Raw genomic sequence first — 72,089 nt, forward strand, 5'->3', positions numbered from 1 at the left:
TAAAAACATAAAACTCACGAAATTGACATCAAACCCTTGATCCAAGAAACTAGATGAAGATTAACTCATAAATTCATAGAAAAATTCAAGAGTTCAAGCCAATACATGTTTACAATCTAAAATAAAACTAAAATCTAACCTAATGTTACCAAAAACATCAAAGGAAAAGAAGATAGTAAAGCCCCTCCTCAGCCTCCATAGCCTCAAAGTTCATATCCCTTCAACCTCCAAGAATTTTCAACATAAAACTTGATCTAAAACCGAAGAGATGAATTTATAGAATTAATCGCAGCGTTGCAACGCTGCCCTACGTTTGGACTGAAGATGGAACGCGCGCGTGCAAATGATTAGCGTCAAAGTATTCAAAGCATTGCAACGCTATTGTCAGAGTTGCAACGTTACTCTGCACATCAGCGTTCGGTCTTCATGCATCAGGCGAGCATTGGACTTAAGCAAATGTTGAGCATTTCAACGTTGTCCAGCAGTATTTTGGTCATTTTTTCTCCTTTGAAGTCCGATTGCTCAAATTGAGTCCAATTAAATTGACCCCATTCAGCTTCAAATGATCAATTCTACTACATTGTTGCTCGGTACCTACAAAATAAAACAATAAACACATAAAATCCAACAACGAGCCTAAATAAAGCTAGAAATAATAGCTCTTTTTGAGAGCTATCAAATACACCGAGATTCTATATATTTGAGCTTTCTGGATGAAATCCTCGACATAATTAACACCAAAATTCAATATATTTGACCTTTCTCAGTGGAATCTCAAGAAGCATTAACACCAAGATTCTATATATATCTGAAAATTGCCCAATTTTTTTACAAAATTTGATATTTCGGAAAATTTAAAAATGATAGTTCAATCATCGTGAATCAATTTGGAGTTTTGGAAATTCATATAATTGTGAAAACAAAAATTATGCTAAAGATTCGAAAAATTACGTAATTATTTGATATAGTATTTAGTAAAGATAACTGAATTTGAAGAAAATTTGAAAAGATATAAAGTTTTGTTATAAGATTTTGGAAGATTACATAAAAAAATTAGCAAATCTCAATATGTAATCTGGCAAGATGTACCGAGAAGACCCAAAATAAGTTAGAAAAAATAATTTTTTTAACTAAATCTCAGTGGTCGATCTCATCAAGATGCATCGAGAAAAATTATTTGAACGAGTTTTCAAAAAGAGAGAGTTTTATAATGTGAAAACATAAAAAGGTTATTTCTAACATTTTCTCGAGACAAACCATTAAGCACTTAAAAATTATTTTTACAAAAAAAAATGATTTCAAGTATTTATTCTATTTTGAATAGTTGTGAAATATTTTATTTATTTATTTATTTTTAAATAACTTATTTTTTGAATCAGATAGTTTGGAATGGTATTCCAAACGCACAAGACGTTGTTCACCATCATACATGTTTCCTTACCATTTAATACGTTTGACAATGTGTCATAATATTTAATGGACGGACCCAAGTTGACTAGAATTTTCAAGTCTTTCAACTACCAAACTTTTCCTTTCCACTAAAATCATCTGTCCTCTGAATTGAATATAATTGATCATGTTAAACTGCCCAATAACATTGAAATTAGGGACCGCACTTTAAAAGAAATTATTTTTTCCCCTCTCTCTCTCAAAGCTGTGGTGAGTGCTGACCAACATCTCTCCTCTCAATTGGTTACTTTTTACTATATGTGTCAAACAAAAATATATAATTTTTAAAGACTTAAAGACTTGGGGCGGATAAACACTTTTGACAAAATAAATATATATATATATATATATATATATTGAAAATAAATTTAAAAAATTATTTTTGGTGATTGTCAAATATTCTAATATTTTTTAAAATATTGTAGATTTAAGTTCTATACGATTTGTTTTTAAATATTAAAAAATTGACATGTGTGAATTTTTAATTAGGTACAACCTCTTATATTTTTACATGTTACTGAACGCGGTTGACTAGGACGAGATATTTCAAATTTCTCAATTGGGTTAGTTTTTTTTTTTTTCTTTTCTTTTTAATAATTTGTGAGAGAAATGAAGTTGTGAGTAGGGGGAGCTAAGAATAGATTTGTAGAGATGTTTTGTAATATATTTCTAGTCCTGAGGAGAAAATGGTAAGTTTGTTTTATATCACAAAAGATTTATATTCATTTGATATGACCGGGTCAAATATAAGATGGAAAGAGAAGGTTATATATTTTGTCTCAAAAAGAAAAAGAAACCATTCTTCTTCAGCCTTCACAAGGGCTACCTTCTTTGGCTTTATGGCTTTTGAAAACAAATTATGTTACATTCTCTGTCCATCCTTTCTTCACTGTCTTCTTGTTTTTGTTTTCTTTCTTGTTTTACCAATTTGTTCGTTTTCTCAGCCTTATAAAAATGTAACCCTAGGTTCATCTCTCAAAGCAACTGAACAAAATAACTCCTACTGGGTCTCCCAATATGGTGATTTTGCTTTTGGGTTTCTACCATTGAATGGTAAAGATTTTTTGTTGGCCATTTGGTTCAACAAAATTCATGACAAAACTGTGGTTTGGTCAGCTAATCGCGATAAATTGGTACCTAAAGGATCCACAGTTCAATTTACTAGTGGTGATCAACTTGTGCTGAACGATCCTGGAGGCAATCAAATATGGACGCCAACTTCCTATAGAAATACTAATCGTTCCGTTTCCTATGCTGCGATGCTTGATAGTGGCAACTTTGTGTTGGTTGCTTCTGATTCTGAAATTTTGTGGCAAAGCTTCGATGCTCCTACCGATACAATTTTACCATCACAAACTTTGAATATGAGGGGAGTTCTTGTCGCTCGTTATTCAGAAACCAGTTTCTCTAGTGGAAGATTTCAACTTTTGATGCAAACAGATGGGAATCTCGTGCTTTCATCCGCTGCATTCCCTTTCGATACAATAAACATAGCTTATTGGGCAAGTAACACTACAGGCTCTGGCTTCCAACTTGTCTTCGACCCCATTGGTTCCATTTATGTCATTGCAAAGAATAATACCATTCTCACAACTGTGGTATCAAATATCCATTATTCACCACAAAATTATTACCTTCGGGCGATTCTTGAGCATGATGCGATTTTTAGATTGTATGTTTACCCAAAGACGACAAGTAATTCATCTATGCCTAAAGCTTGGACTCAAGTGTCAGACCCTGTAAACATCTGTATCATGGTCAGTGATGGTACGGGAAGTGGAGTTTGTGGCTTTAATAGCTATTGTAAGCTTGGAGATGATCAGAGGCCATTTTGCACTTGTCCACCTGGCTATGTTTTACTTGATCCAAACGATGAGATCAAGGGTTGTAAACCCAACTTTTTTGCTCAGAGTTGCGATCAATCTTTTCCTGAAACAAATGACTTTGAATTTGTTGCTTTGGAAAATACGAATTGGCCTCAGGGTGATTACGCCAATTTCAACCCAGTAAGTGAGGAATGGTGCAGAAATGAATGTTTGAATGATTGTTTTTGTGCACTTGCCACTTTCAGAAATGGTGAATGTTGGAAGAAGAGGTTTCCTTTCGTTTTTGGAAGAATGGATCCTAATGTTGCTGGTGAAAAATCTCTTCTCAAAGTCAGAAAACAAAACTCTACTTCCAAACCTAATAATCTTGTTCAGAATCAAAGGAATAAAACTACAATAGTCGCCATTGGATCAATTTTATTAGGAAGCTCCGTATTTCTAAATTTCATCTTATTCCTTCTCACTTTATTCATTGGCTACCGATTTAGAAAAAAGAAATCAAAGGTTGTTCAAAGAGACCCTTCCATTCTAAGTGTGAATCTAAGGATCTTTAGTTATGAAGAGCTCGACAAGGCCACAAGTGGATTCATCCAACAGTTGGGGCATGACTCTTTTACTACTATTTATAAAGGGATTATTAACTCTGAAGACAACAATAACTTGGTGGCCATTAAAAAGTTCAACAATGTGGTGCGAGATGGAGACCAAGAGTTTAAGGTTGAAGTGAGCGCTATTGCCCAAACAAACCACAAGAACTTAGTTCGATTGCATGGTTTCTGCAATGAAGGAGAACATAGAATGTTGGTGTATGAGTTCATGCAGAATGGGTCTCTTGAAAATTTCCTTTTTGGGACTTCGAAACCAAATTGGTATGCTAGAATTCAAGTTGTTTTAGAGACGGCCAGAGGACTATGTTACCTACATGAAGGGTGCAATATTCAAATCATTCATTGTGATATTAAGCCTCAAAACATATTTTTCGACGACTCTTATACTGCACGAATTGCAAACTTTGGCTTGGCAAAACTTTTGAAAAAAGAGCAAACTCGAACGCTGACAACAATCAAAGGAACCAAAGGATATGTAGCTCCAGAATGGTTTAGAAGTCTCCCCATCACAATGAAGGTTGATGTTTATAGTTTTGGGATATTGTTGTTGGAAATTATATGTTGTAGAAGGAGTTTCGAGGAGAAAGTAGAGGATGAAGAACAAATGGTGCCAACAGATTGGGCTTATGACTGCTTCAAAGAAAGGAAAGTGAAGATGTTAGTAGAAAATGATGAAGAAGCAAAGATGGACTTGAAGAGGGTAAAGAAGTTTGTAATGATAGCAATTTGGTGCATTCAAGAGGAACCATCCTTAAGGCCCACCATGAAGAAAGTTTTACAGATGATGGAAGGTGCTATCGAAGTCTCCTTTCCCCCTCACCCATCTTCCTTTATTAGTTCAATTTCATAATACTTTCTTTTCTATTGCTTACCTTAAATTATTTTGTCGGTCAGACTTTTTTTTTTCAATAATCGCGAGTTAATAAAGCTCAAACTATAAAAGAGAATGGTATTTTACGTCTCATCTCACAGGACGATGAATAGTGGAACAAAATAATACATTATTTTACCATTGAAAAGTTTATTAAGGTACACAGAGAACTCAATGGAGAGAGAATAAAACCAAAGACATGGTCGAATTAAACTTGAATCCATAAAAAAAAAAAAAAATTGACAAATATTAAGGTTCACTGTTATAAAAGTGACGATGTTATGCTTTAATTGGTGATTCAAAGTCTTTACACCATGGTAAATTATTATTTCACATGTCCGTTGAAGATTTCGATGACGTGATTAAAAAAATTAGTGAAATAAAACCGTGATGGTTAAATTAAAAAAGGAAAAAAATTCTATAGATAGAAAATAAAACTATTTACAAAAATAACAAAAAAAAAAAATATTGATAGATATTGATAGACTTCAATCAACGTCTATCAATGATAGACTTCTAAGACACTCATAAATTTCTATTCGTCTCTATCATAGAATATTAAAATTTTGCTATTTCTTTAAAATAATTTTCTTAATTTTTCTATTTTCGAGAATTCTCGTTTAGAAAATTATTTATTATTCAACTAAATTTTATGAAATTTCATTAGCTTTACAATTATATAAGATTATAAAGAAATTGTTATGAATTTTCGGAGATAGTAGATGAAATTTTAAGTAATATTATGGTTTAGTTGAGATTATGACTTTTAGAAATGTTTGAGATTTTCTAAAAATTATTTGAAAATTTAGAAATTTTTTATCATGTTTGAAAAATTGAAAGGATATTTTACATTTATTTTAAAATTGATGAAGTTTATGAAATATTGTTTCAGAAAGAGTGTGATTTTTAGCATGATTCGAAAAATGTTGTTAAAAAAAGAAAGAGGGTAATGATTAGGGGTGTTTAAATGACTCGACAATCCGAACAATCCACACTATCCAAGCCAAACTATAAGGCTGAGTTTGGTTAGTTTTATTTTTTGGTTGGGTTAGGTCTAGGATTGAATAAAAAAAAAATTGGGTTGACTCAACCCAATCTAAATTATATATATACTATGGATCTTTTTAAATATAAAAAATATTTAAAAGTCTTTACACTTTATAACAAAAGGTTACGAGAGTATTTTTAGAATTTTTTCTTATAAAGTATAAATATTTATCAGATTTCTATTTAAAAGATTTTTCCTGTACATTATTTATTTATATATATATATTTCTTTTAGAATTAAAGAATTTGTGAATTTTTTATATTTTTCTTTTAAGACTGTTTGTTTTTTTATAAGATTTTTAATAGATATTAAAGATAAGTATGTAAGAATTTAGTTTTATACTATTTTAGTTATTAGATATGTGTTGTAAATAAATTTAAGTATTTTAAATTAATAAGAAAAAAACAACAATAATCAAACAACCCAACCCAACCCAAAATTTGAAGGTTGTGTTGGGTTGGAGACGGTCGTTTGGATTGCCAACTTAACTGACCCGAATTTTTGGATGATCCAACAAAAAGTCACAACCCAACCAAACCAAAGATACACCCTTGATTTGAGGAATGTTGTATTAGAATTGATGAGATTTATGAGATCTTGAGTTGAAAGTGGTTTTTAATCAACCACTAGATCTATGTATCCATTGTAATTATCCATATGTCATATGAATGTGTTTCTATAGTGTACTAGTGCCAAGGTCGCAAAGGATGTAGGGAAATGTATGAGCTATTGAATGTCAAATTTGATTTTTTGAATCTTGATCTCAACTTATAGGAACCAAGACGTTCTCGTGTTACTTCCAGGACTATTACACGTTCAAGAGCCAAGAAGCTATTATTATCATTAAATTCTTGTATACAAATAGAGATGAATTCGGTTGAGGGGATTCAGGCAATAACAATTTCATATGGTTCTACAACATTTTGAAACCTATTAACTAAATTGAAACCAAACTCAATAATTAAGATATGAGTTTGTAACATTTTAAAAATAAATATATATTTTTTCCTTAATTTTATATCTTATTAACTTTTTAGAGTGGAGATCTCATAAGTTTGCAATTCTCTAGAGTACATACTTCATTCTGCTCCTTGTCCTAAAGGTCTCTTAAGGATAAAAATAGATTTTCTCAGAAACATTTATTCTAAGGACTTACTAGTTTATCATAAAAGTTCCCTAACCCGCACATCTCCCCATCTCAATTTATTATTTTTTACTAGGAGTGTTTTAAAAAAAACCCGATGATCTGAAAAAACCGATCAACCCAACTCAACTTATTCGGTTTGGGTTGAGTTATGAATTCTTTTGGATTAGGTTGGATTCAAATAAATGAAAATTTTATGGGTTGGTTGATTCATGGTTCACTTAAAATAACCCAAACCAACCCGAACTTTTTATTAACTTTAAAATGTAATTTTATTTTGCTTATGTACAATTAGATATACATATATTTATTTTAATTTTTTTTTTAATTTTATCAGTTTTTGGACAATTTATTCTTCAACAACTCTTAAAAATAGTTTTTTTTCACTTTGAAAAAAGATTATATATTGTATAAATTGAAATTGAGTTGTTAATTTTAATTCATATATGAAAATAGTTAAATTGAATTTTTACATTTAACATTTTACTTACTTTTATAAAAAAAATAAATAAATGAATCGAGTAATCCGAACCAACCCAACCCAAATATTTCATGGTTGGGTTGGATTGGTTTCATTTTCTAATAGGGTTATTTGGCTTGAAAAAATTTACAACCAAAACAATTGGATTGGATCTAAAAAGTTCTTCAACCAAACCCAGGAACACCACTATTTTTTTACTGTCAATCTGAAACATTAAATTTAATTTAACGCCCAAAGTTGACTAGAAATTTTAAGTCTTTCCAATTGAATCAGTTTTGTTTTTAAAAAGAAGTTATATCAATTTATATTAAAAATTTTGAAGATTATATCAATTAAAATCTTAACGTCAACACGAGTCCGTTATCATGAATATAGTACTATCAACTTCAAGATGTGGGGTCAATCTCTGACCTCACATATTCTAAAAAAAAAAAATTAACAATTATATCCATTTAAATTTTGAAAAGTGAATAAGTTAATTTAAATTTAAATCATCCATTACTATGCTCGGTCAATAAACATCATATGAGGTTATAATTTTATCAATTATATTACTAAATTTTTATATTTGAATGAATTAGTCAATTTTAATAGTCCATTTTGTTAATATATCATTAAAGAAGTCTACATGTATAAAATTTAAGCATGAACTATTTTCAACCGTAAACCAAATAAAGTTTACATTAATTCACTTAAGATAATGTAGGAGTTTAATTGATACAATCGTAAATCTTACATGATATTCTTAGAATAAATTCCCATAATGAAAGTGTTAATTGACACATTTACAAAAGTTTAGAGTTCAAATCTTTACATTTAGTGTGACAATAGTCCCACATTAGATATGTAAGGAGAAGATTCATGTTATATAACTGAGGATATAATTATCTTCGATCAATGATATATGATATCATCTTTTGAGAGAAATGAAAAACAAAGACACAAGAGTTATCCATAAATTCTACTAACAATATCTCTCCCCTCATTTATTATTTTTGATTATGTCAAACCAAAATATAACATTTAATTTCAGAACCACAGTTGACTAGAAATTCCAAGTCTCCCAATTGGGTTTTCTTTTTTTTTTTTCCTCTCTAAAAAGCTGTGGTAAACCAACAAGTCTCTCAACTACTGTTATCAGGACAATTCTTCTAATCAGACTTGGTAAAAAATAAGTTGGAAAGTTTGTCAAAAGAAAAAAAAAAGATTATATATTTGGACTGTTATCACACCATTCTTCTTCACAAAGGCTGCCTTCTTTGGCTTATGGCTTTTCAAAACAAATCATCTTACTTTCTCTTACCACCCTTTCTTCACTGCCTTCTTGTTTTTCTTCTTGGTTTACCAACTTGTTCGTTTTCTGAGCCTTATAAAAATGTAACTCTGGGTTCATCTCTCACAGCAACGGAACAAAATCACCTCTATTGGACCTCCCAATTTGGTGAGTTCGCTTTTGGATTTCTACAGTTGGAAAGTAAAGGCTTTTTATTGGCCATTTGGTTCAATAAAATTGAAGAAAAAACGGTGGTATGGTCAGCAAATCGCGATAAATTGGCACCTAAAGGATCCACAATTCAATTTACTGGTGGTGGGCAACTTGTGCTGAACGATCCTAGAGGCAATCAAATATGGACGTCAAGTTCCTCTGGAAGTACTAATCAATCTGTTTCCTATGCTGCGATGCTTGATAGTGGCAACTTTGTGTTGGCTGCAACTAATTCTAAAATTTTATGGCAAAGCTTTGATGTGCCTACCGATACGATTTTACCATCACAAACTTTGAATATGGGCGGATTTCTTGTTGCTCGTTATTCAGAAACCAATTATAAGAATGGAAGGTTTCAACTTCGGATGCAAAGTGATGGGAATCTTGTGCTTTACCCCAGAGCATTCCCTTTGGATATAGTAAGTAAGGCTTACTGGGCAAGTAACACAATAGGCTCTGGCTTCCAACTTGTTTTCAACCTCTCTGGCTCTATTGATGTCATTTCAAACAATAATACTATTCTCATAACTGTGGTATCAAATACCCTTACGCCACAAAATTTTTACCTTCGGGCGATTCTTGAGCATGATGGGATTTTTAGAATGTATGTTTACCCAAAGCCCACACATAATTCGTCTATGGCTAAAGCTTGGTCTCAAGTGTCAGACTCTATAAACATTTGTACCATGGTGCATGGTGGGTGGGGAAGTGGAGTGTGTGGATTCAATAGTTACTGTAGACTTGGGAATGACCAGAGACCATTTTGCACTTGTCCACCTGGCTATGTTTTACTTGATCCAAATGATGAGATCAAGGGTTGTAAACCCAACTTTATTGCTCATAGTTGCGATCAATCATTTCCTGAAACTGATAACTTCGAATTTGTTGCTTTGGAAAATACCAATTGGCCTCAGGCTGATTATGGCTTTTTCAAACCAGTAAGTGAGGAATGGTGTAGAAACGAATGTTTGAACGATTGTTTTTGTGCAGTTGCCACTTTCAAAAATGGTGAATGTTCGAAGAAGAGGTTTCCTCTAGCTGATGGACGAATGGACCCTAGTGTTGGCGGAAGAGCACTTCTCAAAATTAGGAAACAAAACTCTACATTCCAACCTAATAATCTTATACATAAATCTACTATAGTCGTCGTTGGATCAGTTCTATTAGGAAGCTCTGTATTTCTCAATTTCCTTTTATTCCTTTTCACTTTATTCGTTAGCTACCGACTTAGGAAAATTAGGAAATCAAAGCTTGTTCAAGAAGATCCTTCCATTTTATGTGTGAATTTGAGGATCTTCAGCTATGAAGAGCTCAACAAGGCCACAAATGGATTCATTCACCAGTTGGGGCATGGCTCTTTTTCTACTGTTTATAAAGGGATTATTGACTCTGAAGACAACAATAACTTGGTGGCTATTAAAAAGTTAGACAATGTGGTGCAAGAGGGAGACCGAGAATTTAAAGCTGAAGTAAGCGCTATTGCTGGAACAAACCATAAGAACTTAGTTCGATTACTTGGGTTTTGCAATGAAGGAGAACATAGAATGTTAGTGTATGAGTTCATGCATAATGGGTCACTTGTAGATTTCCTTTTTGGGAATTCGAAACCAAGTTGGTATACTAGAATTCAACTTGTTTTAGGGACAGCAAGAGGACTATGTTATCTACACGAAGAGTGCAGCACTCAGACAATTCATTGTGATATTAAGCCACATAACATCCTTCTGGATGACTCATTTACCGCACGGATTGCAGACTTTGGTCTGGCAAAACTTTTGAAAAAAGATCAAACTCGAACTCTGACTGTAATTAGAGGAACCAAAGGATATGTAGCTCCAGAGTGGTTTAGAGGCCTCCCCATCACAGTGAAGGTTGATGTTTACAGTTTTGGAATATTGTTGTTGGAGATTATATGTTGTAGAAGGAGTTTCGAAGAGAAAGCAGAGAATGAAGAACAAATGGTGCTGGCAGATTGGGCTTATGACTGCTTCAAAGAGAAGAAAATAGAGATGTTGGTAGAAAATGATGAGGAAGCAAAGATTGACTTGAAGAGGGTAAAGAAGTTTGTGATGATAGCAATTTGGTGCATTCAAGAGGAAGTATCCCTAAGGCCCACCATGAAGAAAGTTTTACAAATGTTGGAAGGTGCTATTGAAGTCTCTTTTCCTCCTGGCCCATCGTCCTTCACTAGTACAATTTCCTAATGCTTTCTTTTTTTTAAGGTGGTGTTGAAGTTTCTTATGTGCCTCACCCATTTCATTTATCACTGCAATTCACTAACATAATTGTCTTCCATTAATAAATAATAAGATGCACATCTAAACTTGTTCTTTTTAAGAAAATTGCAGTAGGTGGTCGAATAGCAGCATGATTTTGAAATTTGACCATTATTTAAAAATATTGATATATGACCATTTGATTACTTTGGAGGGTCCATCACTAAAAATTGTTTCTCCATTTTACTCCGTAAGCCACAAAGTACATCTCTAATTAAAAAAGGGGGCAACAGACAAATGTCTAAATTTTTTTTTAAAAAAAAAAAAAAAAAAAAAAAAAAAAAAAAAAAAAAAAAAAAAAAAAAAAAAAAAAAAAAAAAAAAAAAAAAATTGAAAAATGTCTAATTCTAATTTTTATTTAATAAATGTCGTTTTTGAAAAATGTCTAATTCTAATTTTTATTTAATAAATGTCTAAATACCTATATTCTTTAATTTATCTAATTCAAAATAGACCAATCTACCCATCCCGAAAATCGATATTATTTTAATTCAATAAAATCAAATTGAATGAAAATAAATCTAATCTAATAATCAATGGATAAAATGGAACTGAAACAAAATATTAAAAACAAATTCCTATAACTATGGAGTATTTTTAAGGAAGTCTAACTAAATTCAATAACCAAATCAACTAGAACAAATAAAATATATTATTTCAAACAAATTTCAAGGATTATTTAAAATAAAATCTAATTAACTAAAATAATCAAAGCAAATAAAATATAAAATATGATCATGTAAACAATAAAAAAGTGTTTTTTAAATAATAAAAAATATCTAAGACATTGGAAAATTTTATTATTTTTTAAAAATGTAAACTAAAAATACACTGTTTCTACATATTTGAATTTTAAGAAGAAAGTTTGTACCACAAATATGTGGTAGGTAAATTCTCTCTGAAAAGTTTCTTTGCATACCATCACCATTTGAGAGAGCAAACATTTTGACCTTTATTCCACTTCTCCTATTAGTCTTGAGTGGAAACTTGATGTCAAATCTTATATCTGCCAAGTTCTCAATCAGATGTATTCTTAATTTGTAAAATTGAGTAAATGGAGATCAGTCATACTTGTTGTTTATTGGCCATCAAAATGGTGGCAATACCTTCCATCGTCATCTACCTCATATATGTTTCTAAAAGAAGAAATCCCATTGGTGATAATGAGTTTAGACATATAAATACATAGTACTTATTGCTATTAATAAATAAAGATTTAACGAAAATAAATCAATTGAAGCAATTATTAATATATATATAACCATATGAGAGTGAAAAACAGTCCCCGTAAAAACCACAAATACTACATATCCGAGCAAATATAAGCAAAATTAATGGGGGAAAAAAATAGCAAAACAAAGTTTCTACTTTATGACTCTATAAAAGTAACAAATACAAATACAAATACATAGTATACAAAAATTGGCTCTATGAAAGTAAAATAGATAGCATGTGAAATCAAAGTTATAATTTGATAAATCATAAAGTTGTCGAGACTTTCGATTCGGTCAAATAATTGTTCCATTTCCTACTCTAATTTCGTAGTATTAAGGTAGTAACGGTTCAATCCTTAGAGAGCTGGTCAATTTTCATACTAAATTACCTATTGTACGTAACCAAAGGGGGTTTTGGTAAGTTAGTTTCAATTGTGAGAAATTGACTAAAAACAGTAATGATTAAACACAAATTCGATGTTGAGTAAATTGATACTATCAATAAAACAAAGCCTAGCTCGGGATAAATTAAATTTATTCCTAATTTCCCACTCAATCATTAATTAATCAGAAAAGTGCCTTGCAATTTAATCGGTTTTTAACTTAGCCAATCACTTCTAGAAAAGCTAGAAGAAAGTCCAAATAATCAAATTAATTCTTAGGCCTAGGGGAAAAGCCTCCTCAACATGCAAACTGGTTAGCATTAAGGTCCAAGACAGTTGTTAAGACGAACTAAATAATTAGGAACAACCTAACTAAGTATTGGATGTGAATTTCTCTTAAGTCAGATAGAAGAATGTTATTCGATTGGAAAAGCTAAATCAATATACAACTCTAACTTAACTTTGGCTACTTGGCGATCTAAGAATCTAACAATTACGGATTAGGTGTAAACCTATTACTGTGAATTAAACATGCTTGACTAATTTGTCAAATTATCTCAAACACATTCAATCAATTAAATAAGAGCAAGGAGAAGATTCAATAGACAATTAAAATTTCAAGACAACAAATCTTCATAATCTCATGAGATAACAAATAAAGATATAGATCCTAAATCTCGAACTAGATAATAGTACCTTAGCCTTGATACATGCTAGATAAAATAATGATCTAGAGAGGTCTTAATTGAGTAGTAAAGAAGAAATATAGAGAGGATATCAGAAAAGTAGAGAGAATTTTGTTCAAAATCGCATTTCAAAAGTGTAGACGGCTAGCCATTACAAGAAAACACCCCTTTTCCAATGCTTTTCACGTTGGGAGTTCCACTCTTGATGATAAACTAGTTGTCAAGAGTTTGGTCAGGATATATCCATCGGGAGAACATCTCCCGATGCACCAACATATGTCGTCAAGAGTTGACATAAACTCCCGATGCTTAATATATGGCGACAGGAGATCATGGAGCTCCCGAAAATATCTATACATGCGTTGGGAGCCAACTGTCGGGAGATCATGGAACTCCCGACGTTTTTCATCGAAAGATAGTCCTTTTTTAATTTTTAGTTTTTAATTTTTGATTTTTTTTAATTTGATCTGAATGATCTAAAATGTATAACATCATTAAGAAAATAAAAAAAATATTCACATAAGGAACAAAACAAACAAACAAAGTTGAAGTATTCTTTATTACAGAAAAGTTGGCAAAATGGTCTACAAACAAAATATGTCTTGACAAATACATAAAAGAAAGAACTCTCAACATCATCTCCAAGAAAAAATTCTCCAACACAGCATCTCCAACACATCATCTCCAACACAGCATCTCTAACAACATTTCCAACATCATCTCAAAATAATATCCTACAAAACAAACAAAAACCATACGGTGAATCCTACAATCCTACAAAATAGAAAATCCTACAATCCTATAAATCCTACAAAACAAAGAAAATCAACACACTTTCAAAACTACATCTTCTCAATCTTAAACCTCCACAAACACACAAAGACCACAAGTTGAACTCCAAATGAATAACCAATCTCAACCTATCCCACACAACATTCAAAATTCATAAACTTTCACAAAAAAACAAAAGCCATAAGATGAATCCTACAATCCTACAAAACAAAGAAAATCAACATACTTCCAAAACTACATATTCTCAGCCTGAAACCTCCACAAACACACAAAAACCACAAGTTGAACTTCAAAATGAAGATAACTAATCTCAACCGACCCCACACAACATTCAAATTTCAAAACATCCACAAACACATAAAAACTCCAGAAAACATATCAAAATCCAATTGTTTGGCTACCATAACTGCAGGATAGCCAACAATTCATTATCATAAAGCTACTGGTAAGGCATAATTACTTTGCTACCATAACTGTAGGCTAGCAACATATTAGCCAACTAAATAATGAAATAATCATACCTAATTCGATGGCACTTCTCTCTATGATCGTATCATATCTTTAATCATTTTTTTTCATTTTTTTCATTTGTCTTGCATGATGCTCTTTCATTTGTTTTTTAACGTCTTCAAGTTTCTCAATCCTCGATTGAGACTATTCGACATAGGCTTTCAATTCCCACACCTCCCTACTTTCCATTCCTTGAGTATATGATGAACTCGATGAGCTGCTACCCCTTCTTAACTTAGGTTTAGGGCCCCAACCTAGGCCTTTTACATGACCGAGTCTACCCAAAATCATCTCACAAATTTCGTCCCCTATTAATGGTTGGGAACCTTATGGAGTGGGCTTGAATTGTAATTCTAATATTTGATTCTGCACATATTAATTAAGTGTGTAAGTACGAGTGACTGAACTTACAAATGAAAAACAAAATGAAAATAAAACAAAATTTATTACATGTGCATCCTCAGTTGCCTGATTCACGAATTTACCACCTTTAGAGTGTGTTTCTTTAAATAGGTCAACACTTTCTACTTCTCGACCTTATTTTTCCTGTAGCTCAAATTGAATTTGCTAGAACAATAATTTCTCTCCATTCTTCCTATTCGTCTCCAACATTTCCTACATTCAAACAAGAAAAATTAAAAAGATATTTTGTATTAGTAAATGAAGTAAATGATAGACATCCTCAATTATTATAATCTGGAATTCTTCACTCTGGATACTGTTAAACAAATGGTCTATTCTTAAGCCAACTAATCAGGTTTGCACGTGCTTGCTGAGGGTTTCTACATTTCTTGTAATGTTTGTGTAAATCTGCTCTGAATTCTTTGAACGAGTTTTGCATTTGATGTTTGATAAAATTATTAAGTGTTTGATTGGATAAATCAAGCACGAAATGAGGCTACAAAAGAATTAAGGAATCATTAGCATATATGATATTTATGACAATCTAAAATAACAAACTTATAAACTTACCAACAATTGACTCTTAGCCAATTCTACAAATTCATTTGGAACATCAGCGAAAGTATAACATTGTACTGGAAATGCAGATCTGATGTCAACACCAATTGCATTACCAAATCATACAGAATGTTGACAAATAGGCTTCTTCTCTCCTTCTTTGATCACAATTGGAATTCTCCCATATTTTTTGACATATTTTTCCAACTTGATATTCCGTGAATGCTCACTTTTCCTCCGAGTGGATGCAAGAGCTACTATCTGAGGAATAAAAAATTAAAACATTTTAGGATATATTTCAGTCAGTAGAAGATGCATATGAATACTAACCTAAAGTGTCACCCACAGAAGATCCCGTGATGCCTAGATATATCACTTGCTTCTGAAATTCTTCCTCTACCTCATGTTGCCTATTAGAGGTTGATATCGTATCTATACAAACACAAAAATATAAAACAATATAGAATCAATATTAAATATGTGTAAACAGAGAAAGAGAATTGAGTAGATACATGATTAGTCATCATCATCATCTAAATCAAATTATTCATTAGTAAGTGAACTGTTATTGGGAGATAATTTTTCTTCATCATCATTTATGAAGTCATGATCAGCATGCCGAATAATTGTTTGTTCCACAACTGTAAGATCAACATCGACTCTACATAAAGTAACCTCCTAAATTGATTCATCCACTTGAACTCCACCGAAAATTTCTTTAAATCCAGTTGTTCATTTTCAACATCCTTCACTTCTGGTGCATCCCATATTCGTTTATTTTGGACTACATGAACAACTTTCCAGTTGCTAGCATATTTTATGTCGTTGAGGTAAATGACTTGTTGTGCTTGGATAGAAAAAATGAAAGGCTCATCAACATACCAAAATCGAGATGTGTTGATTGATTTGTATCCTAACTCCACGTGTATCCTATTATTTTTGTTGTTATCTATGTCAAACCATCTACACTTGAACATAAAAACACGTCTTCTCTTCGCATATTGAAAATCTAATACTTTGTCTACGACACCATAGAAATTATTATCAACACTTCCATTCCCACTAATCTCCCAGGCCACCAGGACTCCACTATTTTATGTAGCTCAACGATTATCATGCTCTACATTGTGAAATCTAACATGTTAACAATGCATCCATTGTAAGAGCCCACCTCAGACGAAGGTCCCATTGCAAGTGAAAAGAAATTATCAGAGAGATCTCTCTCGCACAATTGTAGAACCTGATAATTTATTATACGTTAAAATAACTAAAAACTGAATCACATCTCAACTTCCAATACTATATATACCTGAGATCTGAATGAATCGAGAAATTTGTGTCGATGTCTTATATATAAGTTGGAGGCACTTTGAGCTTCACGATGAATTAACCTCAAGAGTTTCTTATAATTGATCATTAGAAAGTTATATCAAAGAATTTATCGTAGAAGTTAGAAAATTATAAAGTTTGAAATGTACTTATGATAATCTGTTATTTCTTTACAATTGTTGAGAATGTACCAATATGCGATACGCTTTCCTTTGTTGATAGTGTCCGTAAAGTTGACGCCCCTAATGGTCGTACCCTCTGCTTAAATAATTCAAATTCGCAAAATATCTCATGATCGGGACTGTTATCATCATTTCATTCATCTCTATTAAATCTCGTTTCAATCTCAGTTAGATATCACGAACAAAAGTTCTATGATTCATTCATTACATATGCTTCCGCTATAGAACCCTCAGGACGTGTTTTATTCTGTACAATTTTTTTTAATGTTCATAAACTTCTTTCAATAGGATACATCCAATTGTAACTAACCAGACCCACTACTTTGGTTTCATATGATAGATAAAGGGGAAGGTATACCATTACATTGAAGAAGGCTGATGACAATATTTTCTCCAACTTACAAAGTATGACTATGATGTCTGCTTGTAGTCGATTCAAATCACTTACACATATTGTTTTTGCACATAAATAACGAAATAATACACACAATTCAACAATTACAGTGGACACGTTCTTCGGTAAGTATGCTCGAATACCTTAAAGCGCAGTCTATGAAGCAAAACATGGCAGTCGTGTGTTTTCAGCCCCGATATTTTTCCATCTTTATCATTCACACATCGTGATATATTAGACATGAATCCATGAGAAAATTTCACTGACTTCAAAAACTTACAAACCACAATCCATTCACTATTAGTTAATTTATATGCTACATGTGGCTTTACAAATCTGTTACTGACTTGTATCGAGTGTAAGTCCTTTCTTATCTTCAAATCTTGTAGGTCTAACCGAGCATTTGTTGTATCCTTCGTTTTTCCTTCTATATTTAAAAATGTGCCTACCAAGTTGTCGCATATATATTTTTTCCATTATGCATTACATCCAATTTATTTCGTAATAATAGTCTGGACCAATATGGATGTTGGAAAAAAAATACTTTTCTTATTCCAATTTAGAATTTGTTTTCTTTTTTTTTTATCTTTCTTCAATGGATGTTGCTAAAGACAGGAAAGTTCGACATATTTATTTGTTGTAAGATTTCTTCTCCATTCATTACATCTGGAGGCGGTCTATGTTCAACTTTTCTATCATGTTGCCTACTTCTACGCCAACTATGATTCTCTAGAAGATAACATTAAAGTCCCATGAATGTTATTTTCCCTCTTATCCTGAAAGACGATTTATCTTCTTTGTATATGGAACATGCTTGATAACCTTTTGTACTCCACCCAGACAAGTCATCGTACGTAAAGAAGTCATTAATAGTCCATAATAAGGCCGCATATAGTTGAAAAAACTCATTGATAACATAATCATAAGTTTGCACACCAATAGTCCATAATTCTTTCAAATCTTCATTCAACAGCTGCAAGTAAACATCAATTTCCTTCCAGGAGATTTTGTACTAGGTATGAGCAAAGACAAGAAGAAGTTTGTCTCCTTCATATATTTCCAAGGTGGCAAATTATAAAGGATTTACACCATAGGTCACAATACTATACAAAGTACTCATGTTCCCAAATGGATTAAACCCATATAAAGCTAATCCTAAACGAACATTTTGGGGATCTAAAGCAATGGAAAATGACATAATACCTTATGTGGGACTATTTTACCCTTTCCATCATTAACTTTGTACTAAGAATCACCACAAACTGGGTATTGTTGTCAATCTGCAAATTCTTTCTAATACAATACACAATCACATTTGCACGCATGAATTGACTCATAACCTAGGCCTAAGTTATGCAATTTTCGTTTAGCTTCATAAAAGGAAGTACATATAGCGGTGTCAGTTGGAAACGCTACTTTTAATAGTTCTAACAACATTTCAAATGATTTGTTACTCTACCCATTTAAAACTTTGATATGCATCAACTTCACTAAAAAGTTCAAGGACGATAATTGCTAACAAGCAAGTATAGTTCATTACGTGCTTCCGCCATTAAATCCTCAAATAAGTTTGTGGTATCTCTTTCTTGACCATTAGAGGAATTTCATTTTTGATTCCTTCTTCATTTGCGTCTTCATTTTCAATTGGAACTCGTAGATCGTTTATAAGGTTCAACATTCTATTTTCTTCAACAACATTACACTCTATATTAGTTTCTTCATCATTATGTATTGAATAAGTTGTTTGTCTTTCAAAATCTTTAGATAAGTTGACTGGCTCTCCGTGATATACCCATTCACAATATGATGGTGATATTCCATATGTTAATAGATGTTGCTTCACACCCTTTAATGACTCCCATATTGAATTCACACGATTTTTGCATGGGCATCTTGTTCGTCTGGAATAATTAACATGAAACTTTGCCACATCTAAAAATTGGGATACTCATTCTCTATACTCGACCGACAACTTATTTCTAAATTTGATCCATTCTTTATTCATCCTTAAAAATAAACCTTTTATAACCCAACTTGTAATCTAAAACAAATTATAACTTGTGTTGTGTACATAATGAATGATGGTTAACTTTTAGAGGCTTATATATGCTCACAGAAATAAAAGTGGAATTATTATAGACTTATGGATGCGTTTCTCAACTACAAGTTAGTTATTGGAGTCTATCAATAAGCTATGTCGGTGATAGGAGTCTATCACAATAGAATTTATTATCGATACATTTTTCTATATTCGTAATTATTTAGAAGTGTCAGTGTTTACACTTAATTACTAGCCTTAGAAGTGCTACCACTTGCAGTTTGCCCTATTAGATAACATGAAGGTTCATATTAACAGTTAGTTGATTTTGAGATGAAACCATATTATCTAATACAATCAATATATCTCTTTTTCTATGTGGTCGAAGTATTGAACGATAAAAAAATGAGTGCAACACGGGACATAAGTAATTACTTTTCAGATTTAGATAAGTAGGTATCTAGCAATGGCAAGTACGAGCACAAACCAAAACAAAACTTTTTTTTTAAAGCTTTATATCAAAAGAGAAAAGGGAAACGAGTTACCTTTATTGCACTCCTTAATTTGAAGAAAAAGGTAAATAGATAAGCACGCATAGAGGGGAGGCACCGACAATGCGGCGATCCTTACCTTCAAGATCGACAAGCAATGACGAGAGGCACCAGAAATCCCTACCTTCAAGATCGATGAGCGATGGCGGCGATTGACGAGCGGGCACCAACAAGAGGCAACGAAATAGAAGAACGACGAGAGGCAACAAAATCCGGCAAAGAGAAATTGGCGCACAAACCCTAACAGTTTACAAAATCAATTTCCAGATCTGGTCTGGAAGATTTAAAGGCTATCTTTGGCACTTAAAATGTAAGCATCGGGAGATATGCATAACTTCCGACGAATAAATTCATTCGTCAAGAGTTCACGACCTATCTCCCGATGCGGTAGAACTAGTTATTAGGATTGGTGTCTTAATTCTCCCAGAGTCTCGTTGTTTTGTAAAGATACACATTGTTAAATGAATAAAATAAGTGTTATTTAATTTTGGCATTTACTCATATCCAATAAACAAAGCTTCTTGGTTATCTTATGTGAACTTAAGCATGTATATGTTATATACAAGTGGATCATGCCTTAAATGATAAACTAAATCGGTCTGTAGTATAGGATTAAGGTGGGATACCTGATCCTGGTGACACTACGGATACGACCCGCTTTATAGAGGTTTGCAAGTGTTGTAAACTACTACAGATGGTAGATCCTGACCATTCGTGTGGAGTGGAGCGGAGGTGTCCTATACAAAGAGTTTGTATAAGACCTAGACCACGAGGTGACTAGACTCTGTATATAACGCCGTTGATACTAGAGACTTGCATCTCACCTAAACGACCATAGGTGAACGACCTCAATCCTGAGTGTTTTGTGAATTCCTGTCTTTGAGGCCGGTCCTTTGATTAGTATGAGTGAGAGTGGCCAGATTGTCAACTCAACATGCCTACCTTTTTGGGGACTTGTCTGATCTGGGAGCTGGGAACTTAATCCACAATATGGAATTCACTTCTTTCCCAAAGCAGGGATAAATAGAGAGATTGCTCCCTTAAGGGCTGATTCCGGGGCTTGAACATAGTGGCCACAACTTCTCTTTGGAAGAGAAGACTCAATTATAATAGGACTATGATTTATGTTCATTAGAGGGATCAGTGGTACTTAAGAAGATAGATGTAACTACAGAGGCATAATGATTATTGGCCCAGCTGTACTTACGAGTGATTTGTGAAGGGTTGTTGCACTGCTCATTGGTTAAGATGGACATATAATATATCTGTAGTGAGGAGAGTTCAGTTGTCGGTCTTTAGTTGAGTGCTTGATAATTAACGAAAGGTGGATCCCGTGACTAAAGAGTTTAGTCAGTTATTCATGTATCGTTGGAGCTTCGGATCTACAGGTCCATGAGGTCCCCTTGGTAGCTTGGATTCATGTTGAAGGATCAGTTTTTTGTGTTGATTTGAAATGTTCAAATTGACAAGAGGTATTTTGATTATATGTGATATAATCGGTATGATGTATAAGATACATCTAGTGGAAGATTGATGTAAATGAGATTTACATTAAGTACCATGGAATAGGAAAAGAACTATGGTTTATATGTTTCATGAGATGAAATATTAAAATTATAGGTTATAAATATAGTATGATAAGTTGGTTATCATTTATATTTATAATAATATTAATTATTAGATAATTAATATTTTTTCTTTTAAATAACCAAATGTAGTGGGTGGTGATTGATCATGGTAACCGTGAGTTTAAAAGAAAATCGGTTTCCTATTTCGAAAAAGGGATTTATTTTACAAAAGATTGAAAAAGGTTTTGAGTTTTTTCTTCGGCGAAAAGAAACTCACGGAAGTCATCAAGTAAATACAAATTTACTAAACGACGACTGGACGAGCTAAATGATCATGCAGGTGCTAGCTAAACGATCGTGCAATGTTTACTAAACGGTCGCATAGCTTTGCTAGACGATCGTTGGCCCAAGGTAAACGATCGTGTAGAATTGACCGAGTTAGACGATAGAGCTAAACGATCGCATAGCTTTTGCTAGATGATCGCATAGTTTTATCTAAACGATTGAGCATCGACTTATACGATAGGTCTCCGACTTCTCCCACTTGCCCAGTTGTGTACGCGATCGTTGTTTCCTCCATTCATCTGCCTCACACAAAGTTCGAACAGAGCCCACCCTCTGGATTCTCACATCGAGAATACCAAGGTCGCCTTGTTGGTGGTGTCAGACTCAACTCGAGAGGTTTTTCGGAGGCCGTTCATGGTGCTGTGGAGGTCGTTCGCTGTTGTGGAGGATTTCGTGACTGAGGAGATCGTTGAGGACGAGCGCGAAGTGTTTGTGCTGTGTTCGTGTGGTGTTGCGGTCATGTAGTTCAAGCGTTCATGGTTGCTATGATCAATCATCGTGCGCATCAAAGCGTGGAGACGCTTCTACCTTTGTTAGTACAGGTTTTCCTTCTATACATTTGATGTTCATGCTGTAATTTCTCTGTATATTTGCATAACTATTTGTATCGAAGTTGACTGTAAATGTATTGTTGATTCATGATTGTAATTTGGGAATTGTCTTGCTTCCGCTGCTCACGAAAATCTTGATTACAATTTCCATCAATTAGTATCAGAGCCAGGTTCTTTGATATTCCAAATTACAGATCTGAATCGAACGGTTTTTACGGTCGTGGTGGGTTTCTGCATTTGTAGTTAACCGTTTATGCATTTGTGGATGAATTGATGAATATTTCGGGTTTAAATTGCTCTTTTTGTTAAAGCTTTCGTTATTACAAAGTGTTAATTGTAAGGGCCCCTACGTTTTTGGCCGAAATTAACTTTGCAATCGAGTCTGTAATTTGAAAAGTTCGAGTTCGTTGAGTCGTTCGTGATGAAGCTTTGGTGCATGGCGATGCAGTTCTCAACGAAGAAGAAGATCAAATGTTGGTCGGGTCGTGTAGCCTCAGGTAAAAGATCGTTGGGATTTAACTAAGCGATTGTTTAGATATTTTTTCTAGACAATCATGTAGTACTTTCTAAACGATTGTTTAGTTAATGCTAAGCGATGGGGTAAATCGTTTACCATATCGTGTTGCATTGGTTGTACGATCACATAGGCACTGGAGGTAGACGATCGTAGTGGGAGCATGCAATACTCGTCGTTTAGTAGAAGGCGCACGCTAGAGGATCGTGTAGTTAGTAAGTTTCATCGCTTTGTTACTACCTATGCGATCGCATGAATGTGATACGAAGATGCTAGCTAAGCGATCACTTAGGCGATGGTGCTTCGCGACATCATAGTCGCTTAGACGATCGCGGAAGGTGGGCACTGTGCAAAGCACGCTAAGCGATCGTGTACTTCAGGCTTCATCACTTAGTAAAGGTACACGATCGTATTGTAATGGCTAAACGATCGTTTGGATTTTTCTAGACGATCATATAGTAATGCTAAACGATCATTTTAACTCTGGGAGCACTGGTAAGCGATCAACGAAGGGTTTGTTTTATCGTAGACGATCACAGGGTGTTTTGTACACGATGGATGGTTGAAGAAGCAATGCTTTGCAGAGCGGTTCAAGACCTGGTTCGCCTGTTTGAACCAGAGACTCATTGTCTTTGTAATAGATAGCTTTCCCTTTTGTGTTTTAAGGCAATTTTACCCTGTTCATCATCTTTGATTGCTTATACATGTGATGTATGGTACTTATATGTCAAGGTGTTTGTCATATAGTTAAAAACCTACCTTAGGTTGTGCAATTACTCATGCATCATGTATTATAAATGTTATAATATTGCATGAAGAAATTACTTGAAAGCATGTGCATGCATCATGAAATATAAGAGTTATATTTTGCATGCATTGAGCATTATCATGCATCATCCTTTTATTATAAATGTTATAGTCTAAGGATGAATGGAAGCATGTTTTCCTTGTTTCATTGCAGTTTTGTATAAATGTTATATAAAGAAAGTAGCAATTAATGGACAATGCATTGGGCATGACACTTAGACCGTTTATAAGCGTTATGAATGTCTTGCATATGTTAGCTTCGCGTTGTGGTTGTTTCCGTTTATAAGTGTTATAAAGGAAATTAGACCTAAAATCAATAATCCAGAGTTGCATGCGGACTTAGGGTGAACTCAAGTTTTTTAAAAGGGTTTTAAAATTGGATTGAGATAGACCTAAGTTCAAGTAGTTCTAAAGAGTTTAGCAACCTAGATTAATCTTTTAAGATCGGTTTAATAGGATTAAATTGGTTGGAATAAAAGATTAAATTTTTTGTAAACCTATCTATAAGGGACCTTTTGTCTAAGGCGGGTTCTGGCTAGGCTGGGGTTCTTAAATTGATGAAAACGTAATACCCCTACCTGGGAACCTACCTGTAAAGGTAAATTAGATAGATTTTCAACAAGCATGCGACGTTTTGATCAAAGACTCCGTTAAAGAGTTTAATGGATGATGATCAAAAGTTGTTCAACTATCCAAAGTAAAAGTTACTCTTGGGAAAACCTAAAAGTCACTTAGTTAAGATCCTTAGTCGTGTTTTTTCTAAGTAAACTAAACCTTAGGTTATAAAATACTTAGTGGGAGGAGAAGGCGTATAAGATATGTCTATGATTCCACTCACGTTTCTCCCTGGATGTTCACACTGTGAGATTCATGCTTGTTCTCGAGATGCCACAAGATGCATCCCCCTTCGGATGGTGTTTGCATGAGTCAATATTAAGGTGGACGGAGAGAGTATTTATAGTAAGTGGGTGAAGGGTGTGTGCCAACACGTTCTATGGTCTCTGTCATTGGTTCACACCGTTAGATCATTCTGTACGCCCTCGTGTCGCCTTCGATGCGACCCCCTTCAGATGGGTAGTTGGTCAATATCAAGGTGAACTCTAGAAATGGATAGGGCCGCTTTAGGTTTTGCCCCAATCGGATTTTCCCCCTTCCGATTGGCCTTTTAGGACGGACCTCTAGGGCTTAAAATGGTAGGTCACACTCACGGGAGATTGTTAAGTAAGTTAATAATCTCTTGGTTAAATCAATGATGGCTAGTTGTTATAGGAGTAAGAGTTATTCTTGTATTAATGACTGGTTTAGATATTCTCAATGCAGAGGAGGGATAACTAACCTCCCTTCGGTGGCTTTTGTCCTAAATCTTTGAAGCGTCATTACGAAACTAGATGTCACATGGGGTTCATGTTAGTTTTGCTAAAACCTTATTGGATGTTGTTTTTTTTTTACAACGGGTATTTGCTTAAAATCTAACGTAGGTAAATGTGTTTTTCTTTTTAGCAACTCATTAGTATTTCCGTTTAAAGCTTTGAAAAATGACCGATTTATTACAATGGAAAGAATCGTGTGAACCGAGTGGCAAACGACCTCCATCCCACTACTCTCTAAAAGAGGAGACAAGACAATAAATATGATTTATTGGTCTTGGAGACATGTCTGGTAGAGAATGGTGATTCTGCCTAGATCCTAGATTCAAGTGCTACCAATCATGTCAGTTCCTCTTACCAAGGATTTAGTTCCTGGTAAACGTTACCACAAGGAGAGATGACTCTTCGAGTCGGTAATGGTGAGGTTGTTTCAGTTGTTGCTTTAGGCAGGCTGAAGTTATTTGTTGACAAGAAACGTTATCTGGTACTGGATAATATTTTTGTAGTTCCTCATATTAAGAGGAACTTAGCCTCGGTTTCTTGTCTCATTGAACAAGGCTATACCGTCTTCTTTTCTGAGAATAAAGTGTTTATTTTCAAGAATGGAATGGAGATTGGTTTCTTATCTAACTGAACAAGGCTATACATATAACTCCCGACGCGCTGATATACCCATCGAGAGTTACTTATATCTTTCGACGGTGGTTTTACAGCGTCTTGAGATAGCATATCTCTTGACTAGTGGACTCCCAACGGTGTTTTTAACGTCGGGATATCGTATGTTCTCTATAGGTCAATTAAATTAATCTCGTTGTAACGCTTGGGTCAAGCGTTGCAACGCTGGCCTCAGCGTAAGACATAGGCCTTATTGCGCGAACTGCTACACTCACTCAATCACCAGGCGCGCATGCGGAAAGGAAATTGTATCAAAGTTAGTAGCATTGTGACTCTTAGTGTGCTACTTCCTTCAAGCGTAAGGGAAGCATCATGACAACACCACACCACTGCCTACCAGCATAGCTTTACACTTGGATGGAGGGTTGGAACGCTCTCCTAGGGGCATTTTAGTAAGTTTGAACTATTTTCCTCAGTTAAAGCTATGGAGCTCCAATTTTGTTTGCTTAAGTCTCATTTTTGCTCTAAACGTCCATTCTACATCTTAGTTGCTCAATATTTACAAAATAGCATAGTAAACACATAAAATTCTACGAACGAGCCTGAATTAAACTAAGGACGATAACACTTTTATAGTGCTGTCATAATTTTGTTGGAATAAGGAAGCAAGAAGCAGAAGCAAAACAGGATCATTAAGTATTCTAATTAATTAATTTAGTTTCAAATTTAGCATGCTCATAAACTAAAAATAGAGTTTAAACACTAACCTTTGAAGTACCTTTGAATCACGAATTCCAGCTACAATCCTCCGTTCCTTTGGATGTCAATCACCACAAGGTTTTCCCTACTATTCTCTTGGAGCCTTAGATTGAGTTGTGGGACTCAAAACAAGCTTGAGTCAAAAGAAATTGGAGAGGAGGTTACTGGTTTTACACAGTGTGAAGAACACTTCTTCAAACACAAATTCTCAGCAAAATGCAAACTTTTGCATCCCCGATGAGTATTTAGAACTAAAGTTTATATTGCATGACATTCAAGCAACAAACTTTCTACATGAATTCCATCTCCACCTTCATTATTGAGCTGGAATTTTAGTGAAAACATGAGTAAGGTGCTTGGTTCCAAAAATGGGAAAATCCCACTTTCGATTTTTCATTTCTTTTCCTTTTTCATTTTGTTTTCAAAATTAAAAAAGATTTTCAGTTTTTAATTCAAAAAACAAAACTGAAATTTTATTAATTTTACAAAAATTAATTCAAAATTAAAATTTCTAATAAAATTAATAATTAATAATTAATTAAACAATTTAATTAATTCGATTAATTTAATATCAAATATTAAATTAATTTAATACAAATTCCATCTTCTTGAAACCCTAATCATGAATTTAATATTTAAATCATATTTAAATATTAACCAATTCTCCAAAATTTTTTTTTAATTCCAAAATTAAACGTGTAATTATATCACATATAATTACTAATTCTCCTTAATTCTAATTTGAACGTTTCAAATCAACTTATCACACTACTCTAAGGCTAATTCGTTTGTGAGCTAGTAGAGGAACCTGGTGGACCTACAGATCATGGGCTCCAACGATCCAAGATTAATTGGCTAAACTCTTTACACCGAATTAATCTTCATTCGTTAACTACTGGATCACTCCATTAAAGCTCATAGTTGCACTCCCCTCACTCTAGATATATTGTGTCACTTGATATAAACATGATTAGTAAGTTAACCCTTCACAGGTTGTTCGTAATAACGACTAGGTCAAAAGGTTGTTTTACCCCCGAAATTACCTCTTGTTTTTTAAGTCCTACTAATCCTTTAATGAATAATTGGTTTGTGATTCGATCATCAAACCGAGTCCCTCTCGAGCCAATGAGAGGGTGGGGCCCCTTGTTCAAGACCCGAAGTCAGAACTTAAGGAAACAACCTCTCTACTATCCCTAAAAGCGGGTAGAAGTGAACTCTATCTTGCACCCTATGTCCCCAGCTATCTACCCGGTCTTACCCCTGAAATGGGAGGCTTATTGAGTTCATAGTTAGCTTAGGATTTAAGTTAAGTTACCTAGGTCATCGTTGTGAAATTGTCAGTCTTAAACAATGAATCACTTAATAAAGTAAGAGTGACTTATTTCTTTGTCTGATCTTGCACAAACTCATTGCAGTAGATGCCCCAACTCCTCATGTCACTACATGTACGAATCAAGATCACTTCGTCTGTAACACTTTACAACTCCTTGTAACAACTACAGAGTGAGCTGCATCCGATAGTTTTACCTGAATAAGGCACCCAACCTTATTCATATATTATAGATCATTTAGACTATATACTCGAACTTGATCCACTCTTATATCTCTACATAAAGTTCAAGTACTCATGTAATAGTCATGGATCTTTTAGTTTATTGGATTTATTTCTAAAACGAAATAAGTAATTCATATATTCAATATAACTTTATTGAATCAAATTTCAATAACAACTTTATTGATTTACAGAATAAGTTTATCGTCTACAAACCACGAGTTTTAGGACATAACCCAACAAATTTTTTATAACAAAATAAAGCACAATGTCTATACATTATGCGAACACGTATAAAATATATGAAAGAAAAATAGGTTTATTAACAAAAATAAAACAATGTCACATGCAAAACCAACTTCCCAAACCTTTCAAATCCATAACATTCATATTTTTTGTATCTATTTGCGCTGCTAATTGTGCGTTGTACCGTGTATAGACTGTGTATTTGAAATGTTGGCAAATTTAATGACTACACACAAATCATTTTACATAGACCAAGGGTTTTATGGGCTATCTTCTTTCTAAAGTCATCGTTGACGCTCAAATCCAACCACCCACAACTCAGATCCCAACTAGTGGGACTGCTCGATTCGCCTAAGTTCATAATATTCCTTTGCAATTCATCCCCGCCGACTAGCCACTTTGTCCATACCTAGTCGCTACCGTTCAGATCCATTGTTGTGATTACTCAGATATGATTTCATTCACCATGCTCAAACCCATCTCTCGTGGGTTTCTTGATCCTGGATTTATTACCTATTGTCATCCACCAGCTATTGCAGATGAAATCAATTTGTCACTCGTGAATTTCTTTATTGTCTACATCTGTTGTGAATTTGCCTCTGTGATTCTTTATCGTTGAAGTCTTTTTTTCAATTATAATATAAATTAGAAATGAAAACAAAATCCTTTTTGAAAATTCTAAAAAAGACGATGTGGCCTACAAATTTAGTTAGAGGGTCATATGGAAAACAAAATAAATAAATTACAACCATTAGATTCGGTAGATATTTTTCCAATAAAAAAAAAATAGATATTTTCAAAACCACCTCTCGTTTTAGACATATATTGCAATTTCTCTAAAAAAATCTTCATATAGATTTGATTAGGGAAAAATGTTAGTAGGGAAGGTGGACATCCTTCTTCGAGAAAATTTGAGAAAGGATGAAGACAAAATATAGAATTTTTTTTCAACCTTTCTTTTCTTAGTAAAAGAAACATGAAATTTACTTAAACTTTAAGCTTATATACAATGAAAGAGAGAGGTTGCCTTTACAAAGGATTGCTTCATGGTATGTGCTCTGTTTTTTTTTTCCTACTTAAGCTTCTTGTTTTTCTTTTTCTTTTCTTTTCCTTTTTTTTTTTTGAAAAAAAAAATACATCTTTATTAAGACTCATGAGCCATACAAAGAGATACATTTCTGAGTTGATAGAAAGAGCCCAATTAGGGAGGCTATCACTGCATCTTGAAATTTCTAGCCTCATGGGCCATTCTATTTCCATTTCTTTTAACATGTACAAAATTTAAAGAGTTACAAAAAGAAGTCGGCTCATCTATTTTCTTTTTTAAACATTCAACCTCACAATAGGATAAGGCTTTACAATTTAGAAGATTAATTCTTGTTAGACAATCAGATTCTAAAATAATATCAAAGAAACCCCATCTTTCTGCCACTTTCACTCCTTCCAGAATCGCCAACATCTCTGATAATGGAGGCTCGGAGTTGTTTTGCATGTTTAGCATTTCAAGCCTGATAAAATTTCCAGTTGATTCCCTTGCAACGATGTCTATTCCCAGGTTTGAAGCTTCTTTTCTCCAGGCAACATCCACATTAATCTTCACAAAACCAGCTGGAGGGCGAATCCACTTAACTTGATTAGGTGAGCTTGTAAGGAATTTTTTTTTTTTTTTTCTGATTTAGTGATTACATATTGAAATTTGTATATTCAGTCATATATTTCTGAATCCAATCCGCTCTAATTGAACTTTCAGGAATCGGGGAATCATTTACTAACTTATTCAGTGATATTCAAACCTTTCTTCCTTAAATTTTTTATGGTAGGAAGAATGTTATGAAGTGCTCTGCAAATTAAATGTTTTATTTTTTTAGGAATTTTTAATTTCCAAATGTTTCCCAAAACATTAGCCATTGGATTGAAGCTTGGACTATCTTCATTTATAATACTTCTCATAAAAAGTTGATAGCAGCTTTTCACATAATAGATTCCTGACTAGTTCCAAATTAGTTTGTTAGGAAGATTATTATTAGTAGTAGGAATTTTCCTGATATAATCCGCATTCTCATCATTTAATAAATCTTCTTAAATAGATTCTTTCCAACCACCCATTGGGAGAATGAAATCAGCAACATAAAGGTTCAATGTTAAAGGGTTAAAGCAAGTAGGCTTGAATGATGAAGGCTTTGGAATCCAAGGGTCTGAAAAGAAACATATTGAATTACCATTCCCAACTCTGTATCGAAGATCTTTAGATAGAAGTTCTATTCCCCATATAAAACTTTTCCAAATGAAAGATGAACCTGATTTGATGGATGCTTCAAGAATCGAACACTCATTAAAATATAAGCTTTTAAGGATGGTAGATACAAAAGAATTTGGATTGTATCATTCTCCAAAAGAATTTGGATTTTCTACCATTTTCCACACCTTTTGGCTATTAATGCTTGGTTAAAATCAAATAAAGCACAAAAATTAAGGCCACCCAATGATTTTGGTAGGCCTAACTTCTTCCATTCCATCCTCATTTTATTAAAAGTTGATCCCCACCAAAAATTAGTTAAGGCTTTTGTAATCTCTTCACAAAAAGACTTAGGAAGTTTGAATAAGCTCATGACATAAGTAGGAATAGATTAGACAATGCTTTTAATTAAAATTTCTTTACTAGCTTTCGAGAAAAATGCCATTTTCCAGTTTTGAATAGTCGTCCATATTCTTTCTTGGACGAATTTGAATTCAGCTGATTTAAACCTTGATAAATATGATGGAAGACCCAAGTAATTTACAATGTTGTTTTACATGGGAAATACCTAAAAGATTGCTTAAAAAATGTTCACGATCAGAACTCACATTAGATGAAAAAAATCATACAGAACTTGTCAAAATTTATATATTCACCGAAAGCTGCCTCAAATAGAAGTAAAATATTTTTAAGGTTAATTAATTCAGTTTCAGATGCTTTACAAAAAAAAAAATTAAACTATCATGAGCATATAATAAATGAGAAATATTAGGGCAAGATATATTGAGATGAATTCCAAAAATCAGATTATTCTGATTTGCATTTTGAAATATAGATGATAATCCTTCGACAAAAAAAAAAAAAAAAAAAAAAAAAAAAAAAAAAGAATAGATAAGGGGATAGTGGATCTTCGTGGCGAACCTCTAGATGGAATAATATTACCTTTAGCGTAACCATTGATTATAATTGAGAAACTTGCAGAAGAAATACATTTTAAGACTAAGGATACCTAAGATGAATCAAAGCCTAATTTAAGTAAAATGTCTTTAGGAATTTCCATTCAACACGATCATATGCTTTACTTAAATCAAGTTTTACAGGTGTTGCTTTTTCTTTGTTTCCTTTCCGAGATTTGAGGAAATGTAAGTACTCATGACCTATAATAATGTTATCGTGAATTGAGCGCAGAAATGAAAGCAGCTTGTGAAATAGAGATCAACTGCTCTAAAAAAGGTTTAAGCCTGTTAGCTATAGACTTAGAGATAATTTTATAAGAAAGATTACATAAATTAATAGGCCTATAATCTCCAACTAAAGAAGGATTAGGAGTTTTTAGGTATTAAGACAATATTAGTAGAATTTATAGAATGAAAATCTTTCCTTTCATTTAAAACTTCAAGATATTTAGGTATGGTATTTTTACTTACAATACTCTGATATTTTTTTAAAGAAAATGGCAGAAAATCCATCTAAAGGTTTTCGATAAAAAAAAATGGGAGAGATCTTTTTTTTTTTTGGTTATTTTTTTGGTGATCAACATAGATTTTAGATGAATGGTAGAGATGCTTTGTTATTATTTTTTGAGTGATGACTTTTTAAACATATTTGGAGACTAACAAGTTACATTTTGAAAACTTAGGAACCAATGCACCACCTATTCTTAAAAGTTGGGAGGAAAAAAGGTACATTTTAAAAGCTTAAAGACCAAATATACCTACTCTTCAAAACTTGAAGACAGAAAAGATAGTTTTTTTTTTTCATTTTTTTAAATATAAACCTAAGCTATATTTTCTAATCAAATTAAGAATTGAACCAATGGATATAACTCAACAAATTGTAGCATCAAAGTAAATTAATGTTAATGGTAATTGTCATACATTCCCTTCATTAAGATAAGACATCCGCTCTTTGTCATTAGACCTCCTACCTCAAACTATAAACCTTATCTTGTATATTTGGAGTATAGCACATTGAAAGATTAAGCAACAAACCTTTAAACTCGTCAAATTGTATCAATTTTCACATAAACAATTACTTTCATCAAATTACACCTCAAACTTACATACGTGTTGCAGTCTTAACAACAAATTCCTATAAGAAGTATTACAAACTTAACCTTATAAAAATTCTTGTTTTAAATATCATTAAAAAAAAGTTTTCCGGTAGTGGTGGCCATGGTGACCGACGGTGAAGGTGGAGACTAATAGCGACAGTGGTTGGAGTTGACCAATAGAGGGTAGTGGTAGCCATGACAATATATATAGTATAAGTGAGATAGATAATTTTGGGTCGTTTTGGTAATTTTATGAATTACACAAATTAAGGAGAGATTAGCAATTAAACACTTAAAAACATTTTTCTAAAAAATGATTTTAAGTGTTTATTCTAACTTATTTTATAAACTCAGTTTTTTCAAAATTTATTTTGAATGGTTGTCGAATATTTGATTTTTTTTCTAAAATAACTTATTTATTTAATTAAACACTTGAAAAACTATTTTAAAGAGATCAAGGACCTTGGCTAGAAATTCCAATTCTCACAATTGCACATGTTTCTTTATTTATTATTTTGAGAAATTGTGTTAGATGGTCAAAAGAAAATATCCAATTAGAAAGATGACCACTTTTTGAATTGTATGATTTCCATCAAATCGAAAGTATATTTTCCCACAATATTAGCAAAATTCATTGCGTTTTTAAACTTGTTTAGGTGAGATTTTGTTGGGATTTGGATTTTAATTATTAGATATGATTTAAATTTATTTAAAATTATCATGTTGTTTTCTTAATTTTTTTAGAAAGGATTCGTCCCGTTGCTGAAAGCTATGTTGTCTAGGTGTGCAATCAACAAAAGGTTTCTTCCCTTTTCTTCTTCCTTTTGGATGACTCATTTACTGCAAGGATTGCAGACTTTGGTCTGGCAAAACTTTTGAAAAAAGATCAAACTCGAACTTTGACAACAATTAGAGGAACCAAAGGATATGTAGTTCCAGAGTGGTTTAGAAGCGTCCCCATCACAGTGAAGGTGGATATTTATAGTTTTGGGATATTGTTGCTAGAGATTATATGCTGTAGAAGAAATTTTGAGGAGAAAGCAAAGGATGAAGAACAAATGGTATTGGCAGATTTGGGTTTATGGCTACTTCAACGATGGGAAAATGGAGCTATTGATAGAAAATGATGACGAAGCAAAGATGGATCGAAGAGGGTGAAGAAATTTGTGATGATAGGAATTTGGTGCATTCAAGAGGAACCATCCTTAAGGCCCACCATGAAAAAAGTTCTACAGATGATGGAAAGTGCTATTGAAGTCTCTTTTCCCCTTCACCCATCTTTCTACATTAGTTCAATTTCCTAATACTTTCTTTTCTATGGTTTACGTTATATTATTTTCTTGATCAAACTTTCTTTTTTCAATAATTGCTAGATATGAAAGATCAAAACTATGAATCTGTAGAGAGGTAAGTTATGTCTCCTCTATGTATACTGGAATAAAAGAATACACTATTTTACTATTAAAAGTCCATTTAGGTATAACAAGAAGTCAATGGAAAGAGAATTGAAATATTAAGGTGATCCATTACACATAACGCAAATGTTCCACAGAGAGTCTTGGCAATTACATAAACAACAAATAAAGTACCAACAACGAACTGAGAGAATAAAACACAAAGTTTGGTAACGGTTCAATGATATACCACCAACGTTTAGGAGGCAGTATGTTTAGGAAAGATAAATTCACTAATATAAAAAGGTCAAGTGTTTACAACGTTGTATTTATCATTAAAATAATGACAATAAAAGCGACACAGATAGAGTCTAACTTATAATTGATCAACCAAGCTCCCCCTTGATAAGGGACATTTTCTCAATAGAACTTAGGCTCCTCCTAAGTTTCTGAATATTAGTGAAGAAAAACTTAGGCTCTCCCTAAGTGTGAGACACTTTGTCATCAAGACTGAAGGAATTGAATGAAGGAACTCTTACACAAGAGAACCATTGAGCGGAAGCAGATCGTTCCAAACCCATTGTGAAAGAACAAAGTATTTACAAACAAACAACAACAGTTATGCATCATTAAGTAAATTACAGCATGCTTTTAATTTAAATACACAAGGAATCAAGTGACATACCTTTGAAGAACTCTTTTTCAAGTACTCCCTTGATCAACACCAGTCAAGCATCCAAACAAACTCGATCAAGTGCATGAACACAGCGAATAACCAGTGAAAATCACGAACTGTCAGATCATCGCCCACGATCGAGTAAAACTCAATCTTCGACCCTCAAACAGTAAACTCGACACCACCAAGAGGTTACCTTGGTATTCTCGATGTGAGAATCCAGGAGGTATGGGCAATGTGTGGATTTGGTAGAGGGAAGGAGGAACTAAACGATCGAACAAACAATCGAGTAAATGGGAGAAAGAGAAACATCTATCGTATAGAGTTGGATACTCGATCGTATAGCAAACGAGGAGCTATCGTCTAGTAACGAGGATCTTGATCATTTACTCTCTCAAAGGCTATCGTATAGAATTTCTCTACCCAATCGTATATGATGCAATTCTGAAAAATGTAAAACATTTTCATTTTTATCCTTCAGTTATTAAAACTGATAATAACTTCCCACTTTTAACGGTTAAATGAGAAAAAATAAACCACCAAACAATTATCTTATAATTGTTCTATTATAAATAAATATAATAACTAATTTATCATATTATATTTATAACCTATAGTTTTAATATCACTAATATTTAAACCATAGTTCTTTTTCTCCTTTATTGCATTTAATATAAATCATATTTATATTAATTTCTCAATTAATGTATCTAATATATCAAATCAATTATATCACATATAATTGAATCGGTTTAATTATATCATATATAATCAAATTTCCTCTTGTTCATTTGAACACTTCAAACTAACCCAAAAACTGATTCTCAACATAAATCCATTGAGCTACCAAGGGGACCTTATGGACCTGTAGCATGAAGCTCCAACGGTATATGAATAACTGACTAAACTCTTTAATCACGATTCCACCATCCGTTAACTGTTGGACATTCCACTAAAGACCGACAGCTGCACTCTTCGCACTACAGATATATTTTTGTGTCCATTGGATATAACCAATCAACAGTACGATGACCCTAAACAAATCACTCGTAAGTACAGTTGGGCCAATTTACCATTTTGTCCCTGTAGTTACATTTAACTCCTTAAGTACCACTGATTCCTCTATTGAACAATACATCATAGTCCTGCTATGAGTGAATACTTCTCGAGCCATGAGAAGGTGTGACACCACATTGTTCAAGCCCCAGAATCAATCCTTAAGTGAGCAATTTATCTACTTACCCCTGCTTCTGGGAATGAGTGAATTTCGTCTTGTGTAGCTGAGTTCCCAGCTTCCCAACCAGACGAATCCCCGAAGTGGTAGGTTTGAGTCAGAAATGGAACACCCCTACCTGAGAACCTACTTGGAAAGGTGAATTAGATAGATTTGTTGCATGCATGCAAATTTAATTTGCCAAAAAACAACTCTTGCTTTTGATAATTAAACAAGCTCGAATCAAGTTTTATCAAACACTTTAATAGGCTATCATCAAATTTTCATGCATGCAACAAATCTATCTAATTCACCTTTCCAGGTAGGTTCTCGGGTAGGGGTGTTCCATTTCCGTCAACTTAAATACCCCCGCCTAGACAAAACCCGCCTTAGACAAAAGGTATAGATAGGTTTGGTACATATTTAATCTTTTATAAGTCAATTTAATCCTATTAGACCAATTAAAAGATCAAACTTACGTTTCTAATCTCATTAAAACCGTGATCTTAGGTCTAACTCAATCAAATTTTAAAACTCTTTTAAAACATGATTTAAGCCTAAGTTTACATGCATGTCTTTCTTATTGATTTTAGTTCTAATTTCTATTATAACTCTTATAAAAAGAAACAACTAAAACCATCCACATTGCTAAGCTAGACTAGGTATTTATAACTTTTATAAATTAACCTATGTGTCATGCCTCATGCAATGTTCATTCATTACTATATATAACTCTTATATAGATTGTAATACATGCTTTCATACACCCTTATACTATAACACTTATAATATAAAGATGATGCATGAGCATGCTTTAATGTAATTTGATCATGCAAGCTACTATATTATAACTCTTATAATATATAGATGATGCATGAATAAATGCATAACCTATGGTGAGATTTAAAACTATATGGCATACTATATGATATATAATTTAAACATACATCACATGTACATTCATCAAAAATATTAATGGACTGGGATGATATGCCTCAAGAACCAGAAATTAAAATTATCTATTACATTAACAATCAAGTCAATTAGTTCAAACAGGTGAACCGGGTCTTGAACCGCCCGGGCGAAGCCTCGTTCCTTTGATCGTGTAGCTTTTCCTTGTGATCATCGAGTAACGTTGATCGAGTAACCACGATCGTGTAGTATGGATCGAATGCCTTTGACCATGCGATGAAGCAGGAAAGCCACTCGATCGTATAGCGCACCAAGTATAATGCATGCCTAAACGATCGAGTAGATGACAACTATGGGATGAAGCATGACCGTCTAAACGATCAAGGAGCAAGCGTCGAGTATCACATACCGAGTGATCCAGTAGCCAGTGACTAGCGATGAGCATGCTAGCCTACTCGATCGTTTAGTGCACGTACCTACCATGCAATGAGTATCCCATACTCAGTGATCATTTACCCCCATCTTTACATGACCGAGTAGCCAACGCAACACGATCGAGTAAACTCTTTACTTGATCGTGTAGCATCAGCCATACGATCATTTAACAAATACTACATGATAGAGTACAACTTTTCAACACGATCGCCTAGCCAAATTTAAATGATCGTTTAGCCTGGGCTTCACGATCTGACCAACCCTTGGTAATCTTCCTCGAAGTAAACTGCATCTCCATGCCTTGAAGCTTCATCACGAACGACTCAAAACACTCCAAACACTTTGAATACAGACTCGATAGCAAGTTAATAATGCCTAAAAACACAGGGGCCCTTACAAATTAACTTTGAAATGTAAAAGAAAGCAGTAAACAGAGGCAATCATCCCAGAAACAACCATCAATTCACATCCACAAATACATCTAACATTTAAGTGTAATGTATATGCTTAAAACCCACCAAGACTGTAAATGCATTTCAATACATCAATGGAATTTAGAATATCAGAACAACCTGACTCTGATACCAATTGAAGATCTTACACAAGAGAATGATTCGGAGTTCTTGCAGAGTGGAACTGTGCAGTACCAGACACGAGATAGATCTTCCAAAGAACAAGGCTTTTTTCGAATAAGGCAATTCATTTGGGATCCTACAGATCCACTCTTTTTCCTATTCAAAGATCAGCCTTTTGTCTCTGTATTTTCACATCGAGAATTCTTTGCAGATGAAGAGATGTCAAAGGGGCTGTTTGTTCCAAACCCATTGTGAAAGAACAAAGCATTTACAAACAAACAACAACAGTTATGCATCATCGAGTAAATTACAGCATGCTTTTAAGTTAAATACACAGGGAATCGAGTGACATACCTTTGAAGAACTCTTCTTCGAGTATTCCCTCGATCAACACTAGTTAAGCGTCCAAGCAAACTCAATCAAGTGCATGAACGCAACGAACAACCAGTGAAAATCACGAACTGTCAGATCCTCGAACACAATCGAGCAAGACTCGATCCTTGACCTTCGAATAGCGAACTCGACACCACCAAAAGGCTACCTTGGTATTCTCGGTGTGAGAATCCAGGAGATGTGGGCAATGTGTGAATTTGATAGAGGGAAGGAGGAACTAAACGATCGAGTAAGTGAGAGAAAGAGAAACGTCTATCGTATAGAGTTGGATACTCGATCGTATAGCAAACGAGGAGCTATCGTCTAGTAACGAGGAGATTGATCGTTTACTCTCTCAAAGGCTATCGTATAGTTTTTCTCTACCCGATCAAATGTGATGCGATTCTGAAAAATGAAAAATATTTTCATTTTTATCCTTCAGTTATTAAAATTGATAATAACTTCCCACTTTTAACGGTAAAAGGAGAAAAAATAAACCACCAAACAATTATCATAATTGTTTTATTATAAATAAATATGATAACTAATTTATCATATTATATTTATAACCTATAGTTTTAATATCACATCATATGTAATATTTAAACCATAGTATTTTTCTCCTTTATTGCATTTAATATAAATCATATTTATATTAATTCCTCCAATTAATGTATCTAATACATCAAATCAATTATATCACATATAATTGAATCAATTTAATTATATCATATCTAATCAAATTTTCTCTTGTTAATTTGAACACTTCAAACTAAACTAAAAAATGATTCTCAATATGAATCCATTGAGCTACCAAGGAGACCTTGTGGACCTGTAGCTTGAAGCTCCAATGGTACGTGAATAACTGACTAAACTCTTTAATCACGATATCTACCATCCGTTAACTGTCGGACATTCCACTAAAGACCGACAGCTGCACTCTTCGCACTACAGATATATTTCTATGTCCATTGGATATAACCAATCAACAGTACGATGACTCTTGACAAATCGCTCATAAATACAGTCGGGCCAATTTACATTTTTTCCATGTAGTTATATCTAACTCCTTAAGTACTACTGATTCCTCTAAGAAACAATACATCATAGTCCCACTATGAGTGAACACTTATCGGGCCATGAGAAGATATGGCGCTACATTATTCAAGCTTTGGAATCAGCCCTTAAAGGAGCAATTTATCTACTTACCCCTAATTCGGGGAAGGAGTAATCCATCTTGTGTAGCTGAGTTTCCATCTCCTCAATCCGACGAATCCCCAAAGTGGTAGTTTTGAGTCGGCGATCTGACCACTCGTATCCATGCAAATCAAAGGACCGCCCTCATAGGCAGGAGTTCCCAACTCACTCAGGATTAAGGTCATGTTACCTATAGTCATCCTAGTGAAATGAAAGTCTTCATCATGAACAACGTTATATAACGAGACTAAGTATTTCGTGGTCCAGTCTTATACAAACTTCTTTGTATAAAGTATCCCCGCTCGCATGTCTAATACATGAATGGTCAGGATCAGACCATTTATAGCATTTTACAACACTTGTAACACCTATAATGCAGGCGACACTCGTAGCGTCATCAGGATAAGGTTTCCCTCGTTTATCCATATACTATAGACCATTTAGGTTATCACTTAAAGCACGATCCACTTGTATGTCTCCATATACATGCTTAAGTTACAACAATAACTAGGGATCATAGTTTATTGGTTTGTGGTTAATGCAACTAAAATATCTCATATTTCATAGATAGTAGTGAATAAAAATCTCATATTATTACATTACAAATATTTGTTCATACATGTGTTTACAAACTACAGAACCCTACGAGATTTAGGGCATCAACCCTAACATTGAATACCTCGGGGAAACGTGTGAACGTCGTGCCAATGTATAATCAATTTTGAAAAGCACATAAATCAGATAAAACTAACAGAATGAACATTGATATATAAGCATACTACTGAGAGGAAAAGGGGGAAGAGAGAAACTTACCCTCAAAGATTCTTCTTCTCGCAAAACCTTTCCATGATACAGAGCAGTACGAGCCTCAAACTCAACGCACTTCAATTTCTTCCTTGCTATTTTTCGACAAGGAGTAAAGGATTATGGGATCCTCTTGATTTTTGGAGAAGGAAAGAAATTACTGAAAGAATACTAGATAGAGATTGAGAATTATTTATCTTTGTTTTCTATAACTCTTATAGAATAACCGAAATGAGAATTTAATGTGAAAGAGTTTAAGGAGGGGAGTTATGACTCCATATCTCTTCAACGCCTAAAAACTTTTGAATATATATAGTTTTAATTAATAATATTACTAATTAAATATCATATATTTAATTTCATTTGAATCATATTCAAATGATATTCTCTCACATAACAAATAGTTTTAATATGAATTTTATTCATATTAGTTTTAATCCATAGTATTTATATGAATCGCATTAAAATAATTAATATTTGAATCTTTTTCAAATATATCACTCTCTATTATATAGTATTGACTATAAATCATATTTATAATTAACTATATATTATAATGCATCAATATATTGTAACATTATATTAATTTGAATCTCATTCAAATATTTTTATCTTTTATATATAGTATTAATTATAAATCATATTCATAATTAAAATCATATTCATAATTAACTATGTATCAATATATATTATACTTTATATTAATCACATTAGTATAGAATTTTCCTTAAATAATTTGAACACTTCAAATTATTCCAAAACCATTTATTTTTTGTTTTATTCTTAGTGAGCTAGTAAGGGGACATAATGGACCTATAGATTAGAAGCTCAAATGATACGCAAATAATTAACTAAACTCTTTAATTAATTAATCAACATTCATTAATTGCAGATCACTCCACTAAAGACTTACAACTGCATTCTTTGTACTGTAGATATATTTCTGTGTCTATGGATATAACTGATCAATAATAAGTCGATCCTTCACAAATCACTCATGACTACAGCTAGGTCAAATTACTGTTTTACCTCTGTAGTTACGTCAAACACTTTAGTACAATCGATCCCTCTAATGAACAACTAGTTATAGTCCAACTATAAACTAGACCCCTCTCTGGCTAGCGAGTGGGTGAGGCACCCTACTCGGACAAATCTCTTAATTAGTAGCCATATTGAGTCGACGAATCTAGCCATTCTCACCCATACAAATCAAAAGACTGTCCTTATAGATAGAAGTTCACAACTCACTCAAGATTAAGGCCAAGTCACATATGATTATCTTATTGAAATATTAATCTCTTCAAATTAGGGGTGAGCATCGGTCGAGCAAGGTCGGTTTTCTATGAAAACCACCACAAAAATCGCCCTCTTCAGTTTATAAAAGTCAAAACCACTCATAAAAAAAATTTGCTTAAACCGATCGGTCGATTTAGGGTCGAGTCAGTCGGTTTCGGTTTAAACTGTCCTTTTTTTCTGAAGTTTTAACCTTTTTTTTTTTTTTTTTAACTTTTTCTAGTATCAGTTTCTAGCCCTTATTTAAGCATATAAATTTGGTTCTTCTTCTTTTTTTTTTATTTATTTATTTTTTTTCTTCTGTACACTCTTAATTTTCAAGACCCAAAAATACATGCATTACGATTTAGGATTCAATTATGTTGATTAATTTTCAGGAAAGCCATATTCAATTAACCAATTTTAACTTTGAACCTATCAATAGACGTTCTAGGAATAGCCATCAAATGTCTAATTTACTATCGCTATTTATGACCTTATAAATACATTAATATGCAAAAATATACTTAAAGAAGATATTCATGCAAATTATGATGAACTGAGAATCGATTAGCATGCACGATAAAACCTCAAAATCAACGTCAATAATTATGCTTGGGAATTTAAATAGATTCAAAGAAAACACAAATCCGAATTGCAAGAATCAATTAAAAACATAAAACTCACGAAATTGACATCAAACCCTTGATCCAAGAAACTAGATGAAGATTAACTCATAAATTCATAGAAAAATTCAAGAGTTCAAGCCAATACATGTTTACAATCTAAAATAAAACTAAAATCTAACCTAATGTTACCAAAAACATCAAAGGAAAAGAAGATAGTAAAGCCCCTCCTCAGCCTCCATAGCCTCAAAGTTCATATCCCTTCAACCTCCAAGAATTTTCAACATAAAACTTGATCTAAAACCGAAGAGATGAATTTATAGAATTAATCGCAGCGTTGCAACGCTGCCCTACGTTTGGACTGAAGATGGAACGCGCGCGTGCAAATGATTAGCGTCAAAGTATTCAAAGCATTGCAACGCTATTGTCAGAGTTGCAACGTTACTCTGCACATCAGCGTTCGGTCTTCATGCATCAGGCGAGCATTGGACTTAAGCAAATGTTGAGCATTTCAACGTTGTCCAGCAGTATTTTGGTCATTTTTTCTCCTTTGAAGTCCGATTGCTCAAATTGAGTCCAATTAAATTGACCCCATTCAGCTTCAAATGATCAATTCTACTACATTGTTGCTCGGTACCTACAAAATAAAACAATAAACACATAAAATCCAACAACGAGCCTAAATAAAGCTAGAAATAATAGCTCTTTTTGAGAGCTATCAAATACACCGAGATTCTATATATTTGAGCTTTCTGGATGAAATCCTCGACATAATTAACACCAAAATTCAATATATTTGACCTTTCTCAGTGGAATCTCAAGAAGCATTAACACCAAGATTCTATATATATCTGAAAATTGCCCAATTTTTTTACAAAATTTGATATTTCGGAAAATTTAAAAATGATAGTTCAATCATCGTGAATCAATTTGGAGTTTTGGAAATTCATATAATTGTGAAAACAAAAATTATGCTAAAGATTCGAAAAATTACGTAATTATTTGATATAGTATTTAGTAAAGATAACTGAATTTGAAGAAAATTTGAAAAGATATAAAGTTTTGTTATAAGATTTTGGAAGATTACATAAAAAAATTAGCAAATCTCAATATGTAATCTGGCAAGATGTACCGAGAAGACCCAAAATAAGTTAGAAAAAATAATTTTTTTAACTAAATCTCAGTGGTCGATCTCATCAAGATGCATCGAGAAAAATTATTTGAACGAGTTTTCAAAAAGAGAGAGTTTTATAATGTGAAAACATAAAAAGGTTATTTCTAACATTTTCTCGAGACAAACCATTAAGCACTTAAAAATTATTTTTACAAAAAAAAATGATTTCAAGTATTTATTCTATTTTGAATAGTTGTGAAATATTTTATTTATTTATTTATTTTTAAATAACTTATTTTTTGAATCAGATAGTTTGGAATGGTATTCCAAACGCACAAGACGTTGTTCACCATCATACATGTTTCCTTACCATTTAATACGTTTGACAATGTGTCATAATATTTAATGGACGGACCCAAGTTGACTAGAATTTTCAAGTCTTTCAACTACCAAACTTTTCCTTTCCACTAAAATCATCTGTCCTCTGAATTGAATATAATTGATCATGTTAAACTGCCCAATAACATTGAAATTAGGGACCGCACTTTAAAAGAAATTATTTTTTCCCCTCTCTCTCTCAAAGCTGTGGTGAGTGCTGACCAACATCTCTCCTCTCAATTGGTTACTTTTTACTATATGTGTCAAACAAAAATATATAATTTTTAAAGACTTAAAGACTTGGGGCGGATAAACACTTTTGACAAAATAAATATATATATATATATATATATATATTGAAAATAAATTTAAAAAATTATTTTTGGTGATTGTCAAATATTCTAATATTTTTTAAAATATTGTAGATTTAAGTTCTATACGATTTGTTTTTAAATATTAAAAAATTGACATGTGTGAATTTTTAATTAGGTACAACCTCTTATATTTTTACATGTTACTGAACGCGGTTGACTAGGACGAGATATTTCAAATTTCTCAATTGGGTTAGTTTTTTTTTTTTTCTTTTCTTTTTAATAATTTGTGAGAGAAATGAAGTTGTGAGTAGGGGGAGCTAAGAATAGATTTGTAGAGATGTTTTGTAATATATTTCTAGTCCTGAGGAGAAAATGGTAAGTTTGTTTTATATCACAAAAGATTTATATTCATTTGATATGACCGGGTCAAATATAAGATGGAAAGAGAAGGTTATATATTTTGTCTCAAAAAGAAAAAGAAACCATTCTTCTTCAGCCTTCACAAGGGCTACCTTCTTTGGCTTTATGGCTTTTGAAAACAAATTATGTTACATTCTCTGTCCATCCTTTCTTCACTGTCTTCTTGTTTTTGTTTTCTTTCTTGTTTTACCAATTTGTTCGTTTTCTCAGCCTTATAAAAATGTAACCCTAGGTTCATCTCTCAAAGCAACTGAACAAAATAACTCCTACTGGGTCTCCCAATATGGTGATTTTGCTTTTGGGTTTCTACCATTGAATGGTAAAGATTTTTTGTTGGCCATTTGGTTCAACAAAATTCATGACAAAACTGTGGTTTGGTCAGCTAATCGCGATAAATTGGTACCTAAAGGATCCACAGTTCAATTTACTAGTGGTGATCAACTTGTGCTGAACGATCCTGGAGGCAATCAAATATGGACGCCAACTTCCTATAGAAATACTAATCGTTCCGTTTCCTATGCTGCGATGCTTGATAGTGGCAACTTTGTGTTGGTTGCTTCTGATTCTGAAATTTTGTGGCAAAGCTTCGATGCTCCTACCGATACAATTTTACCATCACAAACTTTGAATATGAGGGGAGTTCTTGTCGCTCGTTATTCAGAAACCAGTTTCTCTAGTGGAAGATTTCAACTTTTGATGCAAACAGATGGGAATCTCGTGCTTTCATCCGCTGCATTCCCTTTCGATACAATAAACATAGCTTATTGGGCAAGTAACACTACAGGCTCTGGCTTCCAACTTGTCTTCGACCCCATTGGTTCCATTTATGTCATTGCAAAGAATAATACCATTCTCACAACTGTGGTATCAAATATCCATTATTCACCACAAAATTATTACCTTCGGGCGATTCTTGAGCATGATGCGATTTTTAGATTGTATGTTTACCCAAAGACGACAAGTAATTCATCTATGCCTAAAGCTTGGACTCAAGTGTCAGACCCTGTAAACATCTGTATCATGGTCAGTGATGGTACGGGAAGTGGAGTTTGTGGCTTTAATAGCTATTGTAAGCTTGGAGATGATCAGAGGCCATTTTGCACTTGTCCACCTGGCTATGTTTTACTTGATCCAAACGATGAGATCAAGGGTTGTAAACCCAACTTTTTTGCTCAGAGTTGCGATCAATCTTTTCCTGAAACAAATGACTTTGAATTTGTTGCTTTGGAAAATACGAATTGGCCTCAGGGTGATTACGCCAATTTCAACCCAGTAAGTGAGGAATGGTGCAGAAATGAATGTTTGAATGATTGTTTTTGTGCACTTGCCACTTTCAGAAATGGTGAATGTTGGAAGAAGAGGTTTCCTTTCGTTTTTGGAAGAATGGATCCTAATGTTGCTGGTGAAAAATCTCTTCTCAAAGTCAGAAAACAAAACTCTACTTCCAAACCTAATAATCTTGTTCAGAATCAAAGGAATAAAACTACAATAGTCGCCATTGGATCAATTTTATTAGGAAGCTCCGTATTTCTAAATTTCATCTTATTCCTTCTCACTTTATTCATTGGCTACCGATTTAGAAAAAAGAAATCAAAGGTTGTTCAAAGAGACCCTTCCATTCTAAGTGTGAATCTAAGGATCTTTAGTTATGAAGAGCTCGACAAGGCCACAAGTGGATTCATCCAACAGTTGGGGCATGACTCTTTTACTACTATTTATAAAGGGATTATTAACTCTGAAGACAACAATAACTTGGTGGCCATTAAAAAGTTCAACAATGTGGTGCGAGATGGAGACCAAGAGTTTAAGGTTGAAGTGAGCGCTATTGCCCAAACAAACCACAAGAACTTAGTTCGATTGCATGGTTTCTGCAATGAAGGAGAACATAGAATGTTGGTGTATGAGTTCATGCAGAATGGGTCTCTTGAAAATTTCCTTTTTGGGACTTCGAAACCAAATTGGTATGCTAGAATTCAAGTTGTTTTAGAGACGGCCAGAGGACTATGTTACCTACATGAAGGGTGCAATATTCAAATCATTCATTGTGATATTAAGCCTCAAAACATCTTTTTCGACGACTCTTATACTGCACAAATCGCAAACTTTGGCTTGGCAAAACTTTTGAAAAAAGAGCAAACTCGAACGCTGACAACAATCAAAGGAACTAAAGGATATGTAGCTCCAGAGTGGTTTAGAGGCCTCCCCATCACAGTGAAGGTTGATGTTTACAGTTTTGGGATAACTTTGTTGAAGATTATATGTTGCAGAAGGAGTTTCGAGGAGAAAGTAGAGAATGAAGAGCAAATGGTGTTGGCAGATTGGGGTTATAACTGCTTCAAAGAGATGAAAATGGAGATGTTGGTACAAAATGACGGGGAAGCAAAGATGGACTTGAAGAGGGTAAAGAAGTTTGTAATGATAGCAATTTGGTGCATTCAAGAGGAACCATCCTTAAGGCCCACCATGAAGAAAGTTTTGCAGATGATGGAAGGTGCTATTGAAATCTCCTTTCCTCCTCACCCATCTTCCTTTATCAGTTCAATTTTATAATACTTTCTTTTCTATTGCTTACCTTATTATTAGAATTAGTTTTGCAATTAGTTAGATTGTTATTTTTTTGTTATTGATTGTTACTACCAACTGTAATTGCCTATTTATTGGGCCAACTCATTAATGAAAATTTAAGAAAAATGCTTTAAGTTTCTCTGGTTTCAATATGGTATCAGATGTCATTTTCTTCTCTCGTGCCTTTTCATTTTTCTTCTCCTCTTTCCCATGACTGATCTTCACGATAACACTTTTACTTTGCCAACCCTTCATCTTCTTCCTCCGTTCTTGACCAATATTTGAACCCTCACTTTTTTCATCATTCTGATAGCACAAATCTCATTCTTGTTTCAGATTTATTGATAGAATCAAACTATACATCATGGAGTCGTGCTATGAGTCTAGGGCTCACAGTCAAGGACAAGCTTGGATTTGTTGATAGAAGTCTGTCCAAACCTGATGGTAATTTACTAAATTCATGGATTATTTGAAACAATGTGGTTATGGCTTGGATTCTCAACTCTCTCTCGAAGGAGATCTCTGCAGGTGTTAATATCTCTGATTCAGCAAGGGACATTTGGCTTGATCTTCAACAACGATACCAACATAAGAATAGACCTCGAATCTTTTAACTTCGTCGAGAGTTATTGAGTCTTTCTCAAGATCAACTCTCTATTATGACTTATTTCGCAAAAATGAAGACGTTGTGGAATGAACTTGCCTCTTATCGTCCATCTTGTATTTATGGTCATTGTACCTGTGGAGGAGTCAAAGATTTGGTTAATTACTTCCAAATCGAGTATGTAATGACCTTCCTCATGAGCTTAAATGATTTTTTAACCAGATTCGGACACAACTTTTGTTAATGGAACCCGAGCCTTCTTTACAAAGAGCCTTTTCTCTTGTTGCTCAAGAAGTTGAACAACGTGCTTCTGTTGCACCTTCATCAACAAATTTTTCATCTGCTGCAACTCTCCTAGTCAAGAATTCTTCTTCCCCTGATTCTTCCTCTGTTAATTCAAGTGCTCGGCCCATATCAACTTCTTCTAATTCTAAGAAAAAGGATCGTCCGATTTGCACCTATTGTAACATTTCCGGTCATACTGTTGAGAAATATTATAAATTACATGGATTTCCTCCTGGATATAAGAATCAGAAAAATTCCTCAGCTAAGCATGAATCCTTTTCTGCAACTTCTTCAAGTTCTATTCCTGGCTTTACGGCTGAACAATGCCAAAGTTTGCTAAGTTTTTTTTTTCAGACACATCTTTCCAAAGCCAAGTCCACCTCTGATTCTGATGTTATCACTTCTCATGTAGCAGGTACATGTTCTGTTTCTCCTTTATCTACTGCTTGGATAGTCAACTCTAGTGCTACTGCACATATTTGTTCTTGTCAAGATTTTTTCTCTCATCTCATGCCCATATCTGGGATGTCCGTTACTTTGCCTAATCAGTCTCATATCAATGTGGATTTTATTGGTGATATTCAGATTGATTCTCATCTCATGCTCCACAATGTCTTGTTCATTCCTAGTTTCCACCATCATCTGATTTCTATAAGTGCCTTAACTACTGATAAGTCCATTGTTGTTAAGTTTGTTGGAAATTCCTGTATTATTCAGGACAAGTCAACCATGAACATGATTGGGAAGGCTGATTTTTGGCAGGAGCTTTATAAGTTGTAGATAAGTTCACATAAATTATCTGAAAATTTTTCTGATTCTATGTGCTCTTCTATTTCTCATATGGAGAATACTAATCTTTGGCATAATAGAATGGGTCATCCATCTCACAAACACTTATCTTCTTTACAAGATGTTTTACCTTTTAAACTTCAGCATAAAAATGTTCCTACTTGTATGATTTTTCCTCTTGCAAAACAGAAAAGGTTGTCTTTCATATCTCATAACAATGTATCATCACATGTGTTTGATCTTGTTCACTTTGATATTTGGGGATCATATCAGAATCCTACACATTCTAGTTATCGATATTTTCTAATACTTGTTGATGATCATTCCTGATATACATGGGTTCTTTTTATGACACAAAAATCATATGCTTTAGTCATTGTTGTTGGGTTTTATGTCCTAAAAAATCGCAGTTTGTAAAATAATAAACATTTTCAATTATCAATATACTTCTTATTGATCTTATAAAATTATATAAGTTGTAAATCCAATAAACTAAGACTCATGACTATTGTATGAGTACTTGAACTTTATGTGGAGACATAAGAGTGGATCAGGTTTGAGTAAATAGTCAAAATGATCTATGGTACATGAATAAGGTTGGGTACATTATTCTGGTAACACCATTGGATGCGGCCTACTCTGTAGTTGTTACAAAGAGTTGTAAAATGCAATATACGATGTGATCCTAATTTGTACATGTTATGACATGAGGAGTGGGGGCATCCTATGCAATGAGTTTGCATAAGATCATGACCAAGAAATAAGTCACTCTTACTTTATAACGTTGTTTACTGTTTAGGACTGACTATTTCACCTAGATGACCTAGGTAACTCGATCTTAATCCTGAGCTAACTATGAACTTCTTTTTATTCGGGATTGCCCATAGAGTTACATAGTTGAGGGTTTGCTCAACAGCGCCAGTTCAATAAGACTCCCATTTCAGGGGTAAGACCGGATAGATAGCTAGGGACATAGGGTGCGGAGTTCACGTCTACCCGATTTAGGGATAGGAGAAAGGTTATTCTCTCAAGTACTGAATCTAAGTCTTGAACAAGGGGCCCCACCCTCTCACTGGGTTAAGAGAGTTTGATTTAGTCGTTTGATCACACACCGTTGTTCATTAAAGAATCAGTAGGGACTTGAGGAATAAGATGTAATCTCGGGGGTAAAACAAATATTTAACCCAGCCGTTATTACGAACAACCTGTGAAGGGTCGATTTGCTGATTATGGTTAAATCATGTGGACATAATATATCTATAGTGAGGGGAGTGTAATTATGGGCTTTAGTGGAGTGACCCATTAGTTAACGAATGGAGATTAATTTGGTCTAATGAGTTTAGCCAATTAATCATGGATCATTGGAGTCCATGATCTGTAGGTCCGCAAGGTCCCCCTACTAACTCGTAACAGACTAGCTCTAGAATAGCGTGATAAGTTAATTTGAAACGTTCAAATTAGAATTAAAGGATTTAGTAATTATATGAGATATAATTATATGTTTAGTTTTAGAATTAAATGGAATAGGAGAATTTATATATTTAAATATGATTTAAATATATAAAGATGAATATGTGTTAAAATTAATTTAATATTTGATATTAAATTAATTGAGTTTTATTTAATAATTAATTAAATTTTCATTTTTAAAATCAAAATAGATTTTATAAAATCAAATTTGGATTTTAGATAAAATTGAAAAATTGGAAAGCCAAAAACACACAAAATGAAAAAAAAAGTGTATCCATTATCCATCACTTAAGTAGCTCACACTTGAAGCATTATTATTGCTTGTCTTCTCCAAGCATGAGCTGCAACTCATGCAACTCTTCTCTTTGCATATTTATCTACAATATAATGAAAAAATTTGAGTGAAAACCGGACATGCAATCTATAGAGTTTTTTAGAGAAAAACTGGTTTGAAGAAAGGTTCTTCGACAAGGTTGTTACAGTGAGCATTTCTCCTTCTACCCTTGATTCAAGTTTGTTTTGAGTCCCACAACTCAATCTAGAGCACCAAGAGAATAGTGGGGAAGGTCTTGAGGTGGTCTACAACAAGATTTGAAGAAGATAGCAGCTGGTGAAGGAGCTTTGAAGAAGTTATACAAGAGATATGTCTTGAAGCTCATTTTTCCTACAAAAGCATGTTTTATATTTTGCCAAAATTAGTGAATTTGAGTCCATAGATGATTCTTGTGCTTTCACTGCTGTTGATACAGTCCTACAATTGTTCCACGTTTCTTCAAACTTGTTGAGAATCAATTTAATGCATCTATTAAACAGCTTTGGTCTGATAATGCCCCAGAACTTGCTTTTAATGATTTCTTTGCTACTAAAGGAGTTCTACATCAGTATTCTTGTGTTGCTCATCCAAAATAGAATTTTGTGATTGAAAGAAAACACCAACATCTTTTGAATGTTGCTCGATCTTTACTATTTCAGTCCCGTGTTCCTATTAATTTTTGGGATGAATGTGTTCTCACTGCTTGCTTTCTCATCAATCAGATTCCTTCTCCTTTATCAAAGTGGCATACTCCTTATTTTTGTTTATATGGACAACATGCTGATTATTCTTCTATTCGAACTTTTGGTTGTTTATGTTTTGCTTCTACATTAACAAACCAACGGTTATAGTTTCATCCTCATGCAATTCCTGTTGTATTTTTGGGTTATCCACCAGAGATTAAAGGATATCGACTTTATGATATTGAAAGGCAACAGATTTTCATTTCAAGGGATGTCACTTTCCATGAACATATGTGTCCTTTTCCCAATATTACTGATCAAAACAAAGTCGTAGATAACTTTCCAGATTTGGTACTACCAAAGATATTGTCTACTTCATTACCTAATAATGTTTCTACTGATGTGAATAGACATTCTCTTCATGATCTTGCAGCCACATCACCTATTGTTTTTCACGATAGTCCTACTGTGCATAATAATGATGATATGCCTACAACATCTTTAAATAATGATGTTATTGTTGTTGATACTAGACCTTCTTCTTCTGATATTCATGATCATCGGATGATTGTTGTCTTGGTGGTTCCTCCACTGGTGTTCCTAATAATTACAACATTATTCCTCGTCAGTCTACCAGAGTAATAAAGCTTCCTTCTTATTTAAGGGAGTATCATTGTAGTCTTTTACATGCCACTTCTATGGAACCAACTGGCTCTCGATACTTTGACTTCAATATCATATGATAAACTTTCTCCTACTTACCGACATTTTGTTTTGAGTGTCTCTTCTGAATATGAACCACAGTTTTATCATCAGGCTGTCTCCTTTCCTTATTTTCGTTTTGCCATGGCTGATGAATTAAAAGCATTGGAAGCCAATAATACTTGGTCTGTCACTTCTCTTCCCCCAGGACAACATTATATTGGATGCAAGTGGGTGTATAAAGTCAAGCATAAATCAGATAGATCTGTTGAACGTTATATAAAGCTCATCTCGTTGCAAAAGGATATACTTAACAAGAAGCCTTAGATTACATTGAGACCTTCTCTTTTGTGGCTAGGTAACAGTCAAAGTACTTCTTACTCTTGCTGCTTCTCTTTATTGGCCATTAGTTCAACTTGATGTGAATAATGCTTTTTTGCATGGTGATTTAGTAGAGGAAGTTTACATGGATTTGCCTCTTGGCTACAAGCATGATCATGTTCCAATTAAAAGGGAGTGTCTCATTTGTAAATTACGTAAGTCAATATATGGCTTGAAGCAAGCTTCTCGTCAATGGTTTGACAAATTTTCTAATGTTTTATTGTTACTTGGTTTCTCTCAATCCAAGTCCGATTATTCTCTATTCACAAGAGGTTCTGGTTCTCATTTTCTTATTTTTCTTGTATATGTGGATGACATTATAATTACTGGGGCTTCTCTATCTGATATTACTGAGTTGAAAACTCATCTTCATAAGACCTTCAAGCTTAAAGATTTAGGAGATTTGCGTTATTTTTTTGGGCTAGAGTTGGCAAGATCTTCAAAAGGTATTTCTTTGTCTCAACAACACTATACTTTACAGTTGCTTGAAGATACTGGTTTTCTATCTGCCAAGCCATGTTCCTTACCATTAGATCCTAATCTTAAGCTTCGATCGGACCAAGGAGAATTGTTGGAAGATCCATCTACATATCGACAATTGATTGGTCGCCTATTATACTTGATTATATCTCGGCCTGATATTACTTTTGTTGTTCACAAGCTAAGTCAATTTGTGTCACAGCCTCGGTATCCACATTTATCTGTTGTTATTCTCTATTGCATTATTTGAAAGGTTGTCCTGGCAAAGACATTTTTCTTAAGGCTTATTCTTCTTTTCAATTAAAGGCATTTACTGATGCTGATTGGGTTTCATGTCTTGATACCAGAAAGTCCACAACTGATTTTGTGTTTTTTTTAGGTGATTCATTGGTCGCTTGGAAGGCAAAGAAACAAACAACATTGTCACGCTCTTCTGCTGAAGTTAAATATCGAGCCTTGGCTGTCACCACAAACGAAATTGTGTGGATTCTTCAACTTCTTAAAGATCTTCAAGTTTCTTCTTCTGTTCATGCTCTTATATTTTGCAATAATCAATTTGCTATTCACATTGCATCTAATCCAATTTTTCATGAGCGGACGAAGCATATTGAGATCGATTGTCATTTTGTTCGCGAACATCTTACTCTGGTGATATCAAGCTTCTTCTTGTTCGTTCTAATACTCAGTTGGCAGACATTTTTACCAAATCATTACCATATTCTTCTTTTACTTTTTATTAGACAAGATGGGAATTATTGATTTTCATACTCCATCTTGAGGTGGAGTATTAACATTAGTTTTTCAATTGGTTAGATGGTTATTTTTTTGTTATTGGTTGTTACTGCCAACTGTACTTTAATTGCTTATTTCTGTACTTTAATTGCTAATTTCTGGTTTCAATACTTATATTATTTTATCGGTCAAACCTTTTTTTTTTTCCGTAATCTCGAGTCAAGAAAGCTCAAACTATGAAAGAGAATGGTAATTTATGTCTCATCTCACAAAACGATGAATAGTGGAACAAAATAATACACTATTTTACCATTGAAAAGTTTATTAAGGTACACAGATAAATGGAGAGAGAAGGCAAAGGCATGGTTGAATTAAACTTGAATCCACAAAATAATAATAATAATAATAATCGACAAATATTAAGGTTCATTATTATAAAAGTGACGATGTTATGCTTTAATTGGTGTTTCAAAGTCTTTACACCATGGTAAATTATTATTTCACATGCCCGTTGAAGATTTCGATGACGTGATTAAAAATATTAGTGAAATAAAACCGTGATGGTTAATTTAAAAAAGGAAAAAAAAAATTATAGATAGAAAATAGGTTAAACTATTTACACAAACAATAATATATATATATAGATAGACTTCAATCAACATCTATCCATGATAGACTTCAAAGAAAATGATAAAAATAGATTAAAATTTTACTATTTTTTTAAATAATTTTCTTAATTTTTCTATTTTTGAAATTTCTCGTTTAAATAATTGTTTATTATTCAACTAAATTTTATGAAATTTCATTGGTTTTACAATTATGTAAGATTATAAAGAAATTGTTATAAATTTTCCGAGATGGTAGATGAAATTTTAAGTAATATTATGGTTTAGTTGAGATTATGACTTTTTAGAAATGTTTGAGATTTTCTAAAAATTATTTGAAAATTTAGAAAGATTTTATCATATTTGAAAAATTGGAAGGTTATTTTACATTTATTTTAAAGTTGATGAAGTTTATGAAATATTGTTTTAGAAAGAAAGAGTAAATGACTCGACAACTCGAACACTCTAGATTATCCAACCTAAACTATAAGGATTGGGTTGAGTTAGTTTTATATTTTTTTTTTTGTTAGGTTGGGTCTAGGGTTGAATAAAAGAAATTTGGGCTGACCCAATCCAATCTAAATTACATATATATTGGGGTCTTTTTAAATATAAAATCTTTACACTTTATAGCAAAAAGTTTTAATAATACTTTTGGATTTTTTTCCTATAAAATGTAAATATTTTTTGGGATTTTTCTATTTATAAGAATTTTCCTATACATTAATAAAAGATATATACATATATATATTTTAGAATTAAAGAATTTTTTATTTTTTATGTTTTTCTTTTAAAAATGTTTGTTTTTCATAAAATTTTTAATAGATATTATAGATATCTGATATGTAAGAATTTAGTTTTATGATATTTTAGTTATTAGATATGTGTTGTAAATAAATTTAAGTATTTTAAATTAATAAGAAAAAAACAATAAAAATCCAACAACCCAACCCAACCCAAAATTGAAGGTTGGGTTAGGTTGAAGACCATATTTGGATCATTTTGATTGTCAATTTTCGGGATGGTCCAACAAAAACGTAACAACCCAACCAAATCTAATGGTACACCCCTGATTTGAGGAATGTTGTATTGGAATTGATGAGATTTATGAGGTCTTAAAGTTGAAAGTGGTTTTCAATTAACCACTAGATCTATGTATCCATGGTGATTATCCATATGTTTTATGAACCTATTTCCACAGTGTACTAGTGTCAAGGTCGCAAAGGATGTAGGAAAATGTCTAGGCTATTGAATGTCAAATTTGGTTTTTTGAATCTTGGTCTCAATTGATATGAACCAAGACGTTCTCGTGTTACTTACAAGACCAATTACATGTTCAAGAGACAAGAAGCTATTGTTATCATTAAATTCTTTATACAAATAGAGATGAATTTGATTGGGGCATTTAGGCAATAACAAATCATCAGAAGCTCTATAATTGGTTTCATTTGGTTCTACAAGACCAATTACATGTTCAAGAGACAATTATGAGTTCATGCATAATGGGTCACTTGTAGATTTCCTTTTTGGGAATTCGAAACCAAGTTGGTATACTAGAATTCAACTTGTTTTAGGGACAGCAAGAGGACTATGTTATCTACACTAAGAGTGCAGCACTCAGACAATTCATTGTGATATTAAGCCACATAACATCCTTCTGGATGACTCATTTACCGCACGGATTGCAGACTTTGGTCTGGCAAAACTTTTGAAAAAAGATCAAACTCGAACTCTGACTGCAATTAGAGGAACCAAAGGATATGTAGCTCCAGAGTGGTTCAGAGGCCTCCCCATCACAGTGAAGGTTGATGTTTACAGTTTTGGAATATTGTTGTTGGAGATTATATGTTGTAGAAGGAGTTTTGAAGAGAAAGCACGGAATGAAGAACAAATGGTGCTGGCAGATTGGGCTTATGACTGCTTCAAAGAGAAAAAAGTAGAGATGTTGGTAGAAAATGATGAGGAAGCAAAGACTGACTTGAAGAGGGTAAAGAAGTTTGTGATGATAGCAATTTGGTGCATTCAAGTGGAACTATCCCTAAGGCCCACCATGAAGAAAGTTTTACAAATGTTGGAAGGTGCTATTGAAGTCTCTTTCCCTCCTGACCCATCTTCCTTCACTAGTACAATTTCCTAATGCTTTCTTTTTTTAAGAGGTTGTTGAAGTTTCTTTTGTGCCTCACCCATTTCATTTATCATTGCAATTCACTAACATAATTGTCTTCCATTAATAAATAATAGGATGCAACTTCACCTCTAAACTTGTTCCTTCTAAGAAAATTGTAGTAGATGGTCGAATAGCAATATGATTTTTAAAATTTGATCATTATTTGAAAATATTTATATATGACCATTTGATTGCTTTTGAGGACCCATCACTAAAATTTGTTTCTCTATTTTACTCCTTAAGCCATAAAGTACATTTCTAATTTTAAAAACGGGGCAACATACAAATGCCTAAATTTAAAAAAAAAAAAAAAAAAAAACGTTTTTGAAAATGTCTAATTCTAATTTTTATTTAATAAATATCTAAATACTTGTATTTTTTAATTTATCTAATTTAAAATTGACCAATCTACCCATCCCGAAAATCGATATGGTTTTAATTCAATAAAATCAAATTGAATGAAAATAAGTCTAATCTAATAATCAATTGACAAAATCGAATTGAAACAAAATATTAAAAACAAATTCCTATAACTATGGAGTATTTAAAAGGAAGTCTAACTAACTACAATAACCAAATCAACTAGAACAAATAAAATATATTATTTCAAACAAATTTCAAGGATTATTTAAAACAAAATCTAATTAACTAAACTAATCAAAGCAAATAAAATATAAAATATGATAATGTAAACAATAAAAAGTATTTTTTAAATAATAAAAAATATCTAAGACATTGGAAAATTTTATTCTTTTTTAAATATTCTCCAATACAGCATCTCCAACACAGCATGTCCAACAACATTTCCAACATCATATTGAAATAACATCCAACAAAACAAACAAAAACCATAAGGTGAATCCTACAATCCTACAAAACAAAGAAAATCAACACACTCTCAATACTACATGTTCTCAACCTGAAACCTCCACAAACACACAAAAACCACAAGTTAAACTCCAAAATAAGGATAACTAATTTCAACCCACCCCACACAACATTCAAATTTCATAAACATCCACAAACACATAAAAACTTCAAAAAAATACATCAAAATCCAATAGTTTGGCGACCATAACTGTAGGATAGCCAACAATTCATTATCATAAAGCTACTAGTAAGACATAACTACTTTGCTACCATAACGGCAGGATAACAACATAGTAGCCAATTAAATAATGAAGTAATCATACCTAATTTGATGGCCCTTCTCTCTGTGATCGTGTCATATCTTTTATCATTTTTTTCATTTCTTCCATTTATCTTGCATGATCCTCTCTCATTTTTTTTTAACGTCTTCAAGTTCCTTAATCCTTGAATGAGGTTATTTGACATTGGCTTTCAATTCCCTCACCTCCCTACTTTCCATTCATTGAGTATATGACGAACTCGATGAGCTGCTACCCCTTCTTGACTTAGGTTTAAGGCCCCAACCTAGGTTTTTTATATGATCGGGTCGTCTACCCAAAAAACCATCTCACAAATTTTGTCCCCTGTTAGTGGTTGGGAATCTTCTGAAGTGGGGTTGGATTGTAATTCTAACATTTGATTATGCACATATTAATTAAGTGTGTAAGTACGAGTGACTGAACTTAAAAATGAAAAACAAAATGAAAATAAAACAAAATTGATTACATGTGCATCCTCAGTTGTCTGATTCACGAATTTGCAACCTTTAGAGTGTATTTCTTTAAATAGGTCAACATGTTTTACTTCTCGATCTTATTTTTCCTGTAGCTCAAATTTAATTTGCAGGAACCACTTCAATCCGCCTACGTTGTCAAACAATAATTTCTCCCTATTCTTCCTATTCATCTCCAAAATTTCCTACATTCGAACAAGAAAAATTAAAAAGATATTTCGTATTAGTAAATGAAGTTCTTCACTCTGAAAACGGTCAAACAAATGGTCTATTCTTAAGCCAGCTAAGCGAGTTAGCACGTACTTGCTAAGGGTTTCTACATTTCCTGTAATGTTTGTGCAAATCTTCTCTGAATTCTTTGAACGAGTTTTGCATTTGATGTTCGATAAAATTATTAAGTGTTTAATTGAATAAATCAAGCATGAAATGAGACTATAAAATAATTAAGGAATCATTAGCATATATGATGTTTATGACAATCTAAAAGAACAAACTTATAAACTTACCAACAATTGACTCTTAGCCAATTCTACAAATTTGTTTGGAACATCAGTGAAAGTATGACATCGTACTGGAAATGCAGATCTGAAGGTGACACCAATCACATTACTAAATCGTATAGAATGTTTACAAATAGGCTTCTTCTCCCCTTCTTTGATCATGATTGGAATTCTCCCCCAATATTTTTTTTTTACGTATTTTCCAACTTGATATTCCGTGTGTTGGGATTGGTGTCCTAATTCTCTTGGAGTCTCGTAGTTTATAATAAATACACATTGTTATGAATAAAATAAGAGTTGTTTTATTTTGGCATTTACTCATATCTAATAAACAAAGCTCCATGGTTATCGTACGTAAACTTAAGCATGTATATGAGATATAAAAGTGGATCATGCCTTAAGTGATAACTTAAATAGGTTTGTAGTATAAGTATTAAGGAGGGATACCTGATCCTGGTGACACTATGGATATGGCCCGCTTTATAGAGGTTTGCAAGTGTTGTGAACTACTACAGATGGTAGATCATGACCATTCATGTGGAGACATGCGAACGGCGATGTCCTATACAAAGAGTTTGTATAAGATCGGACCACGAGATGACTAGTCTCTGTATATAATGTCGTTGATACTGGAGACTTACATTTCACCTAAACGACTACAGGTGACATAACCTCAATCCTGAGTGTTTTGGGAACTCCTACCTTTGAGTGCGGTCCTTTGATTAATATGGGTGAGAGTGGCCAAATTTCCAACTCAACATGCCTACCTTTTTGGGGATTTGTCTGATTTGGGAGCTGGAAACTCGGTTACACAAGATGAAATTCACTCCTTTCCTGATGGAGGGGTAAGTAGGTAAATTTATCCCTTAAAGGCTGATTCTGGGGCTTGAGCATACTGGCCATAACTTCTCTTTGGAAGAGAGGACTCAGTCATAGTTGGACTATGACTTATGTTCATTAGAGGGATCAGTGGTAACTACAGGGCATAACGGTTATTGGTCCAACTGTACTTACGAGCGATCTGTGAAGGGTTATCGCACTATTGATTAGATGAACACATAATATATTTGTACTAAGGAGAGTTCAGTTGTCGATCTTTAGTGGACTACCCTGACAGTTAACAGATGGTAGATCCCATGACTAAAAAGTTTGGTCAGCTATTCACGTACTGTTGGAGCTTCGAGCTACAGGTCCATAAGGTCCCCTTGGTATCTTAATGGATTTAAGTTGAGAATTAATTCTTGGTGTTGATTTGAAATGTTCAAATTGACAAGAGGTAACTCGATTATATATGATATGATTGGTGTGATGTATGAGATATATCAAGTGGAGAATTAATGTAAATGAGATTTATATTAAGAACAATGAAATAGAAAAAAAAAAACTATGGTTTATATGTTTCATGAGATGAAATATTAAAACTATAGGTTATAGATATAGTATGGCAAGTTAGTTATCATATATATTTATAATAGTATTAATTATTGGATAATTATCTCTCTTTCTCTAAAAACCAATTGAGTGAGATGTTATTGGTGGTTTCATGGTAACCGTGAGATAAAAGGAAAAATGTTTTCCTAAATTTATTAGATTTGTGAAAGTTACTATTCTCGAAGTTACTTACTGTTGGCTGTAAAGTGAAAAAGATTCACTAAATGATAGCTGAAGAGAGACTAAACAATCGTTGAGTGAACTACACAATAGTTCACTCAGTTGGCCATTAGCTAAACGATTGCAGAGCTTTTGCTAAACGATCGCATAACATTTGTTAAACGATTGGACATTGTCTATACGATAGACCTTTGCCATCTCCCACTTGTTCAATCTTTTACACGATTTTTTTTCCTCCGGTCTCATCCTCTAACCATATCCACACAGAGTCCACACTTCTGGATTCTCACACCGAGAATACCAAGGTAGCCATCGTGGTAGTGACTTACTCAACTCGACATAGTTTGAGGTTTTTAGAGGTCGTTCGTTGTGTTCGTGGTCTTGGAGTTCGTTGTGTTCTTGATTGTTGTGATCGTGCTATATTGCAGTCGTAGTGTTCGAGCATTCATGATTACTATCTTGCTGATTGTATGAGTGTTCAAGATAGAGGGATTTTGAAGATGAGTCTTCAAAGGTATGTTTGTTCTTTCCCTTGTTCTTATTGTAAAACATGCTATAACATCGTATGTTGCATGACCAATTAGTTTCTGTTTCTTGATTGTAATTATGTATGTTCAAATACGAATGGAATTTGAAACGATCATTCCGCTGCTCATGGAAATCCTCATATCTGATTTCTATCAATTGGTATCAGAGTCAGGTTGTTCTCATATTCCACATTTCAATTATGTTTTGAACTTCTTTTATAGTCATGGTGGGTTTTCTACATTGTGTTTAATTATTAAATGTGTTTGTGGATGACATTGATGAATGTTTACGGGTTAATTGCCTTAGTTTAAAGCTTTCTTTAAATTACAAAGTGTTAATTTATAAGTGCTCTTGTGTTTTTGGGCATAATTAACTTGCAATCGAGTTTGTAATTCAAAGTGTTTGAGTTAGTCGAGTCGTTTATGATGAAGTTTCAAAGCATGAAGTTGCAGTTCTCAATGGAGAAGAAAACCAAGAGTTTGGTCGTGTCGTATAGCCTCAGGTAAACGATTGTTGGAATTTAACTAAACGATCGTGTAGATTTTTCTATTCGATTGTGTAGTATTTACTAAATGAGGGGGAAAAGTGTTTGCTCTATCACATAGCATTGGTTGCCCGATCGCGTAGATGTTGGAGGTAGACGATCGAGTGGGAGCATTTGATGCTCATCATTTAGTAAAAAGCGTGCGTTAAACGATCGTGTAGTTAACATGCCTCATGGCATAGTCACTGCCTACACGATCACGCGGTATATGATACAAAAGCGCTCGCTCAGCGATCATTTAGACAATTGTGCTTCACCACATCGTCGTCGTTTAGAGATTGCGTTATGCGTTGCGTGTTGCACGATCGCGTACCTCGTGCTTCATCACATAGTAAAGGGTACACGATCATTGCTAAACGATCGTTTAGCTCTGGAAATGTAGGTAAACGATTGAGTAAAGCATTTACTCTTTCCTGTAGACGATCGTGGGGTGTTTTGGTACACGATCAATGGAGACATAGACTTCGATCGGACGGTTCAAGACCCGATTCGCCTGTTTGAAATGGAGACTCTTTGCATTTGTAATAGTTAGCTTTTCTTTTTCGAGGATTTGAGGCAATTCTTCCCGGTTCATCAACTTTTGTTTAATGTACATGGGATGTATGGGATTTATATGGAAAAGTGTTTGACATATAAATTTGAAACCCACCTTAGGTTGTGCAATTATTCATGCATCATGTATTATAAGTGTTATAATATAGCATGATGAAATTACAAGAAAGCATGCGTATGCATCATGAAATATAAGAGTTATCTTTATGTATGCAGTAAGCATATTCATGCGTCATCTTTATATTATAAGCGTCATAATATAAGGGTGAATGGAAGCATGTTTTTCTTGGTTCGTTGCTTATTTGTATAAAAGTTATATAAAAAGTAGCAACAAATGAACAATGCATGGAGCATGACACTTAGGCTGTTTTTAAGCATTATGAATGCCTTGTATGTGTCTACTTTGCATTGGTTTGGTCTTGGTTGTTTTCGGTTATAAGTGTTATAAAGGAAATTAGAACTAAATCGATAAGAAAGAGTTGTATGTAGACTTAGGGTGAACTCATGTTTTAAAATGGTTTTAAAATTGGATTGAGATAGACTTAAGTTCAAAGGTTCTAATGGGATTAGTAACCTAGTTTTAATCTTTTTAAATCGGTTTAATAGGATTAAATTGATTGGCATAAAAGATTAAAATTGTATTAGATCTATCTATAAGGGACCTTTTGTCTAAGGCGGGTTCTATCTAAGCTGGGGTACTTAAGCCGACGGAAACAGAACACCCCTACCTGGGAACCTACCTGGAAAGGTGAATTAGATAGATTTTCTAAAAGCATGCGACAGTTGGTCAAAGACTCCGTTAAAGAGTTTAATGGATGATGATCAAAAGTTGTTTCAACTATCCAAGATAAATGTTACACTTGGGAAAACCTAAAAAGTCACTTAGTTAAAATTCTTAGCCGTGTTTTTTCTAAGTCAACTAAACCCTAAGTTATAAAATACTCAGTGGGAGGAAGAGGTGTATCTGATATGTCAATGACTCCATTCATGTTTCTTCTTGAATGTTCACACCATGAGATTCATGCTTGGCCTCGTGGTTCCCTGGGAGCATCCCCCTTCGGATGGTGTTTACATGAGTCAATATCAAGGTGGATGAAGAGAGTGTTTATAGTAATTTGGTGAAGGGTGTGTGTCAATACGTCCTACGGTCTCTGTCATTGGTTCGCACCGTGAGATCATTTTACACTCCCTCGTGGTGCCTTGGGAGCGTCCCCCTTCAGATGGGTTTTGTGCAGTTGGTCAAAATCAAGGTAAACTTCATAAATGGATGGGGTCGCTTTAGTATTTGCCCCAATCGAATTTTTTCCCTTCGGATTGGCTGCTTGGGGTGGAACTCTAGGGCCTAAAATGGTGGGTCAAACTTACGGGAAATTATTAAGCAAGTTAATGATTTCTTGACCAAATCAATTATGGCTAGTCATTATAGGAGCAAGAGTTATTCTGGTATTAGTGACTGGTTGAAAATTTCTCAATTCAAAGAGGGATAATTGGCCTCCCTTCGGCGGCATTTGTCTTAAACCTTTGAAGTGTCATTACGAAACTAGATGTTACACGGGGTTCATGTTAGTCTTGCTAAACCTTATTGGATGTTGTATGTCTTTTCAACAGGCATTTGCTTAAAAACTAACGTAGGTAATTGTATTTTTGTTTTCAGCAACTTGTTAGTATTTTCGTTTAATTCCTCTAATTTGACCTATTACATATAGTGGAAAGAGTCTTGTAAAACATATTTCGTGGTAAACAACCTCGAATTCGTTATGGTTGAGGAATGTCCTCAAGTCTTGACCCTTGATGCACCGTGAAGTGTTTGCAATGCATATGAGGTGTGGATGAAGACTAATCCATTGGCTTGACTTCACATTTTGGCTAGCATACCTGATGTTTTGGCCAAAAGGGTTGAGAACATGTCATTGCACGCGACATCATGGACTCGTTACAAGATTTTTTGAACATTAGTACTTACTTTTCGAGCACAAAGGGATGGATGACAAAACCAGTAGTGTCAATTCCCAAGTTAAACTCTAGGAAAAGAAAGCAAGTGTTGCTGACTTTGCTAAGGTTCATAGACGAGAAGTGTTCTCTAAAATGCTACTTGGAGCTTATTTAGGTATTGATACTGATCCCACTACTCTCCAAAAGAGGAGGATGTCTAAAGACAGTAAATATGATTTATTGGTCTTGGAGACGTGTTTGGTAGAAAATGATGATTCTGCTTGGATCCTTAATTTGGGTGCTACTAATCACGTCAGTTCCTCTTACCAACAATTCAGTTCTTGGCAAACGTTGCTACAGGGAGAGATGACTCTTCGAGTCGGTACTGGTGAGGTTGTTTTAGCTGTTGTTGTAGGCAAGTTGAAGTTATTTTTGGACAAGAAACGTTATCTGTTACTAGATAATGTTTTCGTAGTTCCTCATATCACGAGGAACTTAATCTCGGTTTCTTTCTCATTAAACAAGGTTATATCGTCTCTTTTTTTTAGAATAAAGTGTTTATTTTCAAGAATGGAATGGAGATTGGTTTTGGTTCAATGGAAAGTAACTTGTATGTACTAAGGTAGTTAGTCATAAAATCCTTGTTTAATACTGAAATGTTCAGTACAGTGCAACAACTAAAAGACCAAAGGTTTCTCCTACAGAAAACACCCATCTTTGGCATCTAAGGTTAGGTCACATCAACCTAAATAGGATTGAGCAGTTGGTGAAAAGTGGACTTCTAAAATGTTTAGAAGAAAATTCCTTGCCGGTGTATGAATCATGCCTCGAAGGCAAGATGACCAAACGACCTTTTATTGGAAAAGGTTACAGAGCCAAGGAAGCCTTAGAGCTTGTACATTCTGACCTCTGTGGTTCGATGAGTGTTCGGGCTTGAGGTGGGCATGAATATTTCATCTCTTTCATAGATGATTATTCAAGGTTTGGGTATCTCTACCTAATGCAACGTAAGTCTGAAGCCCTTGACAAGTTTAAGAAGTATAAGGCTGAAGTTGAAAACTTGTTAGGTAAGAAGATAAAAACACTACGATATGATCGTGGAGAGTATATGGACCTCCAATTCCAGAACTATATGATAGAACATGGGATTGTGTTCCAACTCTTGGCCCTAGGTATACCTCACCAGAATGATGTATCAGAAAGGAGAAACAAAACCTTGTTGAACATGGTTCGGTCTATGTTGAGCTATGCTCATTTTCCAGACTCATTTTGGGGTTTTGCAATGGAGATTCCATGCTACATTCTGAACAACGTTCCCTTGAAAAGTTTTTCTGAAACACCTTTTGAGCTGTGGAGAGGCCGTAAAGGTAGTTTATGCCATTTCAGGATTTAGACATGTCCGACCCACGTGCTTGTGACTAACCTGAAGAAGTTGGAACCACGTTCGAATGTTTGCCTTTTTGTAGGCTACCCCAGGGAAACGAGGGGTGGATACTTCTATGATCCGAGTGAGAACAACGTGTTTATTTCTACGATTTCTATCTTCTTGGAAGAAGACCACATTAGGGATCATAAGCTACGAAGTAAGCTTGTTTTACGTGAGCTTTCTAGTGAGTCTAAGACTACTAAAGGTTCAACAAGAGTTGTAGAACAAATTACAAAATCAACAAGAGTTGTTGATGTCGTTACATCTAGTTAACAAGCTCAAGAGTTGATACTACCTCGACGTAGTGGCAGGGTTATGAACCCACCGAATCGCTACATGGGTTTAATTGAAGCCCATAACAACATTTCTAATGATGGGGTCGAGGATCCATTGTCTTTTAAGAAAGCAATGGAGGATTCTGACAAGGATGAATGGATTAAAGCCATGAACCAGGAGATGGAGTCTATGTACTTCAATAACATCTGGGAGCTTGTGGATCCACCCGATGGGGTAAGACCTATAAGGTGTAAGTGGATATATAAGTGCAAGCGAGGTGTAGATGGAAAGGTGCAAACCTTTAAGGCTAGACTTGCGGCAAATGATTATACCCAGGTTGAGAGAGTGGACTATGAGGAAACTTTTTCACCTGTTGGCATGCTCAAGCCTATCAGGATAATTCTGTCCATAACCACATTTTATGATTATGAGATATGGAAAATGGACGTCAAGACTGCCTTTCTGAATGGTAATCTTGAGGAGACTATCTACATGGCTCAACCAGAGCGATTCGTAGTTCAAAATCAAGAGCAAAGAGTTTGCAAGCATGATAGGTCCATTTATGGACTGAAACAAGCGTCTAGATCGTGGAACATTAGGTTTGACAGTGCGGTCAAATCATTTGGCTTTAATCAGAACGTTGATGAGTCCTATTTTTACAAGAAGATCATCAACAACTCAATAGCTTTCCTGGTACTGTATGTGGATGATATTCTACTCATTAGGAATGATGTAGGGTATCTGACTGACATTAAAAAGTGGCTAGCTACCCAGTTCTAAATGAAAGATTTGGGTGAGGCGCAATATGTTCTAGGGATTCAGATCATTCAGGATCATAAGAATAAAAGGTTAGCCTTGTCTCAGGCATCGTACATTGATCAAATGTTGATCAGGTACAGGATGCAGGATTCCAAGATGGGTTTGTTACCCTTCAAGTATAGAATCATTTTGTCTAAGGATCAATGTCCTAAGACACCTCAAGAGGTTTAGAAGATGAGATGGATTCCCTATGCTTCAGTGGTTGAATGCTTAATATATGCAATGTTGTATACCAGACCCGACATTTGCTATGCAGTAGGGATTTCAGTCAGTATCAGTCATATCCAGGATTAGATCACTGGACGACAGTCAAGACGATCCTCAAGTATCTTCGGAGAACGAGGAACTACATCCTCGTGTATGGAGATAAGGATCAGATCCTTACAGGATACACGGACTCTGACTTTCAGATCGATAGAGATTCTTGTAAGTCGACATCGGGGTCAATGTTCACTCTGAATGGAGGGGTTGTAGTGTAGCGAAGCATCAAGCAAGGATGCATCATAGACTCCACTATGGAAGCCAAATACGTAGCCGCCTGTAAAGTAGCTAAGAAGGCTGTTTGGCTGAGGAAATTCCTTACAGATTTGGAAGTTATTCCAAATATGGATTTGTCAATCACTCTTTATTGTGATAACAGTGGGGCTGTGAAAAATTCAAAGGAACCTTAGAGTCATCGTCGAGGCAGGCATATCGAACGAAAATACCATTTGATCAGGGAGATTGTGCATCGCGATGATGTGACAGTCATGAAGATCGCGTCGGATCATAACATTGTTGATCCATTTAGAAAGGCACTCACACCTAAAGTGTTCAAGGGTCACTTGAAGAGTCTGGGTCTACGGGACATGCGACATCTGGTCTAGGGCAAGTGGAAGATGGGGTATGCCCTAGTTTATTATATATTGTACATGCATTTATCTTGTATTGTACATTAGTCTTCTGAGGCATTAGGACAAGTGAGAGATTGTTGGTATTGGTGTCCTAATTCTCCCAGAGTCTCGTAGTTTGTAATATATACACATTGTTATGAATAAAATAAGAGTTATTTTCTTTTGGCATTTACTCATATCAAATAGACAAAGCTCCATAGTTATTGTATATAAACTAAGTATGTATGTGAGATATACAAGTCGATCATGCCTTAAGTGATAACCTAAATAGGTCTATAGTATAAGGATTAAGGAGAGATATTTGATCCTGGTGACCCTACGAATACGACCCGCTTTGTAGAGGTTTGCAAGTGTTGTGAACTATTACAGATGGTAGATCCTAACCATTCATGCGAGCAGGGTTGTCCTACACAAAGAGTTTGTATAAGACCAAACCACGAGATGACTAGTCTCTATATATAACATCGTTGATACTGAAAACTTACATCTCACCTAAACGACCATAGGTGACATGACCTCAATCCTGAGTGTTTTGGGAACTCCTGGCTTTGAGGGTGGTCTTTTGATTAGTATGGGTGAGAGTGGTCAGACTGCTAACTCAACATGCCTACCTTTTTGGGGACTTGTCTGATTTGGGAGCTGGGAACTCAGTTACACAAGATGAAATTCACTCCTTCCCTGATATAGGAGTATGTAGATAGATTTCTCCCTTAAGGGCTGATTCTGAGGCTTGAACATAGTGGCCACGGCTTCTATTTGGAATAGAGAACTCAGTCATAGTAGGACTATGACTTATGTTCATTAGAGGATCAATGGTACTTAAAGAGTTAGATGTAACTACAGGGGCATAATGGTTATTGGCCCAGCTGTACTTACGAGCGATCTGTGGGTTATCGAACTGTTGGTTGGTTGATATGGACACATAATATATTTGTAGTAAGGAAAGTTTAGCTGTCAGTCTTTAGTGGAGTGCCTGGTAGTTAATGGATGATGGATCCCATGACTAAAGGATTTAGTCAGTTATTCACGTACCATTAGAGCTTTGAGCTACAGGTCCATAAGGACCCGTTGGTAGCTAAATGGATTCAAGTTGAGAATTAGTTCTTGGTGTTGATTTGAAATATTCAACTTGACAAGAGGTAATTCAATTATATATGATATGATCGGTGTGATGTATTACATCAAGTGGAGGATTGATGTAAACGAGATTTACATTAAGAACCATGAAATAGAAAGAGATGAAATATTAAAACTATAGGTTATAAATATAGTATGGTAAGTTGGTTATCTCATATATATAATAATATTAATTATTGGATAATTATCTCTTTTTCTCTAATAACCAATTGAGTGGGAGGTTATTGGTGGTTTCATCGTAACAGTGAGATAAAAGGAACAATGTTTTCCTAAATTTAGTAGATTTGTGAGAGTTGTTATTCTCACGGTTGGCTGTCAAGTGAATAAGATTCACTAAATGATAGCTGAAGAGAGATTAAACGATCGTAAAGTGACACTACACGATAGTTCACTCAGCTGATCATTAGTTAAATGATCACATAGCATTTGTTAAACAATTGGCCATTATCTATACGATAGACCTTTGCCATCTCCTACTTGCTCAATCGTCTACATGATTGTTCTTCCTCCGATTTCATCCTCTAACCAAGTCCACACAGAACCCACACTTCTGGATTGTCACACCGAGAATACCATGGTAGTCATTATGGTGATGTCCTACTCATATTAACATAGTTCAAGGTTTTTGGAGGCCGTTTGATATGTTCGTGGTCTTAGAGTTTGTTGTGTTCGTGATTGCTGTGATCGTGCTGTGTTGCGGTCGTAGTGTTCGAGCGTTCGTGATTATTGTCTTGTTGATTGTACGAGCGTTTGAGATCGCATTTCCTCTGAGTGGATGGAAAGCTACTGTCTGAGCAATAAAAATTTTAAACAATTTAGGATATATTTTAGTCAACAGTAGATGTGTATGAACACTAACCTAAAGTGTCACCTATAGAAGATCCCGTGTTGCCTAGATGTATCTCTTGCTCCTGAAATTCCTCCTCTACCACATGTTGCCTATTAATGGTTGACATCATATCTATACAAACATAAAAAATATAAAACAGTATTAAATCAATATTCAATTTGTGTAAATAGAGAAAGAGAATTGAGTAGATACATGATTAGTCATTATCGTAATCTAAATCAAATTATTCGTCAGCACGTGAACTGTTACTGAGAGATAATTTCTCTTCATCATTGTTTATGAAGTCATCATCAACATGTTGAATAATTGGTTGTTCCACGACTATAAGATCAACATCAACTCTACATAAAGTAACCTCCTCAATGGATTCATCCACTTGAACTCCACCGAATATTTCTAGTAAATCTAGTTGTTCATTGTCAACATCCTCCACTTTTGATGCATCCTATATTCGCTTATTTTGGATTACTTAAACAACTTTTCAGTTGCTACCACATTTTATGTCGTCGAGGTAAATGACTCTTTGTGCTTGGATAGCAAAAATGAAAGCCTCATCAACATACCAAAATCGAGATGTGTTGATTGATTTGTATCCTAAATCCACGTTTGTCCTATTACTTTTGTTGTTATCTGTGTCAAACCATTTACACTTGAACATAAAAATATGTCTTCTCCTTGCATGTTGAAAATCTAATACTTCGTCTACGACACCGTAGAAATTGTTATCAACACTTCAGTTCCCACTGATCTCCCCAGCCACCAGGACTCTATTATTTTATGTAGCTCGACGATTATCATGCTCTAGATTGTGAAATCGTACCCCATTAATAATGCATCCATTATAAGCGCGCACTTCAGACGAAGGTCCCATTGCAAGTGAAAAGAAATCATCAAAGAGATCTCTCTCGCGCAGTTGTAGAACCTGATAATTCATTATATGTTAAAAATGACTATAAAAACTTAATCACCTCTCAACTTCCAATACTATGTATACCTAAGATCTAAACCAGTCGAGAAATTATGTTGATGTCTTATATATAAGTCAGAGGCGCTTTAAGCTTCACGACGAATTAACCTCAAAGTATTGCTTATAATTGATCATTAGAAAGTTATATCAAAGAATTTATCATAGAAGTTAGAAAATTATAAAATTTGAAACATACTTGCGATAACTTATTATTTCTTTACAATTATTGAGAATGTACCAGTGCGATACATTTTTCCTTTGCTGATAGTGTCCATAAAGTTGACGCCCCTAATGATTGTATCCTCTACTTAAATAATTCAAATTCACCAAATATCTCAGGATCGAGACTGTTATCATCATTTCATTCTGAAGGAACTCGTTTACAAAAGGATCCATGAGTAAAAGAAGATTATCCAAATTCCATTTTGATTGAAAACATAAATTTACAGTAAACACAAAAAGATTATGCATTTTAACAAAAATTACAGCATGTTTTTAACACCAAAAAGTGTTTAAGTGATTATATCTTTGAAAAACTTTTCTTCGCGTAAACCCCCCGAACTTTCACGAACTCTACAAACAGCAGAACTTGAAGACCCTCTTCAAGTAAATCGCGAACCAAAAGATTGAAGACACTACCACTTGGTATCCTCGGTATTCTCAGGGTGAGAACCAGGAGTAATGGGCTCTAACTATTTTGGTTAGAAGGGAATTTGAGAGTTTGGAGGAGGAAGACGATTGAGGAAGAAGCACTATCATATAGTTTTTGCTTCAATCGTTTAGTCTATCGCATAGACTCTTTGTTTTTCATGTAGTTTGTTTATGGAAAAATAAAATCATATTTTATTTGTTCCATATGCCATAAAAAAACTGCTTAACTACCTAGTAAGGTGGTTTGAGAGAAAAATGGATGAATTATTCAAAAATAATAAATAATATAAATAAATATGATAACCAACTTATCATATTATATTTATAATCTATAGTTTTAATATTGCATCATATACAATATAAACTACAGTTCTTTTTCTCTATTTTATGATATTTAATATAAATCATATTTATATTAAATTTAACAACTATTTGAATCTTATTCAAATATTTATTCCTCCAATCAAACTATAATGTATCAAATACATTATATCAATTATATCATATATAATTGAATTAACTTAATTATATCATATGTAATTAAATTCCCTCTTATTAATTTGAACAATTCAAATTAACCCAAAATCTGATTCTCAACTAAATCCTTTTGAGCTACCAAGGGGGGCTTATGAACTTGTAGCTTGAAGCTTCAACAGTACGTGAATAATTAATTAAACTCTTTAATTACATTATCCATCATCCGTTAATTGTCGAGCACTCCACTAAAGAACCGATAGCTACACTTTTCGCACTACGGATATATTTTTGTGTCTATTGGATATAACCAATCAACAATATAATGACCCTTTAAAAATTGCTCATAAGTACAGCTAGGCCAAATTACCGTTTTCCCCTGTAGTTACATTTAACTCCTTAAGTACCACTAATTCTTCTAATGAACAATAGATCATAGCCCTACTATGACTAAACCCCTTTTGGGCCAAGAGAGGGTGTGGCGCCACATTGCTTTAAGACCCGAAATCAGCCCTTAAGGGAGCAATTTATCTACTTACCCATGCTTCGGGGAAGGAGTGAATTCCATCTTGTGTAGCTGAGTTCCCAGCTCCCCAATCAAATGAATCCCCAAAATGGTAGGCATGTTAAGTCGACGATCTAGCCACTCTCACTCATGCAAATCAAAGGACCACCCTCATAGGCAGAAGTCCACAACTCACTCAGGATTAAGGTCATGTTACCTGTGGTCATCCTAGTGAAATGAAAGTTTTTATTATGAACAGAGTTATATAATGAGAGTAAATATTTCGTGGTCTAATCTTATACAAACTTCTTTGTATAGAATATCCCCACTCGCATGTTTAATACATGAATGATCAAGATCAGATCATTTGTAACACTTTACAACATATGTAACACCTACAAAGCGGGCCATACTCATAGTGTCACTAGGATAAAGTACCCAGCCTTATTCATATACTACAGAC

At 33.9% G+C, this 72,089-nt stretch overlaps 3 protein-coding genes, 1 long non-coding RNA gene and 1 pseudogene across 7 annotated transcripts; all 5 read left to right on the top strand.

Moving 5' to 3' along the window:
- The first annotated feature begins 2,055 nt into the window (after positions 1-2,055).
- LOC150033074 (G-type lectin S-receptor-like serine/threonine-protein kinase LECRK3) lies at positions 2,056-4,847 on the top strand. The gene has a single exon (XM_090306455.1). It carries the CDS (start codon positions 2,136-2,138, stop codon positions 4,731-4,733), a length of 2,598 nt encoding a protein of 865 aa, XP_090162581.1. The 5' UTR covers positions 2,056-2,135; the 3' UTR covers positions 4,734-4,847.
- Positions 4,848-8,505: 3,658 nt separating this feature from the next.
- LOC150033075 (G-type lectin S-receptor-like serine/threonine-protein kinase LECRK2) lies at positions 8,506-11,255 on the top strand. The gene has a single exon (XM_090306456.1). The coding sequence runs from the start codon at positions 8,694-8,696 to the stop codon at positions 11,115-11,117; it is 2,424 nt and encodes an 807-aa protein (XP_090162582.1). The 5' UTR covers positions 8,506-8,693; the 3' UTR covers positions 11,118-11,255.
- Positions 11,256-29,613: 18,358 nt separating this feature from the next.
- Positions 29,614-34,302, top strand: LOC150033076 (uncharacterized). 3 transcript variants are annotated; one of them, XR_016524152.1, is made up of 3 exons: positions 29,637-30,190; positions 30,303-30,368; positions 33,624-33,758. It is a non-coding gene; the product is annotated as an uncharacterized LOC150033076 (long non-coding RNA). The 3 variants fall into 3 exon arrangements; XR_016524151.1 differs by lacking the exon at positions 30,303-30,368 and adding an exon at positions 32,428-32,470 and having other exon boundaries at positions 29,727-30,190; positions 33,586-34,302; XR_016524150.1 differs by lacking the exon at positions 30,303-30,368 and having other exon boundaries at positions 29,614-30,190; positions 33,586-34,302.
- A 10,113-nt stretch (positions 34,303-44,415) lies between these two features.
- On the top strand, positions 44,416-53,589 carry LOC120089249 (G-type lectin S-receptor-like serine/threonine-protein kinase LECRK3). Of its 2 annotated transcripts, none has more exons than XM_090306457.1 (3): positions 44,416-47,034; positions 47,445-47,552; positions 53,195-53,589. In XM_090306457.1, the coding sequence occupies exons 1-3, from the start codon at positions 44,496-44,498 to the stop codon at positions 53,572-53,574; spliced, it is 3,027 nt and encodes a 1,008-aa protein (XP_090162583.1). In that variant the 5' UTR covers positions 44,416-44,495; the 3' UTR covers positions 53,575-53,589. The 2 variants fall into 2 exon arrangements, with proteins under 2 accessions (XP_090162583.1, XP_038902599.2); XM_039046671.2 differs by lacking the exon at positions 53,195-53,589 and adding an exon at positions 47,637-47,956.
- Positions 53,590-55,313: 1,724 nt separating this feature from the next.
- On the top strand, positions 55,314-56,321 carry LOC150033077 (G-type lectin S-receptor-like serine/threonine-protein kinase LECRK2; annotated as a pseudogene).
- The last annotated feature ends 15,768 nt before the right edge of the window (positions 56,322-72,089 follow it).

This window comes from Benincasa hispida, chromosome 10 (assembly GCF_027475165.1).
Source record: "Benincasa hispida cultivar pf3 chromosome 10, pf3_genome.v1.1, whole genome shotgun sequence".
Classification (NCBI taxonomy): domain Eukaryota; kingdom Viridiplantae; phylum Streptophyta; class Magnoliopsida; order Cucurbitales; family Cucurbitaceae; genus Benincasa; species Benincasa hispida.

Bases quoted from the DNA above. Each gene is read 5' to 3' on its own strand.
- LOC120089249 (XM_090306457.1), top strand. From the start codon at position 44,496: ATGGTAAGTTTGTTTTATATCACAAAAGATTTATATTCATTTGATATG. The intron at 47,035-47,444 runs GTGCTATTGAAA...TTCTTGTTTCAG, and splicing joins AGTTTTGCAGATGATGGAAG to ATTTATTGATAGAATCAAAC. The intron at 47,553-53,194 runs GTAATTTACTAA...TGTTTTTTTTAG, and splicing joins AAGTCTGTCCAAACCTGATG to GTGATTCATTGGTCGCTTGG.
- LOC150033074 (XM_090306455.1), top strand. From the start codon at position 2,136: ATGGTAAGTTTGTTTTATATCACAAAAGATTTATATTCATTTGATATG.
- LOC150033075 (XM_090306456.1), top strand. From the start codon at position 8,694: ATGGCTTTTCAAAACAAATCATCTTACTTTCTCTTACCACCCTTTCTT.